We start from the raw sequence: 72,089 nt of genomic DNA on the forward strand, positions 1-72,089 counted from the left end.
CCAGGAGAGCATCCAACGCAGGAGGATGCTTTTTCCGTGTTGACCGAGACAGAGAACTCGCCAAAAATGACCAGTTTGTCAAGCTCTGATACCAGGAGAGCATCCAACGCAGGAGGATGCTTTTTCCGTGTTGATTGAGACAGAGAACTCACCAAAAATGACCAGTTTGTCAGGCTTTGATACCAGGAGAGCATCCAACGCAGGAGGATGCTTTTTTCGTGTTGATCGAGACAGAGAACTCGCCAAAAATGACCAGTTTGTCAAGCTCTGATACCAGGAGAGCATCCAACGCAGGAGGATGCTTTTTCCGTGTTGGTCGAGACAGAGAACTCCCCAAAAATGACCAGTTTGTCAAGCTCTGATACCAGGAGAGCATCCAACGCAGGAGGATGCTTTTTCCGTGTTGACCGAGACAGAGAACTCGCCAAAAATGATCAGTTTGTCAAGCTCTGATACCAGGAGAGCATCCAACGCAGGAGGATGCTTTTTCCGTGTTGATCGAGACAGAGAACTCACCAAAAATAACCAGTTTGTCAAGCTCTTATACAAGGTGAGCATCCAACGCAGGAGGATGCTTTTTCCGTGGTGATCGAGACAGAGAACTCACCAAAAATGACCAGTTTGTCAAGCTCTGATACCAGGAGAGCATCCAACGCAGGAGGATGCTTTCTCCGTGTTGACCGAGACAGAGAACTCGCCAAAAATGACCAGTTTGTCAAGCTCTGATACCAGGAGAGCATCCAACGCAGGAGGATGCTTTTTCCGTGTTGACCGAGACAGAGAACTCGCCAAAAATGATCAGTTTGTCAAGCTCTGATACCAGGAGAGCATCCAACGCAGGAGGATGCTTTTTCCGTGTCAATCGAGACAGAGAACTCACCAAAAATGATCAGATTGTCAAGCTCTGATACCAGGAGAGCATCCAACGCAGGAGGATGCTTTTTCCGCGTTGATTGAGACAGAGAACTCACCAAAAATGACCAGTTTGTCAAGCTCTGATACCAGGAGAGCATCCAACGCAGGAGGATGCTTTTTCTGCGTTGATCGAGACAGAGAACTCACCAAAAATGACCAGATTGTCAAGCTCTGATACCAGGAGAGCATCCAACGTAGGAGGATGCTATATCCGTGTTGACCGAGACAGAAAACTCGCCAAAAATGATCAGTTCGTCAAGCTCTGATACCAGGAGAGCATCCAACGCAGGAGGATGCTTTTTTCCGTGTCAATCGAGAAAGAGAACTCACCAAAAATGACCAGATTGTCAAGCTCTGATACCAGGAGAGCATCCAACGCAGGAGGATGCTTTTTCCGCGTTGACCGAGACAGAGAACTCACCAAAAATGACCAGTTTGTCAAGCGCTGATACCAGGAGAGCATCCAACGCAGGAGGATGCTTTTTCCGTGTTGATCGGGACAGAGAACTCACCAAAAATGACCAGTTTGTCAAGTTTTGATACCAGGAGAGCATCCAACGCAGGAGGATGCTTTTTCCGTGTTGATCGAGACAGAGAACTCACCAAAAATAACCAGTTTGTCAAGCTTTTATACAAGGTGAACATCCAACGCAGGAGGATGCTTTTTCCGCGTTGATCGAGACAAAGAACTCACCAAAAATGACCAGTTTGTCAAGCTCTGATACCAGGAGAGCATCCAACGCAGGGGGATGCTTTTTCCGTGTTGATCGAGACAGAGAACTCGCCAAAACTGACAAATTTGTTAAGCTTTGATACCAGCAGAGCATCCAACGCAGGAGGATGCTTTTTCCGTGTTGATCGAGACAGAGAACTCACCAAAAATGACCAGTTTGTCAAGCTCTGATACCAGGAGAGCATCCAACGCAGGAGGATGCTTTTTCCGCGTTGATCGAGACAAAGAACTCACCAAAAATGACCAGTTTGTCAAGCTCTGATACCAGGAGAGCATCCAACGCAGGAGGATGTTTTTTCCGTGTTGATCGAGACAGAGAACTCACCAAAAATGACCAGTTTGTCAAGCTCTGATACCAGGAGAGCAGCCAGCGCAGGAGGATGCTTTTTCCGTGTTGATCGAGACAGAGAACTCACCAAAAATGACTAGTTTGTCAAGCTCTGATACCAGGAGAGCATCCAACGCAGGAGGATGCTTTTTCCGTGTCAATCGAGACAGAGAACTCACCAAAAATGACCAGTTTGTCAAGCGCTGATACCAGGAGAGCATCCAACGCAGGAGGATGCTTTTTCGTGTTGATCGAGACAGAGAACTCTCCAAAAATGACCAGTTTGTCAAGCTCTGATACCAGGAGAGCATCCAACGCAGGAGGATGCTTTTTCTGCGTTGATCGAGACAGAGAACTCACCAAAAATGACCAGATTGTCAAGCTCTGATACCAGCAGCGCATCAAACGCAGGAGGATGTTTTTTCCGTGTTGATCGAGACAAAGAACTCACCAAAAATGACCAGTTTGTCAAGCTCTGATACCAGGAGAGCAGCCAGCGCAGGAGGATGCTTTTTCCGTGTTGATCGAGACAGAGAACTCACCAAAAATGACTAGTTTGTCAAGCTCTGATACCAGGAGAGCATCCAACGCAGGAGGATGCTTTTTCGTGTTGATCGAGACAGAGAACTCTCCAAAAATGACCAGTTTTTCAAGCTCTGATACCAGGAGAGCATCCAACGTAGGAGGATGCTTTTTCTGCGTTGATCGAGACAGAGAAATCACCAAAAATGACCAGATTGTCAAGCTCTGATACCAGGAGAGCATCCAACGCAGGAGGATGCTTTTTCTGTGTTGACCGAGACAGAGAACTCGCCAAAAATGATCAGTTTGTCAAGCTCTGATACCAGGAGAGCATCCAACGCAGGAGGATGCTTTTTCCGTGTTGACCGAGACAGAGAACTCGCCAAAAATGATCAGTTTGTCAAGCTCTGATACCAGGAGAGCATCCAACGCACGAGGATGCTTTTTCTGCGTTGACCGAGACAGAGAACTCACCAAAAATGACCAGTTTGTCAAGCTCTGATACCAGGAGAGCATCCAACGCAGGAGGATGCTTTTTCCGTGTTGATCGAGACAGAGAACTCACCAAAAATGACCAGTTTGTCAAGCTCTGATACCAGGAGAGCATCCAACGCAGGAGGATGCTTTTTTCGTGTTGATCGAAACAGAGAACTCGCCAAAAATGACCAGTTTGTCAAGCTCTGATACCAGGAGAGCATCCAACGCAGGAGGATGCTTTTTCCGTGTTGATCGAGACAGAGAACTCACCAAAAATTAACAATATGTCAAGCTCTGATACCAGGAGAGCATCCAACGCAGGAGGATGCTTTTTCCGTGTCAATCGAGACCGAAAACTCACCAAAACTGACCAGTTTGTCAAGCTCTGATACCAGGAGAGCATCCAACGCAGAAGGAAGCTTTTCCGGTGTAGATCGAGACAGAGAACTCGCCAAAAATGACCAGTTTGTCAAGCTCTGATACCAGGAGAACATCCAACGTAGAAGGATGCTTTTTCCGTGTTGATCGAGACAGAGAACTCACCAAAAATGACCAGTTTGTCAAGCTCTGATACCAGGAGAGCATCCAACGCAGGAGGATGCTATTTCCGTGTTGATCGAGACAAAGAACTAACCAAAAATGACCAGTTTGTCAAGCTCTGATACCAGGAGAACATCCAACGTAGAAGGATGCTTTTTCCGTGTTGATCGAGACAGAGAACTCACCAAAAATGACCAGTTTGTCAAGCTCTGATACCAGGAGAGCATCCAACGCAGGAGGATGCTATTTCCGTGTTGATCGAGACAAAGAACTAACCAAAAATGACCAGTTTGTCAAGCTCTGATACCAGGAGAACATCCAACGTAGAAGGATGCTTTTTCCGTGTTGATCGAGACAGAGAACTCACCAAAAATGACCAGTTTGTCAAGCTCTGATACCAGGAGAGCATCCAACGCAGGAGGATGCTTTTTCCGTGTTGATCGAGACAGAGAACTCACCAAAAATGACCAGATTGTCAAGCTCTGATACCAGGAGAGCATCCAACGCAGGAGGATGCTTTTTCCGCGTTGATCGAGACAGAGAACTCACCAAAAATGACCAGTTTGTCAAGCTCTGATACCAGGAGAGCATCCAACGCAGGGGGATGCTTTTTCCGTGTTGATCGAGACAGAGAACTCGCCAAAACTGACCAATTTGTCAAGCTTTGAAACTAGCAGAGCATCCAACGCAGGAGGATGCGTTTTCCGCGTTGACCGAGACAGAGAACTCACCAAAAATGACCAGTTTGTCAAGCTCTGATACCAGGAGAGCATCCAACGCAGGAGGATGCTTTTTCCGTGTCAATCGAGACAGAGAACTCACCAAAAATGACCAGTTTGTCAAGCTCTGATACCAGGAGAGCATCCAACGCAGGGGGATGTTTTTTCCGTGTCGATCGAGACAGAGAACTCACCAAAAATGACCAGTTTGTCAAGCTCTGATACCAGGAGAGCATCCAACGCAGGAGGATGCTTTTTCCGTGTTGATCGAGACAGAGAACTCGCCAAAAATGACCAGTTTGTCAAGCTCTGATACCAGGAGAGCATCCAACGCAGGAGGATGCTTTTTCCGTGTCGATCGAGACAAAAAACTCACCAAAAATGACCAGTTTGTCAAGCTCGGATACCAGGAGAGCCTCCAACGCAGGAGGATGCTTTTTCGTGTTGATCGAGACAGAGAACTCACCAAAAATGACCAGTTTGTCAAGCTCTGATACCAGGAGAACATCTAACGCAGCAGGATTCTTTTTTCCATGTTGACCTAGACAGAGAACTCACCAAAAATGACCAGTTTGTCAAGCTCTTATACCAGGAGAGCATCCAACGCAGGAGGATACTTTTTTCCGTGTTGATCGAGACAGAGAACTCACCAAAAATGACCAGTTTGTCAAGCTCTGATACCAGGAGAGCATCCAACGTAGGAGGATTATTTTTTTGTGTTGATCGAGACAGAGAACTCACCAAAAATGGCCAGTTTGTCAAGCTCTGATACCAGGAGAGCATCCAACGCAGGAGGATGCTTTTCCGTGTCGATCGAGACAGAGAACTCACCAAAAATGACCAGTTTGTCAAGCTCTGATACCAGGAGAGCATCCAACGCAGGAGGATGCTATTTCCGTGTTGATCGAGACAAAGAACTAACCAAAAATGACCAGTTTGTCAAGCTCTGGTACCAGGAGAGCATCCAACGCAGGAGGATGCTTTTTCCGTGTTGACCGAGACAGAGAACTCGCCAAAAATGACCAGTTTGTCAAGCTATGATACCAGGAGAGCATCCAACGCAGGAGGATGCTTTTTCCGTGTTGATCGAGACAGAGAACTCACCAAAAATGACCAGTTTGTCAAGCTCTGATACCAGGAGAGCATCCAACGCAGGAGGATGCTTTTTTCGTGTTAATCGAGACAGAGAACTCGCCAAAAATGACCAGTTTGTCAAGCTCTGATACCAGGAGAGCATCCAACGCAGGAGGATGCTTTTTCCGTGTTGATTGAGACAGCGAACTCACCAAAAATGACCAGTTTGTCAGGCTTTGATACCAGGAGAGCATCCAACGCAGGAGGATGCTTTTTTCGTGTTGATCGAGACAGAGAACTCGCCAAAAATGACCAGTTTGTCAAGCTCTGATACCAGGAGAGCATCCAACGCAGGAGGATGCTTTTTCCGTGTTGATCGAGACAGAGAACTCCCCAAAAATGACCAGTTTGTCAAGCTCTGATACCAGGAGAGCATCCAACGCAGGAGGATGCTTTTTCCGTGTTGACCGAGACAGAGAACTCGCCAAAAATGATCAGTTTGTCAAGCTCTGATACCAGGAGAGCATCCAACGCAGGAGGATGCTTTTTCCGTGTTGATCGAGACAGAGAACTCACCAAAAATAACCAGTTTGTCAAGCTCTTATACAAGGTGAGCATCCAACGCAGGAGGATGCTTTTTCCGTGGTGATCGAGACAGAGAACTCACCAAAAATGACCAGTTTGTCAAGCTCTGATACCAGGAGAGCATCCAACGCAGGAGGATGCTTTTTCCGTGTTGACCGAGACAGAGAACTCGCCAAAAATGACCAGTTTGTCAAGCTCTGATACCAGGAGAGCATCCAACGCAGGAGGATGCTTTTTCCGTGTTGACCGAGACAGAGAACTCGCCAAAAATGATCAATTTGTCAAGCTCTGATACCAGGAGAGCATCCAACGCAGGAGGATGCTTTTTCCGTGTCAATCGAGACAGAGAACTCACCAAAAATGATCAGATTGTCAAGCTCTGATACCAGGAGAGCATCCAACGCAGGAGGATGCTTTTTCCGCGTTGATTGAGACAGAGAACTCACCAAAAATGACCAGTTTGTCAAGCTCTGATACCAGGAGAGCATCCAACGCAGGAGGATGCTTTTTCTGCGTTGATCGAGACAGAGAACTCGCCAAAAATGACCAGATTGTCAAGCTCTGATACCAGGAGAGCATCCAGCGTAGGTGGATGCTATATACGTGTTGACCGAGACAGAGAACTCGCCAAAAATGATCAGTTTGTCAAGCTCTGATACCAGCAGAGCATCCAACGCAGGAGGATGCTTTTTTCCGTGTCAATCGAGACAGAGAACTCACCAAAAATGACCAGATTGTCAAGCTCTGATACCAGCAGAGCATCCAACGCAGGAGGATGCTTTTTCCGTGTTGACCGAGACAGAGAACTCACCAAAAATGACCAGTTTGTCAAGCGCTGATACCAGGAGAGCATCCAACGCAGGAGGATGCTTTTTCCGTGTTGATCGGGACAGAGAACTCACCAAAAATGACCAGTTTGTCAAGTTTTGATACCAGGAGAGCATCCAACGCAGGAGGATGCTTTTTTCGTGTTGATCGAGACAGAGAACTCACCAAAAATAACCAGTTTGTCAAGCTTTTATACAAGGTGAACATCCAACGCAGGAGGATGCTTTTTCCGCGTTGATCGAGACAAAGAACTCACCAAAAATGACCAGTTTGTCAAGCTCTGATACCAGGAGAGCATCCAACGCAGGAGGATGCTATATCCGTGTTGACCGAGACAGAGAACTCACCAAAAATGACCAGTTTGTCAAGCTCTGATACCAGGAGAGCATCCAACGCAGGGGGATGCTTTTTCCGTGTTGATCGAGACAGAGAACTCGCCAAAAATGACCAGTTTGTCAAGCTCTGATACCAGGAGAGCATCCAACGCAGGAGGATGCTTTTTCCGCGTTGATCGAGACAGAGAACTCACCAAAAATGACCAGTTTGTCAAGCTCTGATACCAGGAGAGCATCCAACGCAGGGGGATGCTTTTTCCGCGTTGATCGAGACAGAGAACTCACCAAAAATGACCAATTTGTCAAGCTTTGATACCAGCAGAGCATCCAACGCAGGAGGATGCTTTTTCCGCGTTGACCGAGACAGAGAACTCACCAAAAATGACCAGTTTGTCAAGCTCTGATACCAAGAGAGCATCCAACGCAGGAGGATACTTTTTCCGTGTTGATCGAGACAGAAAACTCACCAAAAATGATCAGTTTGTCAAGCTCTGATACCAGGAGAGCATCCAACGCAGGGGGATGCTTTTTCCGTGTTGATCGAGACAGAGAACTCACCAAAAATGACTAGTTTGTCAAGCTCTGATTCCAGGAGAGCATCCAACGCAGGAGGATGCTTTTTCCGTGTTGATCGAGACAGAGAACTCACCAAAAATGACCAGTTTGTCAAGCTCTGATACCAGGAGAGCATCCAACGCAGGAGGATGCTTTTTCCGTGTTGATCGAGACAGAGAACTCGCCAAAAATGACCAGTTTGTCAAGCTCTGATACCAGGAAAGCATCCAACGCAGGAGGATGCTTTTTCCGTGTTGATCGAGACAGAGAACTCACCAAAAATGACCAGTTTGTCAAGCTCTGATACCAGGAGAGCATCCAACGCAGGAGGATGCTTTTTCCTCGTTGATCGAGACAGAGAACTCACCAAAAATGACCAGTTTGTCAAGCTCTGAAACCAGGAGAGCATCAAACGCAGGAGGATACTTTTTTCCGTGTTGATCGAGACAAAGAACTCACCAAAAATGACCAGTTTGTCAAGCTCTGATACCAGGAGAGCAGCCAGCGCAGGAGGATGCTTTTTCCGTGTTGATCGAGACAGAGAACTCACCAAAAATGACCAGATTGTCAAGCTCTGATACCAGCAGAGCATCCAACGCAGGAGGATGCTTTTTCCGTGTCAATCGAGACAGAGAACTCGCCAAAAATGACCAGTTTGTCAAGCGCTGATACCAGGAGAGCATCCAACGCAGGAGGATGCTTTTTCGTGTTGATCGAGACAAAGAACTCACCAAAAATGACCAGTTTGTCAAGCTCTGATACCAGGAGAGCATCCAACGCAGGAGGATGCGTTTTCCGCGTTGATCGAGACAGAGAACTCACCAAAAATGACCAGTTTGTCAAGCTCTGATACCAGGAGAGCATCCAACGCAGGGGGATGCTTTTTCCGCGTTGATCGAGACAGAGAACTCACCAAAAATGACCAATTTGTCAAGCTTTGATACCAGCAGAGCATCCAACGCAGGAGGATGCTTTATCCGCGTTGACCGAGACAGAGAACTCACCAAAAATGACCAGTTTGTCAAGCTCTGATACCAAGAGAGCATCCAACGCAGGAGGATACTTTTTCCGTGTTGATCGAGACAGAAAACTCACCAAAAATGATCAGTTTGTCAAGCTCTGATACCAGGAGAGCATCCAACGCAGGGGGATGCTTTTTCCGTGTTGATCGAGACAGAGAACTCACCAAAAATGACCAGTTTGTCAAGCTCTGATACCAGGAGAGCATCCAACGCACGAGGATGCTTTTTCCGTGTTGATCGAGACAGAGAACTCACCAAAAATGACCAGTTTGTCAAGCTCTGATACCAGGAGAACATCCAACGCAGGAGGATGCTTTTTCCGTGTTGATCGAGACAGAGAACTCGCCAAAACTGACCAATTTGTCAAGCTCTGATACCAGGAAAGCATCCAACGCAGGAGGATGCTTTTTCCGTGTTGATCGAGACAGAGAACTCACCAAAAATGACCAGTTTGTCAAGCTCTGATACCAGGAGAGCATCCAACGCAGGAGGATGCTTTTTCCTCGTTGATCGAGACAGAGAACTCACCAAAAATGACCAGTTTGTCAAGCTCTGATACCAGGAGAGCATCAAACGCAGGAGGATACTTTTTTCCGTGTTGATCGAGACAAAGAACTCACCAAAAATGACCAGTTTGTCAAGCTCTGATACCAGGAGAGCAGCCAGCGCAGGAGGATGCTTTTTCCGTGTTGATCCAGACAGAGAACTCACCAAAAATGACCAGATTGTCAAGCTCTGATACCAGGAGAGCATCCAACGCAGGAGGATGCTTTTTCCGTGTCAATCGAGACAGAGAACTCACCAAAAATGACCAGTTTGTCAAGCGCTGATACCAGGAGAGCATCCAACGCAGGAGGATGCTTTTTCGTGTTGATCGAGGCAGAGAACTCTCCAAAAATGACCAGTTTTTCAAGCTCTGATACCAGGAGAGCATCCAACGCAGGAGGATGCTTTTTCCGTGTCGATCGAGACAGAGAACTCACCAAAAATGACCAGTTTGTCAAGCTCTGGTACCAGGAGAGCATCCAACGCAGGAGGATGCTTTTTCCGTGTTGACCGAAACAGAGAACTCGCCAAAAATGACCAGTTTGTCAAGCTCTGATACCAGGAGAGCATCCAACGCAGGAGGATGCTTTTTCCGTGTCAATCAAGACAGAGAACTCGCCAAAAATGACCAGATTGTCAAGCTCTGATACCAGGAGAGCATCCAACGCACGAGGATGCTTTTTCCGCGTTGACCGAGACAGAGAACTCACCAAAAATAACCAGTTTGTCAAGCGCTGATACCAGGAGAGCATCCAACGCAGGAGGATGCTTTTTTCGTGTTGATCGAGACAGAGAACTCACCAAAAATGACCAGTTTGTCAGGCTTTGATACCAGGAGAGCATCCAACGCAGGAGGATGCTTTTTTCGTGTTGATCGAAACAGAGAACTCGCCAAAAATGACCAGTTTGTCAAGCTCTGATACCAGGAGAGCATCCAACGCAGGAGGATGCTTTTTCCGTGTTGATCGAGACAGAGAACTCCCCAAAAATGACCAGTTTGTCAAGCTCTGATACCAGGAGAGCATCCAACGCACGAGGATGCTTTTTCCGCGTTGACCGAGACAGAGAACTCACCAAAAATAACCAGTTTGTCAAGCGCTGATACCAGGAGAGCATCCAACGCAGGAGGATGCTTTTTCCGTGTTGATCGAGACAGAGAACTCACCAAAAATGACCAGTTTGTCAGGCTTTGATACCAGGAGAGCATCCAACGCAGGAGGATGCTTTTTTCGTGTTGATCGAAACAGAGAACTCGCCAAAAATGACCAGTTTGTCAAGCTCTGATACCAGGAGAGCATCCAACGCAGGAGGATGCTTTTTCCTCGTTGATCGAGACAGAGAACTCACCAAAAATGACCAGTTTGTCAAGCTCTGATACCAGGAGAGCATCAAACGCAGGAGGATACTTTTTTCCGTGTTGATCGAGACAAAGAACTCACCAAAAATGACCAGTTTGTCAAGCTCTGATACCAGGAGAGCAGCCAGCGCAGGAGGATGCTTTTTCCGTGTTGATCGAGACAGAGAACTCACCAAAAATGACCAGATTGTCAAGCTCTGATACCAGGAGAGCATCCAACGCAGGAGGATGCTTTTTCCGTGTCAATCGAGACAGAGAACTCACCAAAAATGACCAGTTTGTCAAGCGCTGATACCAGGAGAGCATCCAACGCAGGAGGATGCTTTTTCGTGTTGATCGAGACAGAGAACTCTCCAAAAATGACCAGTTTTTCAAGCTCTGATACCAGGAGAGCATCCAACGCACGAGGATGCTTTTTCCGCGTTGACCGAGACAGAGAACTCACCAAAAATAACCAGTTTGTCAAGCGCTGATACCAGGAGAGCATCCAACGCAGGAGGATGCTTTTTCCGTGTCGATCGAGACAGAGAACTCGCCAAAAATGACCAGTTTGTCAGGCTTTGATACCAGGAGAGCATCCAACGCAGGAGGATGCTTTTTTCGTGTTGATCGAAACAGAGAACTCGCCAAAAATGACCAGTTTGTCAAGCTCTGATACCAGGAGAGCATCCAACGCAGGAGGATGCTTTTTCCGTGTTGATCGAGACAGAGAACTCCCCAAAAATGACCAGTTTGTCAAGCTCTGATACCAGGAGAGCATCCAACGCAGGAGGATGCTTTTTCCGTGTTGATCGAGACAGAGAACTCACCAAAAATGACCAGTTTGTCAGGCTTTGATAGCAGGAGAGCATCCAACGCAGGAGGATGCTTTTTTCGTGTTGATCGAAACAGAGAACTCGCCAAAAATGACCAGTTTGTCAAGCTCTGATACCAGGAGAGCATCCAACGCAGGAGGATGCTTTTTCCGCGTTGATCGAGACAGAGAACTCACCAAAAATGACCAGTTTGTCAAGCTCTGATACCAGGAGAGCATCCAACGCAGGGGGATGCTTTTTCCGCGTTGATCGAGACAGAGAACTCACCAAAAATGACCAATTTGTCAAGCTTTGATACCAGCAGAGCATCCAACGCAGGAGGATGCTTTTTCCGCGTTGACCGAGACAGAGAACTCACCAAAAATGACCAGTTTGTCAAGCTCTGATACCAAGAGAGCATCCAACGCAGGAGGATACTTTTTCCGTGTTGATCGAGACAGAAAACTCACCAAAAATGATCAGTTTGTCAAGCTCTGATACCAGGAGAGCATCCAACGCAGGGGGATGCTTTTTCCGTGTTGATCGAGACAGAGAACTCACCAAAAATGACTAGTTTGTCGAGCTCTGATACCAGGAGAGCATCCAACGCAGGAGGATGCTTTTTCCGTGTTGATCGAGACAGAGAACTCACCAAAAATGACCAGTTTGTCAAGCTCTGATACCAGGAGAGCATCCAACGCAGGAGGATGCTTTTTCCGTGTTGATCGAGACAGAGAACTCGCCAAAAATGACCAGTTTGTCAAGCTCTGATACCAGGAAAGCATCCAACGCAGGAGGATGCTTTTTCCGTGTTGATCGAGACAGAGAACTCACCAAAAATGACCAGTTTGTCAAGCTCTGATACCAGGAGAGCATCCAACGCAGGAGGATGCTTTTTCCGTGTTGATCGAGACAGAGAACTCACCAAAAATGACCAGTTTGTCAAGCTCTGATACCAGGAGAGCATCCAACGCAGGGGGATGTTTTTTCCGTGTCGATCGAGACAAAGAACTCACCAAAAATGACCAGTTTGTCAAGCTCTGATACCAGGAGAGCATCCAACGCAGGAGGATGCTTTTTCCGTGTTGATCGAGACAGAGAACTCGCCAAAAATGACCAGTTAGTCAAGCTCTGATACCAGGAGAGCAGCCAGCGCAGGAGGATGCTTTTTCCGTGTTGATCGAGACAGAGAACTCGCCAAAAATGACCAGTTAGTCAAGCTCTGATACCAGGAGAGCATCCAACGCAGGAGGATGCTTTTTCCGTGTCAATCGAGACAGAGAACTCACCAAAAATGACCAGTTTGTCAAACGCTGATACCAGGAGAGCATCCAACGCAGGAGGATGCTTTTTCGTGTTGATCGAGACAAAGAACTCACCAAAAATGACCAGTTTGTCAAGCTCTGATACCAGGAGAGCATCCAACGCAGGAGGATGCTTTTTCCGCGTTGATCGAGACAGAGAACTCACCAAAAATGACCAGTTTGTCAGGCTCTGATACCAGGAGAGCATCCAACGCAGGGGGATGCTTTTTCCGCGTTGATCGAGACAGAGAACTCACCAAAAATGACCAATTTGTCAAGCTTTGATACCAGCAGAGCATCCAACGCAGGAGGATGCTTTTTCCGCGTTGACCGAGACAGAGAACTCACCAAAAATGACCAGTTTGTCAAGCTCTGATACCAAGAGAGCATCCAACGCAGGAGGATACTTTTTCCGTGTTGATCGAGACAGAAAACTCACCAAAAATGATCAGTTTGTCAAGCTCTGATACCAGGAGAGCATCCAACGCAGGGGGATGCTTTTTCCGTGTTGATCGAGACAGAGAACTCACCAAAAATGACTAGTTTGTCAAGCTCTGATACCAGGAGAGCATCCAACGCAGGAGGATGCTTTTTCCGTGTTGATCGAGACAGAGAACTCACCAAAAATGACCAGTTTGTCAAGCTCTGATACCAGGAGAGCATCCAACGCAGGAGGATGCTTTTTCCGTGTTGATCGAGACAGAGAACTCGCCAAAAATGACCAGTTTGTCAAGCTCTGATACCAGGAAAGCATCCAACGCAGGAGGATGCTTTTTCCGTGTTGATCGAGACAGAGAACTCACCAAAAATGACCAGTTTGTCAAGCTCTGATACCAGGAGAGCATCCAACGCAGGAGGATGCTTTTTCCTCGTTGATCGAGACAGAGAACTCACCAAAAATGACCAGTTTGTCAAGCTCTGATACCAGGAGAGCATCAAACGCAGGAGGATACTTTTTTCCGTGTTGATCGAGACAAAGAACTCACCAAAACTGACCAGTTTGTCAAGCTCTGATACCAGGAGAGCAGCCAGCGCAGGAGGATGCTTTTTCCGTGTTGATCGAGACAGAGAACTCACCAAAAATGACCAGATTGTCAAGCTTTGATACCAGGAGAGCATCCAACGCAGGAAGATGCTTTTTCCGTGCCAATCGAGACAGAGAACTCACCAAAAATGACCAGTTTGTCAAGCGCTGATACCAGGAGAGCATCCAACGCAGGAGGATGCTTTTTCGTGTTGATCGAGACAGAGAACTCACCAAAAATAACCAGTTTGTCAAGCGCTGATACCAGGAGAGCATCCAACGCAGGAGGATGCTTTTTCCGTGTCGATCGAGACAGAGAACTCGCCAAAAATGACCAGATTGTCAAGCTCTGATACCAGGAGAGCATCCAACGCACGAGGATGCTTTTTCCGCGTTGACCGAAACAGAGAACTCACCAAAAATAACCAGTTTGTCAAGCGCTGATACCAGGAGAGCATCGAACGCAGGAGGATGCTTTTTCCGTGTTGATCGAGACAGAGAACTCACCAAAAATGACCAGTTTGTCAAGCTCTGATACCAGGAGAACATCCAACGCAGGAGGATGCTTTTTCCGTGTTGATCGAGACAGAGAACTCGCCAAAAATGACCAGTTTGTCAAGCTCTGATACCAGGAAAGTATCCAACGCAGGAGGATGCTTTTTCCGTGTTGATCGAGACAGAGAACTCACCAAAAATGATCAGTTTGTCAAGCTCTGATACCAAGAGAGCATCCAACGCAGGAGGATACTTTTTCCGTGTTGATCGAGCCAGAAAACTCACCAAAAATGATCAGTTTGTCAAGCTCTGATACCAGGAGAGCATCCAACGCAGGGGGATGCTTTTTCCGTGTTGATAGAGACAGAGAACTCACCAAAAATGACTAGTTTGTCAAGCTCTGATACCAGGAGAGCATCCAACGCAGGAGGATGCTTTTTCCGTGTTGATCGAGACAGAAAACTCACCAAAAATAACCAGTTTGTCAAGCGCTGATACCAGGAGAGCATCGAACGCAGGAGGATGCTTTTTCCGTGTTGATCGAGACAGAGAACTCACCAAAAATGACCAGATTGTCAAGCTCTGATACCAGCAGAGCATCCAACGCAGGAGGATGCTTTTTCCGTGTTGATCGAGACAGAGAACTCACCAAAAATGACCAGATTGTCAAGCTTTGATAACAGGAGAGCATCCAACGCAGGAGGATGCTTTTTCCGTGCCAATCGAGACAGAGAACTCTCCAAAAATGACCAGTTTTTCAAGCTCTGATACCAGGAGAGCATCGAACGCAGGAGGATGCTTTTTCCGTGTTGATCGAGACAGAGAACTCACCAAAAATGACCAGTTTGTCAAGCTCTGATACCAGGAGAACATCCAACGCAGGAGGATGCTTTTTCCGCGTTGATCGAGACAGAGAACTCACCAAAAATGACCAATTTGTCAAGCTTTGATACCAGCAGAGCATCAAACGCAGGAGGATGCTTTTTCCGCGTTGACCGAGACAGAGAACTCACCAAAAATGACCAGTTTGTCAAGCTCTGATACCAAGAGAGCATCCAACGCAGGAGGATACTTTTTCCGTGTTGATCGAGACAGAAAACTCACCAAAAATGATCAGTTTGTCAAGCTCTGATACCAGGAGAGCATCCAACGCAGGGGGATGCTTTTTCCGTGTTGATCGAGACAGAGAACTCACCAAAAATGACTAGTTTGTCAAGCTCTGATACCAGGAGAGCATCCAACGCAGGAGGATGCTTTTTCCGTGTTGATCGAGACAGAGAACTCACCAAAAATGACCAGTTTGTCAAGCTCTGATACCAGGAGAACATCCAACGCAGGAGGATGCTTTTTCCGTGTTGATCGAGACAGAGAACTCACCAAAAATGACCAGTTTGTCAAGCTCTGATACCAGGAAAGCATCCAACGCAGGAGGATGCTTTTTCCGTGTTGATCGAGACAGAGAACTCACCAAAAATGACCAGTTTGTCAAGCTCTGATACCAGGAGAGCATCAAACGCAGGAGGATACTTTTTTCCGTGTTGATCGAGACAAAGAACTCACCAAAAATGACCAGTTTGTCAAGCTCTGATACCAGGAGAGCAGCCAGCGCAGGAGGATGCTTTTTCCGTGTTGATCGAGACAGAGAACTCACCAAAAATGACCAGTTTGTCAAGCGCTGATACCAGGAGAGCATCCAACGCAGGAGGATGCTTTTTCGTGTCAATCAAGACAGAGAACTCGCCAAAAATGACCAGATTGTCAAGCTCTGATACCAGGAGAGCATCCAACGCACGAGGATGCTTTTTCCGCGTTGACCGAGACAGAGAACTCACCAAAAATAACCAGTTTGTCAAGCGCTGATACCAGGAGAGCATCCAACGCAGGAGGATGCTTTTTCCGTGTTGATCGAGACAGAGAACTCACCAAAAATGACCAGTTTGTCAGGCTTTGATACCAGGAGAGCATCCAACGCAGGAGGATGCTTTTTTCGTGTTGATCGAAACAGAGAACTCGCCAAAAATGACCAGTTTGTCAAGCTCTGATACCAGGAGAGCATCCAACGCAGGAGGATGCTTTTTCCGTGTTGATCGAGACAGAGAACTACCCAAAAATGACCAGTTTGTCAAGCTCTGATACCAGGAGAGCATCCAACGCACGAGGATGCTTTTTCCGCGTTGACCGAGACAGAGAACTCACCAAAAATAACCAGTTTGTCAAGCGCTGATACCAGGAGAGCATCCAACGCAGGAGGATGCTTTTTCCGTGTTGATCGAGACAGAGAACTCACCAAAAATGACCAGTTTGTCAGGCTTTGATACCAGGAGAGCATCCAACGCAGGAGGATGCTTTTTTCGTGTTGATCGAAACAGAGAACTCGCCAAAAATGACCAGTTTGTCAAGCTCTGATACCAGGAGAGCATCCAACGCAGGAGGATGCTTTTTCCTCGTTGATCGAGACAGAGAACTCACCAAAAATGACCAGTTTGTCAAGCTCTGATACCAGGAGAGCATCAAACGCAGGAGGATACTTTTTTCCGTGTTGATCGAGACAAAGAACTCACCAAAAATGACCAGTTTGTCAAGCTCTGATACCAGGAGAGCAGCCAGCGCAGGAGGATGCTTTTTCCGTGTTGATCGAGACAGAGAACTCACCAAAAATGACCAGATTGTCAAGCTCTGATACCAGGAGAGCATCCAACGCAGGAGGATGCTTTTTCCGTGTCAATCGAGACAGAGAACTCACCAAAAATGACCAGTTTGTCAAGCGCTGATACCAGGAGAGCATCCAACGCAGGAGGATGCTTTTTCGTGTTGATCGAGACAGAGAACTCTCCAAAACTGACCAGTTTTTCAAGCTCTGATACCAGGAGAGCATCCAACGCACGAGGATGCTTTTTCCGCGTTGACCGAGACAGAGAACTCACCAAAAATAACCAGTTTGTCAAGCGCTGATACCAGGAGAGCATCCAACGCAGGAGGATGCTTTTTCCGTGTCGATCGAGACAGAGAACTCACCAAAAATGACCAGTTTGTCAGGCTTTGATACCAGGAGAGCATCCAACGCAGGAGGATGCTTTTTTCGTGTTGATCGAAACAGAGAACTCGCCAAAAATGACCAGTTTGTCAAGCTCTGATACCAGGAGAGCATCCAACGCAGGAGGATGCTTTTTCCGTGTTGATCGAGACAGAGAACTCCCCAAAAATGACCAGTTTGTCAAGCTCTGATACCAGGAGAGCATCCAACGCAGGAGGATGCTTTTTCCGTGTTGATCGAGACAGAGAACTCGCCAAAAATGACCAGTTTGTCAGGCTTTGATACCAGGAGAGCATCCAACGCAGGAGGATGCTTTTTTCGTGTTGATCGAAACAGAGAACTCGCCAAAAATGACCAGTTTGTCAAGCTCTGATACCAGGAGAGCATCCAACGCAGGAGGATGCTTTTTCCGCGTTGATCGAGACAGAGAACTCACCAAAAATGACCAGTTTGTCAAGCTCTGATACCAGGAGAGCATCCAACGCAGGGGGATGCTTTTTCCGCGTTGATCGAGACAGAGAACTCACCAAAAATGACCAATTTGTCAAGCTTTGATACCAGCAAAGCATCCAACGCAGGAGGATGCTTTTTCCGCGTTGACCGAGACAGAGAACTCACCAAAAATGACCAGTTTGTCAAGCTCTGATACCAAGAGAGCATCCAACGCAGGAGGATACTTTTTCCGTGTTGATCGAGACAGAAAACTCACCAAAAATGATCAGTTTGTCAAGCTCTGATACCAGGAGAGCATCCAACGCAGGGGGATGCTTTTTCCGTGTTGATCGAGACAGAGAACTCACCAAAAATGACTAGTTTGTCAAGCTCTGATACCAGGAGAGCATCCAACGCAGGAGGATGCTTTTTCCGTGTTGATCGAGACAGAGAACTCACCAAAAATGACCAGTTTGTCAAGCTCTGATACCAGGAGAGCATCCAACGCAGGAGGATGCTTTTTCCGTGTTGATCGAGACAGAGAACTCGCCAAAAATGACCAGTTTGTCAAGCTCTGATACCAGGAAAGCATCCAACGCAGGAGGATGCTTTTTCCGTGTTGATCGAGACAGAGAACTCACCAAAAATGACCAGTTTGTCAAGCTCTGATACCAGGAGAGCATCCAACGCAGGAGGATGCTTTTTCCGTGTTGATCGAGACAGAGAACTCACCAAAAATGACCAGTTTGTCAAGCTCTGATACCAGGAGAGCATCCAACGCAGGAGGATGCTTTTTCCGCGTTGATCGAGACAGAGAACTCACCAAAAATGACCAGTTTGTCAAGCTCTGATACCAGGAGAGCATCCAACGCAGGGGGATGCTTTTTCCGCGTTGATCGAGACAGAGAACTCACCAAAAATGACCAATTTGTCAAGCTTTGATACCAGCAGAGCCTCCAACGCAGGAGGATGCTTTTTCCGCGTTGACCGAGACAGAGAACTCACCAAAAATGACCAGTTTGTCAAGCTCTGATACCAAGAGAGCATCCAACGCAGGAGGATACTTTTTCCGTGTTGATCGAGACAGAAAACTCACCAAAAATGATCAGTTTGTCAAGCTCTGATACCAGGAGAGCATCCAACGCAGGGGGATGCTTTTTCCGTGTTGATCGAGACAGAGAACTCACCAAAAATGACTAGTTTGTCAAGCTCTGATACCAGGAGAGCATCCAACGCAGGAGGATGCTTTTTCCGTGTTGATCGAGACAGAGAACTCACCAAAAATGACCAGTTTGTCAAGCTCTGATACCAGGAGAGCATCCAACGCAGGAGGATGCTTTTTCCGTGTTGATCGAGACAGAGAACTCACCAAAAATGACCAGTTTGTCAAGCTCTGATACCAAGAGAGCATCCAACGCAGGAGGATACTTTTTCCGTGTTGATCGAGACAGAGAACTCACCAAAAATGACCAATTTGTCAAGCTTTGATACCAGCAAAGCATCCAACGCAGGAGGATGCTTTTTCCGCGTTGACCGAGACAGAGAACTCACCAAAAATGACCAGTTTGTCAAGCTCTGATACCAGGAGAGCATCCAACGCAGGAGGATGCTTTTTCCGTGTTGATCGAGACAGAGAACTCACCAAAAATGACCAGTTTGTCAAGCTCTGATACCAGGAGAGCATCCAACGCAGGGGGATGTTTTTTCCGTGTCGATCGAGACAAAGAACTCACCAAAAATGACCAGTTAGTCAAGCTCTGATACCAGGAGAGCATCCAACGCAGGAGGATGCTTTTTCCGTGTCAATCGAGACAGAGAACTCACCAAAAATGACCAGTTTGTCAAGCGCTGATACCAGGAGAGCCTCCAACGCAGGAGGATGCTTTTTCGTGTTGATCGAGACAAAGAACTCACCAAAAATGACCAGTTTGTCAAGCTCTGATACCAGGAGAGCATCCAACGCAGGAGGATGCTTTTTCCGCGTTGATCGAGACAGAGAACTCACCAAAAATGACCAGTTTGTCAAGCTCTGATACCAGGAGAGCATCCAACGCAGGGGGATGCTTTTTCCGCGTTGATCGAGACAGAGAACTCACCAAAAATGACCAATTTGTCAAGCTTTGATACCAGCAGAGCCTCCAACGCAGGAGGATGCTTGTTGTAAATGCGTTTGTTTTGATAACGCTTACGCCCTACAACAGCCGTCTGCTGTTGTAGAGCTTCGAGAGCAGAAACAACGGTGGGACAGTGCCCACCATTATTATAGCGGCGGTTGCGATGGCGCCCTGGGAAAAAAGGGATAAATAGAGCCGAAGGACGCGCCCTCGGTCTCTTTTAACCGCGACTGTTTGCTGAAATAAAACACTAATTTTGTGATTCTTCTGTAAACTAAGATATCGTACAGAATTAATTTTGGACTTTCGCGGCATTCTCAACACTTCACAAAATTAGTATCGTTTCACTCACTCGTTCGCGATATTTAATCGTATTTAAATCTTCACTGCGAAGTAGTACGCGTAATACGAACGGACGATACCGCGCGAAAGTAGGCACGTAAATCTTGCCATCGGGAGTTGTGTTTTTTTTTCGCGAGTGAAAGCATAGTTTTGTTGCAGAATGGAAAGAGCGTCGTTGGACGAAAGCTGCGAAGAGGTTGCGGCGGAGCTTCAAGAGCAGCTAGCAAGCACATCGGCTGTTTCCCCTGGAAGGCGCCTAAGCGCCGTGGAAAAGCCATCGAAGGACGAGGACGCGGCACCAGCGAGGCAACATCGGAGCTTGGAGGCAAGGCGGAAGCGCCTTGAAATAGAGCGAAAGGAGTTTGAGCTTGAAACGGCTCGAAAGGAGTTTGAGTTCGCGAAAGCTCGAAGGGAGCTTGCTTTCCAAATGCAGGAAATCGAGCTCGAGGAAGAAATCTCCGACCGAAGCAGCCAGGTGAGTGCTTACGTGGGGAAAATGGAAGCCTGGGTACGGGATACGGACTGTATCGGAGTGACGCCGTCGGGTCGTCACCATGGCGACGATCATCGAAATGGTGGTCCGGGTCATCTACCCTTGACCCCAAGTGCAACCGCGGGTGCCTGGGCGGCACGTATGGCTCCCATATCGTTTCGATACGACGGCGAGCTGGCGGACGATGCGCAAGGTCGTCAACCCTTGACCCCAGCAACAACCCGTTGCCCCCCAGAGTACGATCGCACTTGGGCAGCGGATCAAGCGGCGGCTCAGGAACGCGAGTATGCGGAGTGGAGACGTGCGGTGGAGGATTCCATCAAGACGCACCGCGAGACCAAGCTTGGACGGCCATACAAGCTTGGGAAAATGGCAGCAGCAACGCCAATTCAAAATAAGCCGAATGTAACGGAGGAAAAGGGCCCTGCAGTTCGCGTATCACTCCTGACACCGAGCCAAGAGGCTGCACGCAAGGCGATCCCAAAAGAGCTCCCGATATTTTCCGGGACGGTTGAACAATGGCCACTTTTCATCGCGACGTACGAACGATCGACAACGCTCTGTGGGTTTAGTGACGATGAAAACCTAATTCGGCTTCAGCGGGCACTACGAGGACCAGCGTTAGATTCGGTGGATCACCTGTTATTGCTACCGAACGGTCTAGCGAACGTGATAAATATTTTACGCACGGAATATGGCCGTCCCGACCTTATAGTGGACAGTCTAATCGAGAAAGTGAGGAGGTTACCCCCTGTTAGGGCCGAACGCTTAGAGTCGCTAGCGGTGTTTGGAAAAATGGTGCGGAAGATGTGTGCCACAATAGAGGCTTCCGGGTTACGCGATTACGATTGCAACGTTACGTTGCTACGGGAGCTAGTAGCAAAGCTTCCCGCCGAACGAGGTCTAGAGTGGGCCAGGTACAAAGTTAAGCTGTCGCGGGAAACCATAGGTGAATTTGATAAATGGTTTTCCGAAATCGCTACGGCCGCGGGCGCCGCGGCAAAGACTCTCGAACGAACGATACGACCCGAAACGACACGATCACTACCGGTAAGAAAAGCACCCGCACACGTAAACGTCCATAGTGCAGCGCGAAGAACGTCTTGTGTCCTGTGCCACGATTCCTGCCGTACGCTAGCCGATTGCGCACGTTTTCTTGAATTGACGGTGCGGGAGAGACGCACACACATTCAGAGGCGTAAATTATGCTCTTCGTGCCTAGGAACGCATAGGGGCATATGTTTCGTCAGGACGCGCTGTGGTACTAACGGGTGCCAGGAAATGCACCACCAACTGTTACACAGCACAGAACAACCAGGATCGCACAGGAACACACTAATCACTCACTCACTTAACTCACATCTCGGCAACAACACTAACGCTCTTTTCCGATATGTTCCCGTTGTAGTGTATGGTGAGAAGGCGAATATAAACACCTATGCGTTTATAGATGAGGGTTCCTCAGCTACATTCGTGGATCGCGGGCTGATCGAAGAACTGGGTATAGAGGGTACTTTGAACCCCTTGTGCTTGAAGTGGACGGACGACACTGTGCGGAACGAGGCCGATTCGTTAGAGGTTGGGCTGCGGATCTCGGGGAGGCATCAAGGAGCGGTGGTATACGACCTACGACAGGTACACACCTTGCGAGATCTCTCGTTGCCAGCACAGACTCTGTCGATCGAGAAGATGGTGAAGCTGCATTCGTACCTAAAAGGAATCCCAATCTCTTCATACACGAATGTGGTACCGCGCATCCTGATAGGCGTGAACAATATTTACCTGGGGAAACCGCTACGCTGTGTTGAAGGTGGTTTCAACGAACCAATCGCCGCAAAGACAAGGCTCGGGTGGACGATGTTCGGTCCGTGCAGCGCATCCGGTCCCGTAAGTAGCACCGCATATAACAATTTTCATTTGTGTACCTGTAACGAGGAAAATAGTCAGAAGCTGGACATGGCATTAAAAGCGTACTTCTCTCTGGATTCCATTGGAGTCACCGCTTCCCGCAAACTGATACCGAAGGAAGAAGAACGCGCGGTTGAGATGCTGAATACCGGAACTAAATTGATAGGTGACCGGTATCAAACGTCCCTATTGTGGAAGTATGACGACGTGCGCCTAGCATGCAATCGCGAAATGGCTCTCAAACGTTATGTGTGTCTGAAAAGGAAATGTGAAAAAGAACCGAAATTAGCGAAGGCGGTAAACGATAAGATGCGTGAATACGTTGACAAGGGATACATTCGGCGTATGTCGGCGGAGGAAATCGCGGAGCGAACGGAGAGGGATTGGTATCTCCCGATCTTTCCGGTTCTCAATCCGAACAAGCCCGGCAAGCTACGTATGGTGTTCGATGCAGCTGCGCAGGTACACGGAGTTAGCCTTAACACGTTTTTGCTCGCAGGTCCAGATCAACTGGTGGGGTTGGTTCAAGTGCTATACAAGTTCCGGGAGTATCGAGTCGCTGTAACGGGAGACATCCGCGAAATGTTCTTCCAGGTGCGCATGAATCCCGCCGACCAACGGAGTCAGATGGTTCTGTGGGACGATGGTAGAAGGTCAAGCGGAGAGCCCAGCGTCTATGCCGTCTCCGTAATGACGTTCGGGCGGCTTGCTCACCCGCTAGTGCTCATTTCGTAAAAAACCTCAACGCGGAGAGGTTCGTGGATCGTTTCCCACGAGCAGTGCAGTGTATAAAATACGAGCATTACGTGGACGACATGCTGGCCAGCGTCGAGACCGTTGACGAGGCAGTCACTTTGGCGGAGAACGTAAGGTTCGTGCATTCGAAGGGCGGTTTTGAGATAAGAAATTGGTTGTCGAACGAGAAGGCCGTCTCACACAGGTTACGGAGCGGAGCTAACAACGATACGTCGATGGACATGTGTTCAAATCAAGGTACCGAAAAGGTACTTGGTATGTGGTGGAATACAGCTGACGACACCTTCACCTTTCGAATAAATCCGCGTATCGATGTGAAGCTACTAAAAGGTGGCAGATTACCCGCAAGGCGTGAAGTATTGAGCACACTAATGATGATTTACGATCCTTTAGGACTTATTGGCCATTTCCTAATGTTCCTCAAAGTTCTCTTACAGGATCTATGGAGATCCGGTATTCACTGGGACAAACCAATTGAAGGTGAAGCTGCAAGGAAGTGGTTGAGATGGATCGGGCTACTACCAGAACTGGAGAAGGTAACCATCAGGAGGTGTTACCGAACCACAACGTCATCGAAGGCACCGAACGTACAACTGCACGTTTTCACCGACGCTAGCGAAAGTGGAATGGCTGCTGTGGCTTACCTGCGTTTCGAGGAAGACGGGATAGTAGAGTGTGCTTTAATTGGGTCCAAAACACGAGTCGCACCGCTGAAACTTTTATCCATACCAAGGTTGGAGCTTCAAGCGGCGGTGATAGGAGCACGATTCGCGGAGCACATCATCAAGACGCATCGGTTGAAGGTTACCAGGAGGGTGTTCTGGACGGACTCGCGGAACGTTGTGAGCTGGATACGATCGGACCATAGGCGATACAGCACGTTTGTCGCCTTTCGGGTGAGTGAGCTGGTCGAGACGACAGAGGTTAACGAGTGGCGGTGGCTTTCCACTAAGGTCAACGTAGCGGATGACGGGACGAAGTGGCAGGGAGTTCCGGACTTAACCTCATCCAGCAGATGGTTCCGAGGGCCAGGGTTCCTGTGGGAATCTGAAGAAAAGTGGCCAATCAATAGAAATGATCCGGGTGAGACAGCAGAAGAGATACGCAAGAGCGTGTTACACCATACCGTGGTTGATGCTGTAGTCGACTTCACTCGTTTCTCACGCTGGAAGAAACTATTGAAAGCGGTCGGTTATGTTCTTCGGTATATCGGGAACACTCGGCGACGGATTAGGCAAGTGAAGAAGGTGACAGGGCCACTGACACAGGATGAACTGCTAGCTGCGGAACGGACACTCTACACGTTGGTGCAGTCGGAAGGGTTTGCTGCCGATATTAAATGCCTGCGCAGCGATGCGCGGAAGAAACATCCTTGGAAACAGGCGATTAACCGGAACAGTGTGCTCTACAAGCTTTTGCCTGAAATTGATGAAAACGGTGTACTACGTATGAGGGGACGACTGACAAATTGTGCGTTGTTAGGGGCTTCGTTTGCAAAGCCAGTTATCTTACCAAGAAGACACCCCGTCACAGATCTGATCATCAGAGACTTCCACGAGCGCTTTTGTCATCAGAGCCACAGAACAGTGGTGGCTCAACTCCGGATGCGGTACTATATACCGAAACTGCTAGTGGAGTTTAACCGGGTACGACGAGACTGTCAGCAGTGTAAAATATGGAACGCCGTGCCAAATCCACCCCTGATGGGGGACATTCCTCGGCAGAGGGTAGCAGTGTATCAACGGGCCTTCACGTATACCGGTCTAGATTATTTTGGACCGATACTCGTGGTCGTGGGACGTCACTCGGAGAAGCGCTGGGGAGCGCTGTTCACCTGTCTTACTACAAGGGCGGTTCACCTCGAAGTAGCTCATGCACTAACAACTGCTTCCTGTATTTTAGCTATCCGCCGGTTCATCGCAAGAAGAGGCTCGCCGAGGGAGATAATAAGCGATCGGGGTACCAACTTCGTCGGGGCGGCGAGAGAGCTCAAAGACGCCTTGAAGGAAGTAGATGAAAGCACGCTTAAGTCGAGGTTCAATAGTCCTGAGTTGAAGTGGAGCTTCAACCCGCCGGCAGCACCTCATTTCGGTGGTAGTTGGGAGCGTCTAGTCCAGTCGGTAAAGAAGATACTGTGTAGCTTCGATTTACCACGATTGCCCACGGATGAACTGTTACTGTCCACGCTAACAGAAGTTGAGATGATGGTCAACTCCAGACCACTTACATACTTACCGATCGACGATGAGCTGGACTGTCCGATAACGCCGAACCACTTATTGCTCGGTAGTGCCGATGGGAGTAAAGCAGCCGCTTTTTTCGATGATTCACCGACTTCAATACGGTCGTTATGGGGTGCCCTGCAAACCAACGCGGATATATTCTGGAAGCGGTGGATTGCAGACTATCTACCAACACTCACCCGCAGGACGAAATGGTTCCACCCGGTGCCGCCGATCCAGGTGGGAGACGTAGTGGTAATCGCGGACGGGAATTTACCGAGGAATACCTGGCCAATGGGACGCGTTCTAGAAGTGACCCGTGCTAAAGACGGTCAGGTTAGAAGGGCAACGGTGCAAACGACATGCGGGATACTAGAAAGACCGGCAGCTAAGATAGCGGTTCTGGATGTCGGGAAACGCGAAACGAACGAATGAGGCGCGCGCGAGATAGGGAAACCGCGTGGTTTCGTGACAGATTAGGATGCATAAGATAAACAAACAAACGTTAGAAGAGTGTAACGCCCAGGGGCGCTACACTGGTGGGGAGATTGTTGTAAATGCGTTTGTTTTGATAACGCTTACGCCCTACAACAGCCGTCTGCTGTTGTAGAGCTTCGAGAGCAGAAACAACGGTGGGACAGTGCCCACCATTATTATAGCGGCGGTTGCGATGGCGCCCTGGGAAAAAAGGGATAAATAGAGCCGAAGGACGCGCCCTCGGTCTCTTTTAACCGCGACTGTTTGCTGAAATAAAACACTAATTTTGTGATTCTTCTGTAAACTAAGATATCGTACAGAATTAATTTTGGACTTTCGCGGCATTCTCAACAATGCTTTTTCCGCGTTGACCGAGACAGAGAACTCACCAAAAATGACCAGTTTGTCAAGCTCTGATACCAAGAGAGCATCCAACGCAGGAGGATACTTTTTCCGTGTTGATCGAGACAGAAAACTCACCAAAAATGATCAGTTTGTCAAGCTCTGATACCAGGAGAGCATCCAACGCAGGGGGATGCTTTTTCCGTGTTGATCGAGACAGAGAACTCACCAAAAATGACTAGTTTGTCAAGCTCTGATACCAGGAGAGCATCCAACGCAGGAGGATGCTTTTTCCGTGTTGATCGAGACAGAGAACTCACCAAAAATGACCAGTTTGTCAAGCTCTGATACCAGGAGAGCATCCAATGCAGGAGGATGCTTTTTCCGTGTTGATCGAGACAGAGAACTCGCCAAAAATGACCAGTTTGTCAAGCTCTGATACCAAGAGAGCATCCAACGCAGGAGGATGCTTTTTCCGTGTTGATCGAGACAGAGAACTCACCAAAAATGACCAGTTTGTCAAGCTCTGATACCAGGAGAGCATCCAACGCAGGAGGATGCTTTTTCCTCGTTGACCGAGACAGAGAACTCACCAAAAATGACCAGTTTGTCAAGCTCTGATACCAAGAGAGCATCCAACGCAGGAGGATACTTTTTCCGTGTTGATCGAGACAGAAAACTCACCAAAAATGATCAGTTTGTCAAGCTCTGATACCAGGAGAGCATCCAACGCAGGGGGATGCTTTTTCCGTGTTGATCGAGACAGAGAACTCACCAAAAATGACTAGTTTGTCAAGCTCTGATACCAGGAGAGCATCCAACGCAGGAGGATGCTTTTTCCGTGTTGATCGAGACAGAGAACTCACCAAAAATGACCAGTTTGTCAAGCTCTGATACCAGGAGAGCATCCAATGCAGGAGGATGCTTTTTCCGTGTTGATCGAGACAGAGAACTCGCCAAAAATGACCAGTTTGTCAAGCTCTGATACCAGGAAAGCATCCAACGCAGGAGGATGCTTTTTCCGTGTTGATCGAGACAGAGAACTCACCAAAAATGACCAGTTTGTCAAGCTCTGATACCAGGAGAGCATCCAACGCAGGAGGATGCTTTTTCCTCGTTGATCGAGACAGAGAACTCACCAAAAATGACCAGTTTGTCAAGCTCTGATACCAGGAGAGCATCAAACGCAGGAGGATACTTTTTTCCGTGTTGATCGAGACAAAGAACTCACCAAAAATGACCAGTTTGTCAAGCTCTGATACCAGGAGAGCAGCCAGCGCAGGAGGATGCTTTTTCCGTGTTGATCGAGACAGAGAACTCACCAAAAATGACCAGATTGTCAAGCTTTGATACCAGGAGAGCATCCAACACAGGAGGATGCTTTTTCCGTGCCAATCGAGACAGAGAACTCACCAAAAATGACCAGTTTGTCAAGCGCTGATACCAGGAGAGCATCCAACGCAGGAGGATGCTTTTTCCTCGTTGATCGAGACAGAGAACTCACCAAAAATGACCAGTTTGTCAAGCTCTGATACCAGGAGAGCATCCAACGCAGGGGGATGTTTTTTCCGTGTCGATCGAGACAAAGAACTCACCAAAAATGACCAGTTAGTCAAGCTCTGATACCAGGAGAGCATCCAACGCAGGAGGATGCTTTTTCCGTGTCAATCGAGACAGAGAACTCACCAAAAATGACCAGTTTGTCAAGCGCTGATACCAGGAGAGCCTCCAACGCAGGAGGATGCTTTTTCGTGTTGATCGAGACAAAGAACTCACCAAAAATGACCAGTTTGTCAAGCTCTGATACCAGGAGAGCATCCAACGCAGGAGGATGCTTTTTCCGCGTTGATCGAGACAGAGAACTCACCAAAAATGACCAGTTTGTCAAGCTCTGATACCAGGAGAGCATCCAACGCAGGGGGATGCTTTTTCCGCGTTGATCGAGACAGAGAACTCACCAAAAATGACCAATTTGTCAAGCTTTGATACCAGCAGAGCCTCCAACGCAGGAGGATGCTTGTTGTAAATGCGTTTGTTTTGATAACGCTTACGCCCTACAACAGCCGTCTGCTGTTGTAGAGCTTCGAGAGCAGAAACAACGGTGGGACAGTGCCCACCATTATTATAGCGGCGGTTGCGATGGCGCCCTGGGAAAAAAGGGATAAATAGAGCCGAAGGACGCGCCCTCGGTCTCTTTTAACCGCGACTGTTTGCTGAAATAAAACACTAATTTTGTGATTCTTCTGTAAACTAAGATATCGTACAGAATTAATTTTGGACTTTCGCGGCATTCTCAACACTTCACAAAATTAGTATCGTTTCACTCACTCGTTCGCGATATTTAATCGTATTTAAATCTTCACTGCGAAGTAGTACGCGTAATACGAACGGACGATACCGCGCGAAAGTAGGCACGTAAATCTTGCCATCGGGAGTTGTGTTTTTTTTTCGCGAGTGAAAGCATAGTTTTGTTGCAGAATGGAAAGAGCGTCGTTGGACGAAAGCTGCGAAGAGGTTGCGGCGGAGCTTCAAGAGCAGCTAGCAAGCACATCGGCTGTTTCCCCTGGAAGGCGCCTAAGCGCCGTGGAAAAGCCATCGAAGGACGAGGACGCGGCACCAGCGAGGCAACATCGGAGCTTGGAGGCAAGGCGGAAGCGCCTTGAAATAGAGCGAAAGGAGTTTGAGCTTGAAACGGCTCGAAAGGAGTTTGAGTTCGCGAAAGCTCGAAGGGAGCTTGCTTTCCAAATGCAGGAAATCGAGCTCGAGGAAGAAATCTCCGACCGAAGCAGCCAGGTGAGTGCTTACGTGGGGAAAATGGAAGCCTGGGTACGGGATACGGACTGTATCGGAGTGACGCCGTCGGGTCGTCACCATGGCGACGATCATCGAAATGGTGGTCCGGGTCATCTACCCTTGACCCCAAGTGCAACCGCGGGTGCCTGGGCGGCACGTATGGCTCCCATATCGTTTCGATACGACGGCGAGCTGGCGGACGATGCGCAAGGTCGTCAACCCTTGACCCCAGCAACAACCCGTTGCCCCCCAGAGTACGATCGCACTTGGGCAGCGGATCAAGCGGCGGCTCAGGAACGCGAGTATGCGGAGTGGAGACGTGCGGTGGAGGATTCCATCAAGACGCACCGCGAGACCAAGCTTGGACGGCCATACAAGCTTGGGAAAATGGCAGCAGCAACGCCAATTCAAAATAAGCCGAATGTAACGGAGGAAAAGGGCCCTGCAGTTCGCGTATCACTCCTGACACCGAGCCAAGAGGCTGCACGCAAGGCGATCCCAAAAGAGCTCCCGATATTTTCCGGGACGGTTGAACAATGGCCACTTTTCATCGCGACGTACGAACGATCGACAACGCTCTGTGGGTTTAGTGACGATGAAAACCTAATTCGGCTTCAGCGGGCACTACGAGGACCAGCGTTAGATTCGGTGGATCACCTGTTATTGCTACCGAACGGTCTAGCGAACGTGATAAATATTTTACGCACGGAATATGGCCGTCCCGACCTTATAGTGGACAGTCTAATCGAGAAAGTGAGGAGGTTACCCCCTGTTAGGGCCGAACGCTTAGAGTCGCTAGCGGTGTTTGGAAAAATGGTGCGGAAGATGTGTGCCACAATAGAGGCTTCCGGGTTACGCGATTACGATTGCAACGTTACGTTGCTACGGGAGCTAGTAGCAAAGCTTCCCGCCGAACGAGGTCTAGAGTGGGCCAGGTACAAAGTTAAGCTGTCGCGGGAAACCATAGGTGAATTTGATAAATGGTTTTCCGAAATCGCTACGGCCGCGGGCGCCGCGGCAAAGACTCTCGAACGAACGATACGACCCGAAACGACACGATCACTACCGGTAAGAAAAGCACCCGCACACGTAAACGTCCATAGTGCAGCGCGAAGAACGTCTTGTGTCCTGTGCCACGATTCCTGCCGTACGCTAGCCGATTGCGCACGTTTTCTTGAATTGACGGTGCGGGAGAGACGCACACACATTCAGAGGCGTAAATTATGCTCTTCGTGCCTAGGAACGCATAGGGGCATATGTTTCGTCAGGACGCGCTGTGGTACTAACGGGTGCCAGGAAATGCACCACCAACTGTTACACAGCACAGAACAACCAGGATCGCACAGGAACACACTAATCACTCACTCACTTAACTCACATCTCGGCAACAACACTAACGCTCTTTTCCGATATGTTCCCGTTGTAGTGTATGGTGAGAAGGCGAATATAAACACCTATGCGTTTATAGATGAGGGTTCCTCAGCTACATTCGTGGATCGCGGGCTGATCGAAGAACTGGGTATAGAGGGTACTTTGAACCCCTTGTGCTTGAAGTGGACGGACGACACTGTGCGGAACGAGGCCGATTCGTTAGAGGTTGGGCTGCGGATCTCGGGGAGGCATCAAGGAGCGGTGGTATACGACCTACGACAGGTACACACCTTGCGAGATCTCTCGTTGCCAGCACAGACTCTGTCGATCGAGAAGATGGTGAAGCTGCATTCGTACCTAAAAGGAATCCCAATCTCTTCATACACGAATGTGGTACCGCGCATCCTGATAGGCGTGAACAATATTTACCTGGGGAAACCGCTACGCTGTGTTGAAGGTGGTTTCAACGAACCAATCGCCGCAAAGACAAGGCTCGGGTGGACGATGTTCGGTCCGTGCAGCGCATCCGGTCCCGTAAGTAGCACCGCATATAACAATTTTCATTTGTGTACCTGTAACGAGGAAAATAGTCAGAAGCTGGACATGGCATTAAAAGCGTACTTCTCTCTGGATTCCATTGGAGTCACCGCTTCCCGCAAACTGATACCGAAGGAAGAAGAACGCGCGGTTGAGATGCTGAATACCGGAACTAAATTGATAGGTGACCGGTATCAAACGTCCCTATTGTGGAAGTATGACGACGTGCGCCTACCATGCAATCGCGAAATGGCTCTCAAACGTTATGTGTGTCTGAAAAGGAAATGTGAAAAAGAACCGAAATTAGCGAAGGCGGTAAACGATAAGATGCGTGAATACGTTGACAAGGGATACATTCGGCGTATGTCGGCGGAGGAAATCGCGGAGCGAACGGAGAGGGATTGGTATCTCCCGATCTTTCCGGTTCTCAATCCGAACAAGCCCGGCAAGCTACGTATGGTGTTCGATGCAGCTGCGCAGGTACACGGAGTTAGCCTTAACACGTTTTTGCTCGCAGGTCCAGATCAACTGGTGGGGTTGGTTCAAGTGCTATACAAGTTCCGGGAGTATCGAGTCGCTGTAACGGGAGACATCCGCGAAATGTTCTTCCAGGTGCGCATGAATCCCGCCGACCAACGGAGTCAGATGGTTCTGTGGGACGATGGTAGAAGGTCAAGCGGAGAGCCCAGCGTCTATGCCGTCTCCGTAATGACGTTCGGGGCGGCTTGCTCACCCGCTAGTGCTCATTTCGTAAAAAACCTCAACGCGGAGAGGTTCGTGGATCGTTTCCCACGAGCAGTGCAGTGTATAAAATACGAGCATTACGTGGACGACATGCTGGCCAGCGTCGAGACCGTTGACGAGGCAGTCACTTTGGCGGAGAACGTAAGGTTCGTGCATTCGAAGGGCGGTTTTGAGATAAGAAATTGGTTGTCGAACGAGAAGGCCGTCTCACACAGGTTACGGAGCGGAGCTAACAACGATACGTCGATGGACATGTGTTCAAATCAAGGTACCGAAAAGGTACTTGGTATGTGGTGGAATACAGCTGACGACACCTTCACCTTTCGAATAAATCCGCGTATCGATGTGAAGCTACTAAAAGGTGGCAGATTACCCGCAAGGCGTGAAGTATTGAGCACACTAATGATGATTTACGATCCTTTAGGACTTATTGGCCATTTCCTAATGTTCCTCAAAGTTCTCTTACAGGATCTATGGAGATCCGGTATTCACTGGGACAAACCAATTGAAGGTGAAGCTGCAAGGAAGTGGTTGAGATGGATCGGGCTACTACCAGAACTGGAGAAGGTAACCATCAGGAGGTGTTACCGAACCACAACGTCATCGAAGGCACCGAACGTACAACTGCACGTTTTCACCGACGCTAGCGAAAGTGGAATGGCTGCTGTGGCTTACCTGCGTTTCGAGGAAGACGGGATAGTAGAGTGTGCTTTAATTGGGTCCAAAACACGAGTCGCACCGCTGAAACTTTTATCCATACCAAGGTTGGAGCTTCAAGCGGCGGTGATAGGAGCACGATTCGCGGAGCACATCATCAAGACGCATCGGTTGAAGGTTACCAGGAGGGTGTTCTGGACGGACTCGCGGAACGTTGTGAGCTGGATACGATCGGACCATAGGCGATACAGCACGTTTGTCGCCTTTCGGGTGAGTGAGCTGGTCGAGACGACAGAGGTTAACGAGTGGCGGTGGCTTTCCACTAAGGTCAACGTAGCGGATGACGGGACGAAGTGGCAGGGAGTTCCGGACTTAACCTCATCCAGCAGATGGTTCCGAGGGCCAGGGTTCCTGTGGGAATCTGAAGAAAAGTGGCCAATCAATAGAAATGATCCGGGTGAGACAGCAGAAGAGATACGCAAGAGCGTGTTACACCATACCGTGGTTGATGCTGTAGTCGACTTCACTCGTTTCTCACGCTGGAAGAAACTATTGAGAGCGGTCGGTTATGTTCTTCGGTATATCGGGAACACTCGGCGACGGATTAGGCAAGTGAAGAAGGTGACAGGGCCACTGACACAGGATGAACTGCTAGCTGCGGAACGGACACTCTACACGTTGGTGCAGTCGGAAGGGTTTGCTGCCGATATTAAATGCCTGCGCAGCGATGCGCGGAAGAAACATCCTTGGAAACAGGCGATTAACCGGAACAGTGTGCTCTACAAGCTTTTGCCTGAAATTGATGAAAACGGTGTACTACGTATGAGGGGACGACTGACAAATTGTGCGTTGTTAGGGGCTTCGTTTGCAAAGCCAGTTATCTTACCAAGAAGACACCCCGTCACAGATCTGATCATCAGAGACTTCCACGAGCGCTTTTGTCATCAGAGCCACAGAACAGTGGTGGCTCAACTCCGGATGCGGTACTATATACCGAAACTGCTAGTGGAGTTTAACCGGGTACGACGAGACTGTCAGCAGTGTAAAATATGGAACGCCGTGCCAAATCCACCCCTGATGGGGGACATTCCTCGGCAGAGGGTAGCAGTGTATCAACGGGCCTTCACGTATACCGGTCTAGATTATTTTGGACCGATACTCGTGGTCGTGGGACGTCACTCGGAGAAGCGCTGGGGAGCGCTGTTCACCTGTCTTACTACAAGGGCGGTTCACCTCGAAGTAGCTCATGCACTAACAACTGCTTCCTGTATTTTAGCTATCCGCCGGTTCATCGCAAGAAGAGGCTCGCCGAGGGAGATAATAAGCGATCGGGGTACCAACTTCGTCGGGGCGGCGAGAGAGCTCAAAGACGCCTTGAAGGAAGTAGATGAAAGCACGCTTAAGTCGAGGTTCAATAGTCCTGAGTTGAAGTGGAGCTTCAACCCGCCGGCAGCACCTCATTTCGGTGGTAGTTGGGAGCGTCTAGTCCAGTCGGTAAAGAAGATACTGTGTAGCTTCGATTTACCACGATTGCCCACGGATGAACTGTTACTGTCCACGCTAACAGAAGTTGAGATGATGGTCAACTCCAGACCACTTACATACTTACCGATCGACGATGAGCTGGACTGTCCGATAACGCCGAACCACTTATTGCTCGGTAGTGCCGATGGGAGTAAAGCAGCCGCTTTTTTCGATGATTCACCGACTTCAATACGGTCGTTATGGGGTGCCCTGCAAACCAACGCGGATATATTCTGGAAGCGGTGGATTGCAGACTATCTACCAACACTCACCCGCAGGACGAAATGGTTCCACCCGGTGCCGCCGATCCAGGTGGGAGACGTAGTGGTAATCGCGGACGGGAATTTACCGAGGAATACCTGGCCAATGGGACGCGTTCTAGAAGTGACCCGTGCTAAAGACGGTCAGGTTAGAAGGGCAACGGTGCAAACGACATGCGGGATACTAGAAAGACCGGCAGCTAAGATAGCGGTTCTGGATGTCGGGAAACGCGAAACGAACGAATGAGGCGCGCGCGAGATAGGGAAACCGCGTGGTTTCGTGACAGATTAGGATGCATAAGATAAACAAACAAACGTTAGAAGAGTGTAACGCCCAGGGGCGCTACACTGGTGGGGAGATTGTTGTAAATGCGTTTGTTTTGATAACGCTTACGCCCTACAACAGCCGTCTGCTGTTGTAGAGCTTCGAGAGCAGAAACAACGGTGGGACAGTGCCCACCATTATTATAGCGGCGGTTGCGATGGCGCCCTGGGAAAAAAGGGATAAATAGAGCCGAAGGACGCGCCCTCGGTCTCTTTTAACCGCGACTGTTTGCTGAAATAAAACACTAATTTTGTGATTCTTCTGTAAACTAAGATATCGTACAGAATTAATTTTGGACTTTCGCGGCATTCTCAACAATGCTTTTTCCGCGTTGACCGAGACAGAGAACTCACCAAAAATGACCAGTTTGTCAAGCTCTGATACCAGGAGAGCATCCAACGCAGGAGGATGCTTTTTCCGTGTTGATCGAGACAGAGAACTCACCAAAAATGACCAGTTTGTCAAGCTCTGATACCAGGAGAGCATCCAATGCAGGAGGATGCTTTTTCCGTGTTGATCGAGACAGAGAACTCGCCAAAAATGACCAGTTTGTCAAGCTCTGATACCAGGAAAGCATCCAACGCAGGAGGATGCTTTTTCCGTGTTGATCGAGACAGAGAACTCACCAAAAATGACCAGTTTGTCAAGCTCTGATACCAGGAGAGCATCCAACGCAGGAGGATGCTTTTTCCTCGTTGATCGAGACAGAGAACTCACCAAAAATGACCAGTTTGTCAAGCTCTGATACCAGGAGAGCATCAAACGCAGGAGGATACTTTTTTCCGTGTTGATCGAGACAAAGAACTCACCAAAAATGACCAGTTTGTCAAGCTCTGATACCAGGAGAGCAGCCAGCGCAGGAGGATGCTTTTTCCGTGTTGATCGAGACAGAGAACTCACCAAAAATGACCAGATTGTCAAGCTTTGATACCAGGAGAGCATCCAACGCAGGAGGATGCTTTTTCCGTGCCAATCGAGACAGAGAACTCACCAAAAATGACCAGTTTGTCAAGCGCTGATACCAGGAGAGCATCCAACGCAGGAGGATGCTTTTTCGTGTTGATCGAGACAGAGAACTCTCCAAAAATGACCAGTTTTTCAAGCTCTGATACCAGGAGAGCATCCAACGCAGGAGGATGCTTTTTCCGTGTCGATCGAGACAGAGAACTCACCAAAAATGACCAGTTTGTCAAGCTCTGGTACCAGGAGAGCATCCAACGCAGGAGGATGCTTTTTCCGTGTTGACCGAGACAGAGAACTCGCCAAAAATGACCAGTTTGTCAAGCTCTGATACCAGGAGAGCATCCAACGCAGGAGGATGCTTTTTCCGTGTCAATCAAGACAGAGAACTCGCCAAAAATGACCAGATTGTCAAGCTCTGATACCAGGAGAGCATCCAACGCACGAGGATGCTTTTTCCGCGTTGACCGAGACAGAGAACTCACCAAAAATAACCAGTTTGTCAAGCGCTGATACCAGGAGAGCATCGAACGCAGGAGGATGCTTTTTCTGTGTTGATCGAGACAGAGAACTCACCAAAAATGACCAGTTTGTCAGGCTTTGATACCAGGAGAGCATCCAACGCAGGAGGATGCTTTTTTCGTGTTGATCGAAACAGAGAACTCGCCAAAAATGACCAGTTTGTCAAGCTCTGATACCAGGAGAGCATCCAACGCAGGAGGATGCTTTTTCCGTGTTGATCGAGACAGAGAACTCGCCAAAAATGACCAGTTTGTCAAGCTCTGATACCAGGAAAGCATCCAACGCAGGAGGATGCTTTTTCCGTGTTGACCGAGACAGAGAACTCACCAAAAATGACCAGTTTGTCAAGCTCTGATACCAGGAGAGCATCCAACGCAGGAGGATGCTTTTTCCTCGTTGATCGAGACAGAGAACTCACCAAAAATGACCAGTTTGTCAAGCTCTGATACCAGGAGAGCATCAAACGCAGGAGGATACTTTTTTCCGTGTTGATCGAGACAAAGAACTCACCAAAAATGACCAGTTTGTCAAGCTCTGATACCAGGAGAGCAGCCAGCGCAGGAGGATGCTTTTTCCGTGTTGATCGAGACAGAGAACTCACCAAAAATGACCAGATTGTCAAGCTTTGATACCAGGAGAGCATCCAACACAGGAGGATGCTTTTTCCGTGCCAATCGAGACAGAGAACTCACCAAAAATGACCAGTTTGTCAAGCGCTGATACCAGGAGAGCATCCAACGCAGGAGGATGCTTTTTCCTCGTTGATCGAGACAGAGAACTCACCAAAAATGACCAGTTTGTCAAGCTCTGATACCAGGAGAGCATCCAACGCAGGGGGATGTTTTTTCCGTGTCGATCGAGACAAAGAACTCACCAAAAATGACCAGTTAGTCAAGCTCTGATACCAGGAGAGCATCCAACGCAGGAGGATGCTTTTTCCGTGTCAATCGAGACAGAGAACTCACCAAAAATGACCAGTTTGTCAAGCGCTGATACCAGGAGAGCCTCCAACGCAGGAGGATGCTTTTTCGTGTTGATCGAGACAAAGAACTCACCAAAAATGACCAGTTTGTCAAGCTCTGATACCAGGAGAGCATCCAACGCAGGAGGATGCTTTTTCCGCGTTGATCGAGACAGAGAACTCACCAAAAATGACCAGTTTGTCAAGCTCTGATACCAGGAGAGCATCCAACGCAGGGGGATGCTTTTTCCGCGTTGATCGAGACAGAGAACTCACCAAAAATGACCAATTTGTCAAGCTTTGATACCAGCAGAGCCTCCAACGCAGGAGGATGCTTGTTGTAAATGCGTTTGTTTTGATAACGCTTACGCCCTACAACAGCCGTCTGCTGTTGTAGAGCTTCGAGAGCAGAAACAACGGTGGGACAGTGCCCACCATTATTATAGCGGCGGTTGCGATGGCGCCCTGGGAAAAAAGGGATAAATAGAGCCGAAGGACGCGCCCTCGGTCTCTTTTAACCGCGACTGTTTGCTGAAATAAAACACTAATTTTGTGATTCTTCTGTAAACTAAGATATCGTACAGAATTAATTTTGGACTTTCGCGGCATTCTCAACACTTCACAAAATTAGTATCGTTTCACTCACTCGTTCGCGATATTTAATCGTATTTAAATCTTCACTGCGAAGTAGTACGCGTAATACGAACGGACGATACCGCGCGAAAGTAGGCACGTAAATCTTGCCATCGGGAGTTGTGTTTTTTTTTCGCGAGTGAAAGCATAGTTTTGTTGCAGAATGGAAAGAGCGTCGTTGGACGAAAGCTGCGAAGAGGTTGCGGCGGAGCTTCAAGAGCAGCTAGCAAGCACATCGGCTGTTTCCCCTGGAAGGCGCCTAAGCGCCGTGGAAAAGCCATCGAAGGACGAGGACGCGGCACCAGCGAGGCAACATCGGAGCTTGGAGGCAAGGCGGAAGCGCCTTGAAATAGAGCGAAAGGAGTTTGAGCTTGAAACGGCTCGAAAGGAGTTTGAGTTCGCGAAAGCTCGAAGGGAGCTTGCTTTCCAAATGCAGGAAATCGAGCTCGAGGAAGAAATCTCCGACCGAAGCAGCCAGGTGAGTGCTTACGTGGGGAAAATGGAAGCCTGGGTACGGGATACGGACTGTATCGGAGTGACGCCGTCGGGTCGTCACCATGGCGACGATCATCGAAATGGTGGTCCGGGTCATCTACCCTTGACCCCAAGTGCAACCGCGGGTGCCTGGGCGGCACGTATGGCTCCCATATCGTTTCGATACGACGGCGAGCTGGCGGACGATGCGCAAGGTCGTCAACCCTTGACCCCAGCAACAACCCGTTGCCCCCCAGAGTACGATCGCACTTGGGCAGCGGATCAAGCGGCGGCTCAGGAACGCGAGTATGCGGAGTGGAGACGTGCGGTGGAGGATTCCATCAAGACGCACCGCGAGACCAAGCTTGGACGGCCATACAAGCTTGGGAAAATGGCAGCAGCAACGCCAATTCAAAATAAGCCGAATGTAACGGAGGAAAAGGGCCCTGCAGTTCGCGTATCACTCCTGACACCGAGCCAAGAGGCTGCACGCAAGGCGATCCCAAAAGAGCTCCCGATATTTTCCGGGACGGTTGAACAATGGCCACTTTTCATCGCGACGTACGAACGATCGACAACGCTCTGTGGGTTTAGTGACGATGAAAACCTAATTCGGCTTCAGCGGGCACTACGAGGACCAGCGTTAGATTCGGTGGATCACCTGTTATTGCTACCGAACGGTCTAGCGAACGTGATAAATATTTTACGCACGGAATATGGCCGTCCCGACCTTATAGTGGACAGTCTAATCGAGAAAGTGAGGAGGTTACCCCCTGTTAGGGCCGAACGCTTAGAGTCGCTAGCGGTGTTTGGAAAAATGGTGCGGAAGATGTGTGCCACAATAGAGGCTTCCGGGTTACGCGATTACGATTGCAACGTTACGTTGCTACGGGAGCTAGTAGCAAAGCTTCCCGCCGAACGAGGTCTAGAGTGGGCCAGGTACAAAGTTAAGCTGTCGCGGGAAACCATAGGTGAATTTGATAAATGGTTTTCCGAAATCGCTACGGCCGCGGGCGCCGCGGCAAAGACTCTCGAACGAACGATACGACCCGAAACGACACGATCACTACCGGTAAGAAAAGCACCCGCACACGTAAACGTCCATAGTGCAGCGCGAAGAACGTCTTGTGTCCTGTGCCACGATTCCTGCCGTACGCTAGCCGATTGCGCACGTTTTCTTGAATTGACGGTGCGGGAGAGACGCACACACATTCAGAGGCGTAAATTATGCTCTTCGTGCCTAGGAACGCATAGGGGCATATGTTTCGTCAGGACGCGCTGTGGTACTAACGGGTGCCAGGAAATGCACCACCAACTGTTACACAGCACAGAACAACCAGGATCGCACAGGAACACACTAATCACTCACTCACTTAACTCACATCTCGGCAACAACACTAACGCTCTTTTCCGATATGTTCCCGTTGTAGTGTATGGTGAGAAGGCGAATATAAACACCTATGCGTTTATAGATGAGGGTTCCTCAGCTACATTCGTGGATCGCGGGCTGATCGAAGAACTGGGTATAGAGGGTACTTTGAACCCCTTGTGCTTGAAGTGGACGGACGACACTGTGCGGAACGAGGCCGATTCGTTAGAGGTTGGGCTGCGGATCTCGGGGAGGCATCAAGGAGCGGTGGTATACGACCTACGACAGGTACACACCTTGCGAGATCTCTCGTTGCCAGCACAGACTCTGTCGATCGAGAAGATGGTGAAGCTGCATTCGTACCTAAAAGGAATCCCAATCTCTTCATACACGAATGTGGTACCGCGCATCCTGATAGGCGTGAACAATATTTACCTGGGGAAACCGCTACGCTGTGTTGAAGGTGGTTTCAACGAACCAATCGCCGCAAAGACAAGGCTCGGGTGGACGATGTTCGGTCCGTGCAGCGCATCCGGTCCCGTAAGTAGCACCGCATATAACAATTTTCATTTGTGTACCTGTAACGAGGAAAATAGTCAGAAGCTGGACATGGCATTAAAAGCGTACTTCTCTCTGGATTCCATTGGAGTCACCGCTTCCCGCAAACTGATACCGAAGGAAGAAGAACGCGCGGTTGAGATGCTGAATACCGGAACTAAATTGATAGGTGACCGGTATCAAACGTCCCTATTGTGGAAGTATGACGACGTGCGCCTACCATGCAATCGCGAAATGGCTCTCAAACGTTATGTGTGTCTGAAAAGGAAATGTGAAAAAGAACCGAAATTAGCGAAGGCGGTAAACGATAAGATGCGTGAATACGTTGACAAGGGATACATTCGGCGTATGTCGGCGGAGGAAATCGCGGAGCGAACGGAGAGGGATTGGTATCTCCCGATCTTTCCGGTTCTCAATCCGAACAAGCCCGGCAAGCTACGTATGGTGTTCGATGCAGCTGCGCAGGTACACGGAGTTAGCCTTAACACGTTTTTGCTCGCAGGTCCAGATCAACTGGTGGGGTTGGTTCAAGTGCTATACAAGTTCCGGGAGTATCGAGTCGCTGTAACGGGAGACATCCGCGAAATGTTCTTCCAGGTGCGCATGAATCCCGCCGACCAACGGAGTCAGATGGTTCTGTGGGACGATGGTAGAAGGTCAAGCGGAGAGCCCAGCGTCTATGCCGTCTCCGTAATGACGTTCGGGGCGGCTTGCTCACCCGCTAGTGCTCATTTCGTAAAAAACCTCAACGCGGAGAGGTTCGTGGATCGTTTCCCACGAGCAGTGCAGTGTATAAAATACGAGCATTACGTGGACGACATGCTGGCCAGCGTCGAGACCGTTGACGAGGCAGTCACTTTGGCGGAGAACGTAAGGTTCGTGCATTCGAAGGGCGGTTTTGAGATAAGAAATTGGTTGTCGAACGAGAAGGCCGTCTCACACAGGTTACGGAGCGGAGCTAACAACGATACGTCGATGGACATGTGTTCAAATCAAGGTACCGAAAAGGTACTTGGTATGTGGTGGAATACAGCTGACGACACCTTCACCTTTCGAATAAATCCGCGTATCGATGTGAAGCTACTAAAAGGTGGCAGATTACCCGCAAGGCGTGAAGTATTGAGCACACTAATGATGATTTACGATCCTTTAGGACTTATTGGCCATTTCCTAATGTTCCTCAAAGTTCTCTTACAGGATCTATGGAGATCCGGTATTCACTGGGACAAACCAATTGAAGGTGAAGCTGCAAGGAAGTGGTTGAGATGGATCGGGCTACTACCAGAACTGGAGAAGGTAACCATCAGGAGGTGTTACCGAACCACAACGTCATCGAAGGCACCGAACGTACAACTGCACGTTTTCACCGACGCTAGCGAAAGTGGAATGGCTGCTGTGGCTTACCTGCGTTTCGAGGAAGACGGGATAGTAGAGTGTGCTTTAATTGGGTCCAAAACACGAGTCGCACCGCTGAAACTTTTATCCATACCAAGGTTGGAGCTTCAAGCGGCGGTGATAGGAGCACGATTCGCGGAGCACATCATCAAGACGCATCGGTTGAAGGTTACCAGGAGGGTGTTCTGGACGGACTCGCGGAACGTTGTGAGCTGGATACGATCGGACCATAGGCGATACAGCACGTTTGTCGCCTTTCGGGTGAGTGAGCTGGTCGAGACGACAGAGGTTAACGAGTGGCGGTGGCTTTCCACTAAGGTCAACGTAGCGGATGACGGGACGAAGTGGCAGGGAGTTCCGGACTTAACCTCATCCAGCAGATGGTTCCGAGGGCCAGGGTTCCTGTGGGAATCTGAAGAAAAGTGGCCAATCAATAGAAATGATCCGGGTGAGACAGCAGAAGAGATACGCAAGAGCGTGTTACACCATACCGTGTTTGATGCTGTAGTCGACTTCACTCGTTTCTCACGCTGGAAGAAACTATTGAGAGCGGTCGGTTATGTTCTTCGGTATATCGGGAACACTCGGCGACGGATTAGGCAAGTGAAGAAGGTGACAGGGCCACTGACACAGGATGAACTGCTAGCTGCGGAACGGACACTCTACACGTTGGTGCAGTCGGAAGGGTTTGCTGCCGATATTAAATGCCTGCGCAGCGATGCGCGGAAGAAACATCCTTGGAAACAGGCGATTAACCGGAACAGTGTGCTCTACAAGCTTTTGCCTGAAATTGATGAAAACGGTGTACTACGTATGAGGGGACGACTGACAAATTGTGCGTTGTTAGGGGCTTCGTTTGCAAAGCCAGTTATCTTACCAAGAAGACACCCCGTCACAGATCTGATCATCAGAGACTTCCACGAGCGCTTTTGTCATCAGAGCCACAGAACAGTGGTGGCTCAACTCCGGATGCGGTACTATATACCGAAACTGCTAGTGGAGTTTAACCGGGTACGACGAGACTGTCAGCAGTGTAAAATATGGAACGCCGTGCCAAATCCACCCCTGATGGGGGACATTCCTCGGCAGAGGGTAGCAGTGTATCAACGGGCCTTCACGTATACCGGTCTAGATTATTTTGGACCGATACTCGTGGTCGTGGGACGTCACTCGGAGAAGCGCTGGGGAGCGCTGTTCACCTGTCTTACTACAAGGGCGGTTCACCTCGAAGTAGCTCATGCACTAACAACTGCTTCCTGTATTTTAGCTATCCGCCGGTTCATCGCAAGAAGAGGCTCGCCGAGGGAGATAATAAGCGATCGGGGTACCAACTTCGTCGGGGCGGCGAGAGAGCTCAAAGACGCCTTGAAGGAAGTAGATGAAAGCACGCTTAAGTCGAGGTTCAATAGTCCTGAGTTGAAGTGGAGCTTCAACCCGCCGGCAGCACCTCATTTCGGTGGTAGTTGGGAGCGTCTAGTCCAGTCGGTAAAGAAGATACTGTGTAGCTTCGATTTACCACGATTGCCCACGGATGAACTGTTACTGTCCACGCTAACAGAAGTTGAGATGATGGTCAACTCCAGACCACTTACATACTTACCGATCGACGATGAGCTGGACTGTCCGATAACGCCGAACCACTTATTGCTCGGTAGTGCCGATGGGAGTAAAGCAGCCGCTTTTTTCGATGATTCACCGACTTCAATACGGTCGTTATGGGGTGCCCTGCAAACCAACGCGGATATATTCTGGAAGCGGTGGATTGCAGACTATCTACCAACACTCACCCGCAGGACGAAATGGTTCCACCCGGTGCCGCCGATCCAGGTGGGAGACGTAGTGGTAATCGCGGACGGGAATTTACCGAGGAATACCTGGCCAATGGGACGCGTTCTAGAAGTGACCCGTGCTAAAGACGGTCAGGTTAGAAGGGCAACGGTGCAAACGACATGCGGGATACTAGAAAGACCGGCAGCTAAGATAGCGGTTCTGGATGTCGGGAAACGCGAAACGAACGAATGAGGCGCGCGCGAGATAGGGAAACCGCGTGGTTTCGTGACAGATTAGGATGCATAAGATAAACAAACAAACGTTAGAAGAGTGTAACGCCCAGGGGCGCTACACTGGTGGGGAGATTGTTGTAAATGCGTTTGTTTTGATAACGCTTACGCCCTACAACAGCCGTCTGCTGTTGTAGAGCTTCGAGAGCAGAAACAACGGTGGGACAGTGCCCACCATTATTATAGCGGCGGTTGCGATGGCGCCCTGGGAAAAAAGGGATAAATAGAGCCGAAGGACGCGCCCTCGGTCTCTTTTAACCGCGACTGTTTGCTGAAATAAAACACTAATTTTGTGATTCTTCTGTAAACTAAGATATCGTACAGAATTAATTTTGGACTTTCGCGGCATTCTCAACAATGCTTTTTCCGCGTTGACCGAGACAGAGAACTCACCAAAAATGACCAGTTTGTCAAGCTCTGATACCAGGAGAGCATCCAACGCAGGAGGATGCTTTTTCCGTGTTGATCGAGACAGAGAACTCACCAAAAATGACCAGTTTGTCAAGCTCTGATACCAGGAGAGCATCCAATGCAGGAGGATGCTTTTTCCGTGTTGATCGAGACAGAGAACTCGCCAAAAATGACCAGTTTGTCAAGCTCTGATACCAGGAAAGCATCCAACGCAGGAGGATGCTTTTTCCGTGTTGATCGAGACAGAGAACTCACCAAAAATGACCAGTTTGTCAAGCTCTGATACCAGGAGAGCATCCAACGCAGGAGGATGCTTTTTCCTCGTTGATCGAGACAGAGAACTCACCAAAAATGACCAGTTTGTCAAGCTCTGATACCAGGAGAGCATCAAACGCAGGAGGATACTTTTTTCCGTGTTGATCGAGACAAAGAACTCACCAAAAATGACCAGTTTGTCAAGCTCTGATACCAGGAGAGCAGCCAGCGCAGGAGGATGCTTTTTCCGTGTTGATCGAGACAGAGAACTCACCAAAAATGACCAGATTGTCAAGCTTTGATACCAGGAGAGCATCCAACGCAGGAGGATGCTTTTTCCGTGCCAATCGAGACAGAGAACTCACCAAAAATGACCAGTTTGTCAAGCGCTGATACCAGGAGAGCATCCAACGCAGGAGGATGCTTTTTCGTGTTGATCGAGACAGAGAACTCTCCAAAAATGACCAGTTTTTCAAGCTCTGATACCAGGAGAGCATCCAACGCAGGAGGATGCTTTTTCCGTGTCGATCGAGACAGAGAACTCACCAAAAATGACCAGTTTGTCAAGCTCTGGTACCAGGAGAGCATCCAACGCAGGAGGATGCTTTTTCCGTGTTGACCGAGACAGAGAACTCGCCAAAAATGACCAGTTTGTCAAGCTCTGATACCAGGAGAGCATCCAACGCAGGAGGATGCTTTTTCCGTGTCAATCAAGACAGAGAACTCGCCAAAAATGACCAGATTGTCAAGCTCTGATACCAGGAGAGCATCCAACGCACGAGGATGCTTTTTCCGCGTTGACCGAGACAGAGAACTCACCAAAAATAACCAGTTTGTCAAGCGCTGATACCAGGAGAGCATCGAACGCAGGAGGATGCTTTTTCTGTGTTGATCGAGACAGAGAACTCACCAAAAATGACCAGTTTGTCAGGCTTTGATACCAGGAGAGCATCCAACGCAGGAGGATGCTTTTTTCGTGTTGATCGAAACAGAGAACTCGCCAAAAATGACCAGTTTGTCAAGCTCTGATACCAGGAGAGCATCCAACGCAGGAGGATGCTTTTTCCGTGTTGATCGAGACAGAGAACTCGCCAAAAATGACCAGTTTGTCAAGCTCTGATACCAGGAAAGCATCCAACGCAGGAGGATGCTTTTTCCGTGTTGACCGAGACAGAGAACTCACCAAAAATGACCAGTTTGTCAAGCTCTGATACCAGGAGAGCATCCAACGCAGGAGGATGCTTTTTCCTCGTTGATCGAGACAGAGAACTCACCAAAAATGACCAGTTTGTCAAGCTCTGATACCAGGAGAGCATCAAACGCAGGAGGATACTTTTTTCCGTGTTGATCGAGACAAAGAACTCACCAAAAATGACCAGTTTGTCAAGCTCTGATACCAGGAGAGCAGCCAGCGCAGGAGGATGCTTTTTCCGTGTTGATCGAGACAGAGAACTCACCAAAAATGACCAGATTGTCAAGCTTTGATACCAGGAGAGCATCCAACACAGGAGGATGCTTTTTCCGTGCCAATCGAGACAGAGAACTCACCAAAAATGACCAGTTTGTCAAGCGCTGATACCAGGAGAGCATCCAACGCAGGAGGATGCTTTTTCCTCGTTGATCGAGACAGAGAACTCACCAAAAATGACCAGTTTGTCAAGCTCTGATACCAGGAGAGCATCCAACGCAGGGGGATGTTTTTTCCGTGTCGATCGAGACAAAGAACTCACCAAAAATGACCAGTTAGTCAAGCTCTGATACCAGGAGAGCATCCAACGCAGGAGGATGCTTTTTCCGTGTCAATCGAGACAGAGAACTCACCAAAAATGACCAGTTTGTCAAGCGCTGATACCAGGAGAGCCTCCAACGCAGGAGGATGCTTTTTCGTGTTGATCGAGACAAAGAACTCACCAAAAATGACCAGTTTGTCAAGCTCTGATACCAGGAGAGCATCCAACGCAGGAGGATGCTTTTTCCGCGTTGATCGAGACAGAGAACTCACCAAAAATGACCAGTTTGTCAAGCTCTGATACCAGGAGAGCATCCAACGCAGGGGGATGCTTTTTCCGCGTTGATCGAGACAGAGAACTCACCAAAAATGACCAATTTGTCAAGCTTTGATACCAGCAGAGCCTCCAACGCAGGAGGATGCTTGTTGTAAATGCGTTTGTTTTGATAACGCTTACGCCCTACAACAGCCGTCTGCTGTTGTAGAGCTTCGAGAGCAGAAACAACGGTGGGACAGTGCCCACCATTATTATAGCGGCGGTTGCGATGGCGCCCTGGGAAAAAAGGGATAAATAGAGCCGAAGGACGCGCCCTCGGTCTCTTTTAACCGCGACTGTTTGCTGAAATAAAACACTAATTTTGTGATTCTTCTGTAAACTAAGATATCGTACAGAATTAATTTTGGACTTTCGCGGCATTCTCAACACTTCACAAAATTAGTATCGTTTCACTCACTCGTTCGCGATATTTAATCGTATTTAAATCTTCACTGCGAAGTAGTACGCGTAATACGAACGGACGATACCGCGCGAAAGTAGGCACGTAAATCTTGCCATCGGGAGTTGTGTTTTTTTTTCGCGAGTGAAAGCATAGTTTTGTTGCAGAATGGAAAGAGCGTCGTTGGACGAAAGCTGCGAAGAGGTTGCGGCGGAGCTTCAAGAGCAGCTAGCAAGCACATCGGCTGTTTCCCCTGGAAGGCGCCTAAGCGCCGTGGAAAAGCCATCGAAGGACGAGGACGCGGCACCAGCGAGGCAACATCGGAGCTTGGAGGCAAGGCGGAAGCGCCTTGAAATAGAGCGAAAGGAGTTTGAGCTTGAAACGGCTCGAAAGGAGTTTGAGTTCGCGAAAGCTCGAAGGGAGCTTGCTTTCCAAATGCAGGAAATCGAGCTCGAGGAAGAAATCTCCGACCGAAGCAGCCAGGTGAGTGCTTACGTGGGGAAAATGGAAGCCTGGGTACGGGATACGGACTGTATCGGAGTGACGCCGTCGGGTCGTCACCATGGCGACGATCATCGAAATGGTGGTCCGGGTCATCTACCCTTGACCCCAAGTGCAACCGCGGGTGCCTGGGCGGCACGTATGGCTCCCATATCGTTTCGATACGACGGCGAGCTGGCGGACGATGCGCAAGGTCGTCAACCCTTGACCCCAGCAACAACCCGTTGCCCCCCAGAGTACGATCGCACTTGGGCAGCGGATCAAGCGGCGGCTCAGGAACGCGAGTATGCGGAGTGGAGACGTGCGGTGGAGGATTCCATCAAGACGCACCGCGAGACCAAGCTTGGACGGCCATACAAGCTTGGGAAAATGGCAGCAGCAACGCCAATTCAAAATAAGCCGAATGTAACGGAGGAAAAGGGCCCTGCAGTTCGCGTATCACTCCTGACACCGAGCCAAGAGGCTGCACGCAAGGCGATCCCAAAAGAGCTCCCGATATTTTCCGGGACGGTTGAACAATGGCCACTTTTCATCGCGACGTACGAACGATCGACAACGCTCTGTGGGTTTAGTGACGATGAAAACCTAATTCGGCTTCAGCGGGCACTACGAGGACCAGCGTTAGATTCGGTGGATCACCTGTTATTGCTACCGAACGGTCTAGCGAACGTGATAAATATTTTACGCACGGAATATGGCCGTCCCGACCTTATAGTGGACAGTCTAATCGAGAAAGTGAGGAGGTTACCCCCTGTTAGGGCCGAACGCTTAGAGTCGCTAGCGGTGTTTGGAAAAATGGTGCGGAAGATGTGTGCCACAATAGAGGCTTCCGGGTTACGCGATTACGATTGCAACGTTACGTTGCTACGGGAGCTAGTAGCAAAGCTTCCCGCCGAACGAGGTCTAGAGTGGGCCAGGTACAAAGTTAAGCTGTCGCGGGAAACCATAGGTGAATTTGATAAATGGTTTTCCGAAATCGCTACGGCCGCGGGCGCCGCGGCAAAGACTCTCGAACGAACGATACGACCCGAAACGACACGATCACTACCGGTAAGAAAAGCACCCGCACACGTAAACGTCCATAGTGCAGCGCGAAGAACGTCTTGTGTCCTGTGCCACGATTCCTGCCGTACGCTAGCCGATTGCGCACGTTTTCTTGAATTGACGGTGCGGGAGAGACGCACACACATTCAGAGGCGTAAATTATGCTCTTCGTGCCTAGGAACGCATAGGGGCATATGTTTCGTCAGGACGCGCTGTGGTACTAACGGGTGCCAGGAAATGCACCACCAACTGTTACACAGCACAGAACAACCAGGATCGCACAGGAACACACTAATCACTCACTCACTTAACTCACATCTCGGCAACAACACTAACGCTCTTTTCCGATATGTTCCCGTTGTAGTGTATGGTGAGAAGGCGAATATAAACACCTATGCGTTTATAGATGAGGGTTCCTCAGCTACATTCGTGGATCGCGGGCTGATCGAAGAACTGGGTATAGAGGGTACTTTGAACCCCTTGTGCTTGAAGTGGACGGACGACACTGTGCGGAACGAGGCCGATTCGTTAGAGGTTGGGCTGCGGATCTCGGGGAGGCATCAAGGAGCGGTGGTATACGACCTACGACAGGTACACACCTTGCGAGATCTCTCGTTGCCAGCACAGACTCTGTCGATCGAGAAGATGGTGAAGCTGCATTCGTACCTAAAAGGAATCCCAATCTCTTCATACACGAATGTGGTACCGCGCATCCTGATAGGCGTGAACAATATTTACCTGGGGAAACCGCTACGCTGTGTTGAAGGTGGTTTCAACGAACCAATCGCCGCAAAGACAAGGCTCGGGTGGACGATGTTCGGTCCGTGCAGCGCATCCGGTCCCGTAAGTAGCACCGCATATAACAATTTTCATTTGTGTACCTGTAACGAGGAAAATAGTCAGAAGCTGGACATGGCATTAAAAGCGTACTTCTCTCTGGATTCCATTGGAGTCACCGCTTCCCGCAAACTGATACCGAAGGAAGAAGAACGCGCGGTTGAGATGCTGAATACCGGAACTAAATTGATAGGTGACCGGTATCAAACGTCCCTATTGTGGAAGTATGACGACGTGCGCCTACCATGCAATCGCGAAATGGCTCTCAAACGTTATGTGTGTCTGAAAAGGAAATGTGAAAAAGAACCGAAATTAGCGAAGGCGGTAAACGATAAGATGCGTGAATACGTTGACAAGGGATACATTCGGCGTATGTCGGCGGAGGAAATCGCGGAGCGAACGGAGAGGGATTGGTATCTCCCGATCTTTCCGGTTCTCAATCCGAACAAGCCCGGCAAGCTACGTATGGTGTTCGATGCAGCTGCGCAGGTACACGGAGTTAGCCTTAACACGTTTTTGCTCGCAGGTCCAGATCAACTGGTGGGGTTGGTTCAAGTGCTATACAAGTTCCGGGAGTATCGAGTCGCTGTAACGGGAGACATCCGCGAAATGTTCTTCCAGGTGCGCATGAATCCCGCCGACCAACGGAGTCAGATGGTTCTGTGGGACGATGGTAGAAGGTCAAGCGGAGAGCCCAGCGTCTATGCCGTCTCCGTAATGACGTTCGGGGCGGCTTGCTCACCCGCTAGTGCTCATTTCGTAAAAAACCTCAACGCGGAGAGGTTCGTGGATCGTTTCCCACGAGCAGTGCAGTGTATAAAATACGAGCATTACGTGGACGACATGCTGGCCAGCGTCGAGACCGTTGACGAGGCAGTCACTTTGGCGGAGAACGTAAGGTTCGTGCATTCGAAGGGCGGTTTTGAGATAAGAAATTGGTTGTCGAACGAGAAGGCCGTCTCACACAGGTTACGGAGCGGAGCTAACAACGATACGTCGATGGACATGTGTTCAAATCAAGGTACCGAAAAGGTACTTGGTATGTGGTGGAATACAGCTGACGACACCTTCACCTTTCGAATAAATCCGCGTATCGATGTGAAGCTACTAAAAGGTGGCAGATTACCCGCAAGGCGTGAAGTATTGAGCACACTAATGATGATTTACGATCCTTTAGGACTTATTGGCCATTTCCTAATGTTCCTCAAAGTTCTCTTACAGGATCTATGGAGATCCGGTATTCACTGGGACAAACCAATTGAAGGTGAAGCTGCAAGGAAGTGGTTGAGATGGATCGGGCTACTACCAGAACTGGAGAAGGTAACCATCAGGAGGTGTTACCGAACCACAACGTCATCGAAGGCACCGAACGTACAACTGCACGTTTTCACCGACGCTAGCGAAAGTGGAATGGCTGCTGTGGCTTACCTGCGTTTCGAGGAAGACGGGATAGTAGAGTGTGCTTTAATTGGGTCCAAAACACGAGTCGCACCGCTGAAACTTTTATCCATACCAAGGTTGGAGCTTCAAGCGGCGGTGATAGGAGCACGATTCGCGGAGCACATCATCAAGACGCATCGGTTGAAGGTTACCAGGAGGGTGTTCTGGACGGACTCGCGGAACGTTGTGAGCTGGATACGATCGGACCATAGGCGATACAGCACGTTTGTCGCCTTTCGGGTGAGTGAGCTGGTCGAGACGACAGAGGTTAACGAGTGGCGGTGGCTTTCCACTAAGGTCAACGTAGCGGATGACGGGACGAAGTGGCAGGGAGTTCCGGACTTAACCTCATCCAGCAGATGGTTCCGAGGGCCAGGGTTCCTGTGGGAATCTGAAGAAAAGTGGCCAATCAATAGAAATGATCCGGGTGAGACAGCAGAAGAGATACGCAAGAGCGTGTTACACCATACCGTGGTTGATGCTGTAGTCGACTTCACTCGTTTCTCACGCTGGAAGAAACTATTGAGAGCGGTCGGTTATGTTCTTCGGTATATCGGGAACACTCGGCGACGGATTAGGCAAGTGAAGAAGGTGACAGGGCCACTGACACAGGATGAACTGCTAGCTGCGGAACGGACACTCTACACGTTGGTGCAGTCGGAAGGGTTTGCTGCCGATATTAAATGCCTGCGCAGCGATGCGCGGAAGAAACATCCTTGGAAACAGGCGATTAACCGGAACAGTGTGCTCTACAAGCTTTTGCCTGAAATTGATGAAAACGGTGTACTACGTATGAGGGGACGACTGACAAATTGTGCGTTGTTAGGGGCTTCGTTTGCAAAGCCAGTTATCTTACCAAGAAGACACCCCGTCACAGATCTGATCATCAGAGACTTCCACGAGCGCTTTTGTCATCAGAGCCACAGAACAGTGGTGGCTCAACTCCGGATGCGGTACTATATACCGAAACTGCTAGTGGAGTTTAACCGGGTACGACGAGACTGTCAGCAGTGTAAAATATGGAACGCCGTGCCAAATCCACCCCTGATGGGGGACATTCCTCGGCAGAGGGTAGCAGTGTATCAACGGGCCTTCACGTATACCGGTCTAGATTATTTTGGACCGATACTCGTGGTCGTGGGACGTCACTCGGAGAAGCGCTGGGGAGCGCTGTTCACCTGTCTTACTACAAGGGCGGTTCACCTCGAAGTAGCTCATGCACTAACAACTGCTTCCTGTATTTTAGCTATCCGCCGGTTCATCGCAAGAAGAGGCTCGCCGAGGGAGATAATAAGCGATCGGGGTACCAACTTCGTCGGGGCGGCGAGAGAGCTCAAAGACGCCTTGAAGGAAGTAGATGAAAGCACGCTTAAGTCGAGGTTCAATAGTCCTGAGTTGAAGTGGAGCTTCAACCCGCCGGCAGCACCTCATTTCGGTGGTAGTTGGGAGCGTCTAGTCCAGTCGGTAAAGAAGATACTGTGTAGCTTCGATTTACCACGATTGCCCACGGATGAACTGTTACTGTCCACGCTAACAGAAGTTGAGATGATGGTCAACTCCAGACCACTTACATACTTACCGATCGACGATGAGCTGGACTGTCCGATAACGCCGAACCACTTATTGCTCGGTAGTGCCGATGGGAGTAAAGCAGCCGCTTTTTTCGATGATTCACCGACTTCAATACGGTCGTTATGGGGTGCCCTGCAAACCAACGCGGATATATTCTGGAAGCGGTGGATTGCAGACTATCTACCAACACTCACCCGCAGGACGAAATGGTTCCACCCGGTGCCGCCGATCCAGGTGGGAGACGTAGTGGTAATCGCGGACGGGAATTTACCGAGGAATACCTGGCCAATGGGACGCGTTCTAGAAGTGACCCGTGCTAAAGACGGTCAGGTTAGAAGGGCAACGGTGCAAACGACATGCGGGATACTAGAAAGACCGGCAGCTAAGATAGCGGTTCTGGATGTCGGGAAACGCGAAACGAACGAATGAGGCGCGCGCGAGATAGGGAAACCGCGTGGTTTCGTGACAGATTAGGATGCATAAGATAAACAAACAAACGTTAGAAGAGTGTAACGCCCAGGGGCGCTACACTGGTGGGGAGATTGTTGTAAATGCGTTTGTTTTGATAACGCTTACGCCCTACAACAGCCGTCTGCTGTTGTAGAGCTTCGAGAGCAGAAACAACGGTGGGACAGTGCCCACCATTATTATAGCGGCGGTTGCGATGGCGCCCTGGGAAAAAAGGGATAAATAGAGCCGAAGGACGCGCCCTCGGTCTCTTTTAACCGCGACTGTTTGCTGAAATAAAACACTAATTTTGTGATTCTTCTGTAAACTAAGATATCGTACAGAATTAATTTTGGACTTTCGCGGCATTCTCAACAATGCTTTTTCCGCGTTGACCGAGACAGAGAACTCACCAAAAATGACCAGTTTGTCAAGCTCTGATACCAAGAGAGCATCCAACGCAGGAGGATACTTTTTCCGTGTTGATCGAGACAGAAAACTCACCAAAAATGATCAGTTTGTCAAGCTCTGATACCAGGAGAGCATCCAACGCAGGGGGATGCTTTTTCCGTGTTGATCGAGACAGAGAACTCACCAAAAATGACTAGTTTGTCAAGCTCTGATACCAGGAGAGCATCCAACGCAGGAGGATGCTTTTTCCGTGTTGATCGAGACAGAGAACTCACCAAAAATGACCAGTTTGTCAAGCTCTGATACCAGGAGAGCATCCAATGCAGGAGGATGCTTTTTCCGTGTTGATCGAGACAGAGAACTCGCCAAAAATGACCAGTTTGTCAAGCTCTGATACCAGGAAAGCATCCAACGCAGGAGGATGCTTTTTCCGTGTTGATCGAGACAGAGAACTCACCAAAAATGACCAGTTTGTCAAGCTCTGATACCAGGAGAGCATCCAACGCAGGAGGATGCTTTTTCCTCGTTGATCGAGACAGAGAACTCACCAAAAATGACCAGTTTGTCAAGCTCTGATACCAGGAGAGCATCAAACGCAGGAGGATACTTTTTTCCGTGTTGATCGAGACAAAGAACTCACCAAAAATGACCAGTTTGTCAAGCTCTGATACCAGGAGAGCAGCCAGCGCAGGAGGATGCTTTTTCCGTGTTGATCGAGACAGAGAACTCACCAAAAATGACCAGATTGTCAAGCTTTGATACCAGGAGAGCATCCAACACAGGAGGATGCTTTTTCCGTGCCAATCGAGACAGAGAACTCACCAAAAATGACCAGTTTGTCAAGCGCTGATACCAGGAGAGCATCCAACGCAGGAGGATGCTTTTTCGTGTTGATCGAGACAGAGAACTCGCCAAAAATGACCAGTTTGTCAAGCTCTGATACCAGGAAAGCATCCAACGCAGGAGGATGCTTTTTCCGTGTTGATCGAGACAGAGAACTCACCAAAAATGACCAGTTTGTCAAGCTCTGATACCAGGAGAGCATCCAACGCAGGAGGATGCTTTTTCCTCGTTGATCGAGACAGAGAACTCACCAAAAATGACCAGTTTGTCAAGCTCTGATACCAGGAGAGCATCAAACGCAGGAGGATACTTTTTTCCGTGTTGATCGAGACAAAGAACTCACCAAAAATGACCAGTTTGTCAAGCTCTGATACCAGGAGAGCAGCCAGCGCAGGAGGATGCTTTTTCCGTGTTGATCGAGACAGAGAACTCACCAAAAATGACCAGATTGTCAAGCTTTGATACCAGGAGAGCATCCAACGCAGGAGGATGCTTTTTCCGTGCCAATCGAGACAGAGAACTCACCAAAAATGACCAGTTTGTCAAGCGCTGATACCAGGAGAGCATCCAACGCAGGAGGATGCTTTTTCGTGTTGATCGAGACAGAGAACTCTCCAAAAATGACCAGTTTTTCAAGCTCTGATACCAGGAGAGCATCCAACGCAGGAGGATGCTTTTTCCGTGTCGATCGAGACAGAGAACTCACCAAAAATGACCAGTTTGTCAAGCTCTGGTACCAGGAGAGCATCCAACGCAGGAGGATGCTTTTTCCGTGTTGACCGAGACAGAGAACTCGCCAAAAATGACCAGTTTGTCAAGCTCTGATACCAGGAGAGCATCCAACGCAGGAGGATGCTTTTTCCGTGTCAATCAAGACAGAGAACTCGCCAAAAATGACCAGATTGTCAAGCTCTGATACCAGGAGAGCATCCAACGCACGAGGATGCTTTTTCCGCGTTGACCGAGACAGAGAACTCACCAAAAATAACCAGTTTGTCAAGCGCTGATACCAGGAGAGCATCGAACGCAGGAGGATGCTTTTTCTGTGTTGATCGAGACAGAGAACTCACCAAAAATGACCAGTTTGTCAGGCTTTGATACCAGGAGAGCATCCAACGCAGGAGGATGCTTTTTTCGTGTTGATCGAAACAGAGAACTCGCCAAAAATGACCAGTTTGTCAAGCTCTGATACCAGGAGAGCATCCAACGCAGGAGGATGCTTTTTCCGTGTTGATCGAGACAGAGAACTCGCCAAAAATGACCAGTTTGTCAAGCTCTGATACCAGGAAAGCATCCAACGCAGGAGGATGCTTTTTCCGTGTTGACCGAGACAGAGAACTCACCAAAAATGACCAGTTTGTCAAGCTCTGATACCAGGAGAGCATCCAACGCAGGAGGATGCTTTTTCCTCGTTGATCGAGACAGAGAACTCACCAAAAATGACCAGTTTGTCAAGCTCTGATACCAGGAGAGCATCAAACGCAGGAGGATACTTTTTTCCGTGTTGATCGAGACAAAGAACTCACCAAAAATGACCAGTTTGTCAAGCTCTGATACCAGGAGAGCAGCCAGCGCAGGAGGATGCTTTTTCCGTGTTGATCGAGACAGAGAACTCACCAAAAATGACCAGATTGTCAAGCTTTGATACCAGGAGAGCATCCAACACAGGAGGATGCTTTTTCCGTGCCAATCGAGACAGAGAACTCACCAAAAATGACCAGTTTGTCAAGCGCTGATACCAGGAGAGCATCCAACGCAGGAGGATGCTTTTTCCTCGTTGATCGAGACAGAGAACTCACCAAAAATGACCAGTTTGTCAAGCTCTGATACCAGGAGAGCATCCAACGCAGGGGGATGTTTTTTCCGTGTCGATCGAGACAAAGAACTCACCAAAAATGACCAGTTAGTCAAGCTCTGATACCAGGAGAGCATCCAACGCAGGAGGATGCTTTTTCCGTGTCAATCGAGACAGAGAACTCACCAAAAATGACCAGTTTGTCAAGCGCTGATACCAGGAGAGCCTCCAACGCAGGAGGATGCTTTTTCGTGTTGATCGGGACAAAGAACTCACCAAAAATGACCAGTTTGTCAAGCTCTGATACCAGGAGAGCATCCAACGCAGGAGGATGCTTTTTCCGCGTTGATCGAGACAGAGAACTCACCAAAAATGACCAGTTTGTCAAGCTCTGATACCAGGAGAGCATCCAACGCAGGGGGATGCTTTTTCCGCGTTGATCGAGACAGAGAACTCACCAAAAATGACCAATTTGTCAAGCTTTGATACCAGCAGAGCCTCCAACGCAGGAGGATGCTTGTTGTAAATGCGTTTGTTTTGATAACGCTTACGCCCTACAACAGCCGTCTGCTGTTGTAGAGCTTCGAGAGCAGAAACAACGGTGGGACAGTGCCCACCATTATTATAGCGGCGGTTGCGATGGCGCCCTGGGAAAAAAGGGATAAATAGAGCCGAAGGACGCGCCCTCGGTCTCTTTTAACCGCGACTGTTTGCTGAAATAAAACACTAATTTTGTGATTCTTCTGTAAACTAAGATATCGTACAGAATTAATTTTGGACTTTCGCGGCATTCTCAACACTTCACAAAATTAGTATCGTTTCACTCACTCGTTCGCGATATTTAATCGTATTTAAATCTTCACTGCGAAGTAGTACGCGTAATACGAACGGACGATACCGCGCGAAAGTAGGCACGTAAATCTTGCCATCGGGAGTTGTGTTTTTTTTTCGCGAGTGAAAGCATAGTTTTGTTGCAGAATGGAAAGAGCGTCGTTGGACGAAAGCTGCGAAGAGGTTGCGGCGGAGCTTCAAGAGCAGCTAGCAAGCACATCGGCTGTTTCCCCTGGAAGGCGCCTAAGCGCCGTGGAAAAGCCATCGAAGGACGAGGACGCGGCACCAGCGAGGCAACATCGGAGCTTGGAGGCAAGGCGGAAGCGCCTTGAAATAGAGCGAAAGGAGTTTGAGCTTGAAACGGCTCGAAAGGAGTTTGAGTTCGCGAAAGCTCGAAGGGAGCTTGCTTTCCAAATGCAGGAAATCGAGCTCGAGGAAGAAATCTCCGACCGAAGCAGCCAGGTGAGTGCTTACGTGGGGAAAATGGAAGCCTGGGTACGGGATACGGACTGTATCGGAGTGACGCCGTCGGGTCGTCACCATGGCGACGATCATCGAAATGGTGGTCCGGGTCATCTACCCTTGACCCCAAGTGCAACCGCGGGTGCCTGGGCGGCACGTATGGCTCCCATATCGTTTCGATACGACGGCGAGCTGGCGGACGATGCGCAAGGTCGTCAACCCTTGACCCCAGCAACAACCCGTTGCCCCCCAGAGTACGATCGCACTTGGGCAGCGGATCAAGCGGCGGCTCAGGAACGCGAGTATGCGGAGTGGAGACGTGCGGTGGAGGATTCCATCAAGACGCACCGCGAGACCAAGCTTGGACGGCCATACAAGCTTGGGAAAATGGCAGCAGCAACGCCAATTCAAAATAAGCCGAATGTAACGGAGGAAAAGGGCCCTGCAGTTCGCGTATCACTCCTGACACCGAGCCAAGAGGCTGCACGCAAGGCGATCCCAAAAGAGCTCCCGATATTTTCCGGGACGGTTGAACAATGGCCACTTTTCATCGCGACGTACGAACGATCGACAACGCTCTGTGGGTTTAGTGACGATGAAAACCTAATTCGGCTTCAGCGGGCACTACGAGGACCAGCGTTAGATTCGGTGGATCACCTGTTATTGCTACCGAACGGTCTAGCGAACGTGATAAATATTTTACGCACGGAATATGGCCGTCCCGACCTTATAGTGGACAGTCTAATCGAGAAAGTGAGGAGGTTACCCCCTGTTAGGGCCGAACGCTTAGAGTCGCTAGCGGTGTTTGGAAAAATGGTGCGGAAGATGTGTGCCACAATAGAGGCTTCCGGGTTACGCGATTACGATTGCAACGTTACGTTGCTACGGGAGCTAGTAGCAAAGCTTCCCGCCGAACGAGGTCTAGAGTGGGCCAGGTACAAAGTTAAGCTGTCGCGGGAAACCATAGGTGAATTTGATAAATGGTTTTCCGAAATCGCTACGGCCGCGGGCGCCGCGGCAAAGACTCTCGAACGAACGATACGACCCGAAACGACACGATCACTACCGGTAAGAAAAGCACCCGCACACGTAAACGTCCATAGTGCAGCGCGAAGAACGTCTTGTGTCCTGTGCCACGATTCCTGCCGTACGCTAGCCGATTGCGCACGTTTTCTTGAATTGACGGTGCGGGAGAGACGCACACACATTCAGAGGCGTAAATTATGCTCTTCGTGCCTAGGAACGCATAGGGGCATATGTTTCGTCAGGACGCGCTGTGGTACTAACGGGTGCCAGGAAATGCACCACCAACTGTTACACAGCACAGAACAACCAGGATCGCACAGGAACACACTAATCACTCACTCACTTAACTCACATCTCGGCAACAACACTAACGCTCTTTTCCGATATGTTCCCGTTGTAGTGTATGGTGAGAAGGCGAATATAAACACCTATGCGTTTATAGATGAGGGTTCCTCAGCTACATTCGTGGATCGCGGGCTGATCGAAGAACTGGGTATAGAGGGTACTTTGAACCCCTTGTGCTTGAAGTGGACGGACGACACTGTGCGGAACGAGGCCGATTCGTTAGAGGTTGGGCTGCGGATCTCGGGGAGGCATCAAGGAGCGGTGGTATACGACCTACGACAGGTACACACCTTGCGAGATCTCTCGTTGCCAGCACAGACTCTGTCGATCGAGAAGATGGTGAAGCTGCATTCGTACCTAAAAGGAATCCCAATCTCTTCATACACGAATGTGGTACCGCGCATCCTGATAGGCGTGAACAATATTTACCTGGGGAAACCGCTACGCTGTGTTGAAGGTGGTTTCAACGAACCAATCGCCGCAAAGACAAGGCTCGGGTGGACGATGTTCGGTCCGTGCAGCGCATCCGGTCCCGTAAGTAGCACCGCATATAACAATTTTCATTTGTGTACCTGTAACGAGGAAAATAGTCAGAAGCTGGACATGGCATTAAAAGCGTACTTCTCTCTGGATTCCATTGGAGTCACCGCTTCCCGCAAACTGATACCGAAGGAAGAAGAACGCGCGGTTGAGATGCTGAATACCGGAACTAAATTGATAGGTGACCGGTATCAAACGTCCCTATTGTGGAAGTATGACGACGTGCGCCTACCATGCAATCGCGAAATGGCTCTCAAACGTTATGTGTGTCTGAAAAGGAAATGTGAAAAAGAACCGAAATTAGCGAAGGCGGTAAACGATAAGATGCGTGAATACGTTGACAAGGGATACATTCGGCGTATGTCGGCGGAGGAAATCGCGGAGCGAACGGAGAGGGATTGGTATCTCCCGATCTTTCCGGTTCTCAATCCGAACAAGCCCGGCAAGCTACGTATGGTGTTCGATGCAGCTGCGCAGGTACACGGAGTTAGCCTTAACACGTTTTTGCTCGCAGGTCCAGATCAACTGGTGGGGTTGGTTCAAGTGCTATACAAGTTCCGGGAGTATCGAGTCGCTGTAACGGGAGACATCCGCGAAATGTTCTTCCAGGTGCGCATGAATCCCGCCGACCAACGGAGTCAGATGGTTCTGTGGGACGATGGTAGAAGGTCAAGCGGAGAGCCCAGCGTCTATGCCGTCTCCGTAATGACGTTCGGGGCGGCTTGCTCACCCGCTAGTGCTCATTTCGTAAAAAACCTCAACGCGGAGAGGTTCGTGGATCGTTTCCCACGAGCAGTGCAGTGTATAAAATACGAGCATTACGTGGACGACATGCTGGCCAGCGTCGAGACCGTTGACGAGGCAGTCACTTTGGCGGAGAACGTAAGGTTCGTGCATTCGAAGGGCGGTTTTGAGATAAGAAATTGGTTGTCGAACGAGAAGGCCGTCTCACACAGGTTACGGAGCGGAGCTAACAACGATACGTCGATGGACATGTGTTCAAATCAAGGTACCGAAAAGGTACTTGGTATGTGGTGGAATACAGCTGACGACACCTTCACCTTTCGAATAAATCCGCGTATCGATGTGAAGCTACTAAAAGGTGGCAGATTACCCGCAAGGCGTGAAGTATTGAGCACACTAATGATGATTTACGATCCTTTAGGACTTATTGGCCATTTCCTAATGTTCCTCAAAGTTCTCTTACAGGATCTATGGAGATCCGGTATTCACTGGGACAAACCAATTGAAGGTGAAGCTGCAAGGAAGTGGTTGAGATGGATCGGGCTACTACCAGAACTGGAGAAGGTAACCATCAGGAGGTGTTACCGAACCACAACGTCATCGAAGGCACCGAACGTACAACTGCACGTTTTCACCGACGCTAGCGAAAGTGGAATGGCTGCTGTGGCTTACCTGCGTTTCGAGGAAGACGGGATAGTAGAGTGTGCTTTAATTGGGTCCAAAACACGAGTCGCACCGCTGAAACTTTTATCCATACCAAGGTTGGAGCTTCAAGCGGCGGTGATAGGAGCACGATTCGCGGAGCACATCATCAAGACGCATCGGTTGAAGGTTACCAGGAGGGTGTTCTGGACGGACTCGCGGAACGTTGTGAGCTGGATACGATCGGACCATAGGCGATACAGCACGTTTGTCGCCTTTCGGGTGAGTGAGCTGGTCGAGACGACAGAGGTTAACGAGTGGCGGTGGCTTTCCACTAAGGTCAACGTAGCGGATGACGGGACGAAGTGGCAGGGAGTTCCGGACTTAACCTCATCCAGCAGATGGTTCCGAGGGCCAGGGTTCCTGTGGGAATCTGAAGAAAAGTGGCCAATCAATAGAAATGATCCGGGTGAGACAGCAGAAGAGATACGCAAGAGCGTGTTACACCATACCGTGGTTGATGCTGTAGTCGACTTCACTCGTTTCTCACGCTGGAAGAAACTATTGAGAGCGGTCGGTTATGTTCTTCGGTATATCGGGAACACTCGGCGACGGATTAGGCAAGTGAAGAAGGTGACAGGGCCACTGACACAGGATGAACTGCTAGCTGCGGAACGGACACTCTACACGTTGGTGCAGTCGGAAGGGTTTGCTGCCGATATTAAATGCCTGCGCAGCGATGCGCGGAAGAAACATCCTTGGAAACAGGCGATTAACCGGAACAGTGTGCTCTACAAGCTTTTGCCTGAAATTGATGAAAACGGTGTACTACGTATGAGGGGACGACTGACAAATTGTGCGTTGTTAGGGGCTTCGTTTGCAAAGCCAGTTATCTTACCAAGAAGACACCCCGTCACAGATCTGATCATCAGAGACTTCCACGAGCGCTTTTGTCATCAGAGCCACAGAACAGTGGTGGCTCAACTCCGGATGCGGTACTATATACCGAAACTGCTAGTGGAGTTTAACCGGGTACGACGAGACTGTCAGCAGTGTAAAATATGGAACGCCGTGCCAAATCCACCCCTGATGGGGGACATTCCTCGGCAGAGGGTAGCAGTGTATCAACGGGCCTTCACGTATACCGGTCTAGATTATTTTGGACCGATACTCGTGGTCGTGGGACGTCACTCGGAGAAGCGCTGGGGAGCGCTGTTCACCTGTCTTACTACAAGGGCGGTTCACCTCGAAGTAGCTCATGCACTAACAACTGCTTCCTGTATTTTAGCTATCCGCCGGTTCATCGCAAGAAGAGGCTCGCCGAGGGAGATAATAAGCGATCGGGGTACCAACTTCGTCGGGGCGGCGAGAGAGCTCAAAGACGCCTTGAAGGAAGTAGATGAAAGCACGCTTAAGTCGAGGTTCAATAGTCCTGAGTTGAAGTGGAGCTTCAACCCGCCGGCAGCACCTCATTTCGGTGGTAGTTGGGAGCGTCTAGTCCAGTCGGTAAAGAAGATACTGTGTAGCTTCGATTTACCACGATTGCCCACGGATGAACTGTTACTGTCCACGCTAACAGAAGTTGAGATGATGGTCAACTCCAGACCACTTACATACTTACCGATCGACGATGAGCTGGACTGTCCGATAACGCCGAACCACTTATTGCTCGGTAGTGCCGATGGGAGTAAAGCAGCCGCTTTTTTCGATGATTCACCGACTTCAATACGGTCGTTATGGGGTGCCCTGCAAACCAACGCGGATATATTCTGGAAGCGGTGGATTGCAGACTATCTACCAACACTCACCCGCAGGACGAAATGGTTCCACCCGGTGCCGCCGATCCAGGTGGGAGACGTAGTGGTAATCGCGGACGGGAATTTACCGAGGAATACCTGGCCAATGGGACGCGTTCTAGAAGTGACCCGTGCTAAAGACGGTCAGGTTAGAAGGGCAACGGTGCAAACGACATGCGGGATACTAGAAAGACCGGCAGCTAAGATAGCGGTTCTGGATGTCGGGAAACGCGAAACGAACGAATGAGGCGCGCGCGAGATAGGGAAACCGCGTGGTTTCGTGACAGATTAGGATGCATAAGATAAACAAACAAACGTTAGAAGAGTGTAACGCCCAGGGGCGCTACACTGGTGGGGAGATTGTTGTAAATGCGTTTGTTTTGATAACGCTTACGCCCTACAACAGCCGTCTGCTGTTGTAGAGCTTCGAGAGCAGAAACAACGGTGGGACAGTGCCCACCATTATTATAGCGGCGGTTGCGATGGCGCCCTGGGAAAAAAGGGATAAATAGAGCCGAAGGACGCGCCCTCGGTCTCTTTTAACCGCGACTGTTTGCTGAAATAAAACACTAATTTTGTGATTCTTCTGTAAACTAAGATATCGTACAGAATTAATTTTGGACTTTCGCGGCATTCTCAACAATGCTTTTTCCGCGTTGACCGAGACAGAGAACTCACCAAAAATGACCAGTTTGTCAAGCTCTGATACCAAGAGAGCATAAAACGCAGGAGGATACTTTTTCCGTGTTGATCGAGACAGAAAACTCACCAAAAATGATCAGTTTGTCAAGCTCTGATACCAGGAGAGCATCCAACGCAGGGGGATGCTTTTTCCGTGTTGATCGAGACAGAGAACTCACCAAAAATGACTAGTTTGTCAAGCTCTGATACCAGGAGAGCATCCAACGCAGGAGGATGCTTTTTCCGTGTTGATCGAGACAGAGAACTCACCAAAAATGACCAGTTTGTCAAGCTCTGATACCAGGAGAGCATCCAATGCAGGAGGATGCTTTTTCCGTGTTGATCGAGACAGAGAACTCGCCAAAAATGACCAGTTTGTCAAGCTCTGATACCAGGAAAGCATCCAACGCAGGAGGATGCTTTTTCCGTGTTGATCGAGACAGAGAACTCACCAAAAATGACCAGTTTGTCAAGCTCTGATACCAGGAGAGCATCCAACGCAGGAGGATGCTTTTTCCTCGTTGATCGAGACAGAGAACTCACCAAAAATGACCAGTTTGTCAAGCTCTGATACCAGGAGAGCATCAAACGCAGGAGGATACTTTTTTCCGTGTTGATCGAGACAAAGAACTCACCAAAAATGACCAGTTTGTCAAGCTCTGATACCAGGAGAGCAGCCAGCGCAGGAGGATGCTTTTTCCGTGTTGATCGAGACAGAGAACTCACCAAAAATGACCAGATTGTCAAGCTTTGATACCAGGAGAGCATCCAACGCAGGAGGATGCTTTTTCCGTGCCAATCGAGACAGAGAACTCACCAAAAATGACCAGTTTGTCAAGCGCTGATACCAGGAGAGCATCCAACGCAGGAGGATGCTTTTTCGTGTTGATCGAGACAGAGAACTCTCCAAAAATGACCAGTTTTTCAAGCTCTGATACCAGGAGAGCATCCAACGCAGGAGGATGCTTTTTCCGTGTCGATCGAGACAGAGAACTCACCAAAAATGACCAGTTTGTCAAGCTCTGGTACCAGGAGAGCATCCAACGCAGGAGGATGCTTTTTCCGTGTTGACCGAGACAGAGAACTCGCCAAAAATGACCAGTTTGTCAAGCTCTGATACCAGGAGAGCATCCAACGCAGGAGGATGCTTTTTCCGTGTCAATCAAGACAGAGAACTCGCCAAAAATGACCAGATTGTCAAGCTCTGATACCAGGAGAGCATCCAACGCACGAGGATGCTTTTTCCGCGTTGACCGAGACAGAGAACTCACCAAAAATAACCAGTTTGTCAAGCGCTGATACCAGGAGAGCATCGAACGCAGGAGGATGCTTTTTCTGTGTTGATCGAGACAGAGAACTCACCAAAAATGACCAGTTTGTCAGGCTTTGATACCAGGAGAGCATCCAACGCAGGAGGATGCTTTTTTCGTGTTGATCGAAACAGAGAACTCGCCAAAAATGACCAGTTTGTCAAGCTCTGATACCAGGAGAGCATCCAACGCAGGAGGATGCTTTTTCCGTGTTGATCGAGACAGAGAACTCCCCAAAAATGACCAGTTTGTCAAGCTCTGATACCAGGAGAGCATCCAACGCAGGAGGATGCTTTTTCCGTGTCAATCGAGACCGAAAACTCACCAAAACTGACCAGTTTGTCAAGCTCTGATACCAGGAGAGCATCCAACGTAGGAGGATGCTATATCCGTGTTGACCGAGACAGAGAACTCGCCAAAAATGACCAGTTTGTCAAGCTCTGATACCAGGAGAACAGCCAGCGCAGGAGGATGCTTTTTCCGTGTTGATCGAGACAGAGAACTCACCAAAAAAGACCAGTTTGTCAAGCTCTGATACCAGGAGAGCATCCAACGCAGGAGGATGCTTTTTCCGTGTTGATCGAGACAAAGAACTCACCAAAAATGACCAGTTTGTCAAGCTCTGATACCAGGAGAGCAGCCAGCGCTGGAGGATGCTTTTTCCGTGTTGATCGAGACAGAGAACTCACCAAAAATGACCAGATTGTCAAGCTTTGATACTAGCAGAGCAACCAACGCAGGAGGATGCGTTTTCCGCGTTGACCGAGACAGAGAACTCACCAAAAATAACCAGTTTGTCAAGCTCTGATACCAGGAGGGCATCCAACGCAGGAGGATGCTTTTTCCGTGTTGATCGAGACAGAGAACTCACCAAAAATGACCAGTTTGTCAAGCTCTGATACCAGGAGAGCATCCAACGCAGGGGGATGTTTTTTCCGTGTCGATCGAGACAAAGAACTCACCAAAAATGACCAGTTTGTCAAGCTCTGATACCAGGAGAGCATCCAACGCAGGAGGATGCTTTTTCCGTGTTGATCGAGACAGAGAACTCGCCAAAAATGACCAGTTAGTCAAGCTCTGATACCAGGAGAGCATCGAACGCAGGAGGATGCTTTTTCCGTGTCGATCGAGACAAAGAACTCACCAAAAATGACCAGTTTGTCAAGCTCTGATACCAGGAGAGCCTCCAACGCAGCAGGATGATTTTTCCGTGTTGATCGAGACAGAGAACTCGCCAAAACTGACCAATTTGTCAAGCTTTGATGCTAGCAGAGCATCCAACGCAGGAGGATGCGTTTTCCGCGTTGACCGAGACAGAGAACTCACCAAAAATGACCAGTTTGTCAAGCGCTGATACCAGGAGAGCATCCAACGCAGGAGGATGCTTTTTCCGTGTTGATCGAGACAGAGAACTCTCCAAAAATGACCAGTTTGTCAAGCTCTGATACCAGGAGAGCATCCAACGCAGGAGGATGCTTTTTCCGTGTTGATCGAGACAGAGAACTCGCCAAAAATGACCAGTTAGTCAAGCTCTGATACCAGGAGAGCATCGAACGCAGGAGGATGCTTTTTCCGTGTCGATCGAGACAAAGAACTCACCAAAAATGACCAGTTTGTCAAGCTCTGATACCAGGAGAGCCTCCAACGCAGGAGGATGCTTTTTCCGTGTCAATCGAGACAAAGAACTCACCAAAAATGACCAATTTGTCAAGCTCTGATACCAGGAGAGCATCCAACGCAGGAGGATGCTTTTTCCGTGTCGATCGAGACAGAGAACTCACCAAAAATGACCAGTTTGTCAAGCTTTGATACCAGGAGAGCAGCCAGCGCAGGAGGATGCTTTTCCGTATTGATCGAGACAGAGAACTCACCAAAAATGACCAATTTGTCAAGCGCTGATATCAGGAGAGCATCCAACGCAGGAGGATGCTTTTTCCGTGTTGATCGAGACAAAGAACTCACCAAAAATGACCAGTTTGTCAAGCTTTGATACCAGGAGAGCATCCAACGCAGGAGGATGCTTTTTTCCGTGTTGATCGAGACAGAGAACTCACCAAAAATGACCAGTTTGTCAAGCTCTGATACCAGGAAAGCATCCAACGCAGGAGGATGCTTTTGTTTGTGTTGATCGAGTCGGAGAACTCACCAAAAATGACCAGTTTGTCAAGCTCTGATACCAGGAGAGCATCCAACGTAGGAGGATTATTTTTTTGTGTTGATCGAGACAGAGAACTCACCAAAAATGACCAGTTTGTCAAGCTCTGATACCAGGAGAGCATCCAACGCAGGAGGATGCTTTTTCCGTGTTGATCGAGACAGAGAACTCACCAAAAATGACCAGTTTGTCAAGCTCTGATACCAGGAGAGCATCCAACGCAGGGGGATGCTATTTCCGTGTTGATCGAGACAGAGAACTCGCCAAAAATGACCAGTTAGTCAAGCTCTGATACCAGGAGAGCATCGAACGCAGGAGGATGCTTTTTCCGTGTCGATCGAGACAGAGAACTCACCAAAAATGACCAGTTTGTCAAGCTCTGATACCAGGAGAGCCTCCAACGCAGGAGGATGCTTTTTTCGTGTCGATCGAGACAGAGAACTCACCAAAAATGACCATTTTGTCAAGCTCTGATACCAGGAGAGCCTCCTACGAAGGAGGATGCTTTTGTTTGTGTTGATCGAGACAGAGAACTCGCCAAAAATGACCAGTTTGTCAAGCTCTGATACCAGGAGAGCATCCAACGCAGAAGGAAGCTTTTCCGGTGTAGATCGAGACAGAGAACTCGCCAAAAATGACCAGTTTGTCAAGCTCTGATACCAGGAGAGCATCCAACGCAGGAGGATGCTTTTTCCTCGTTGATCGAGACAGAGAACTCACCAAAAATGACCAGTTTGTCAAGCTTTGATACCAGCAGAGCATCCAACGCAGGAGGATGCTTTTTCCGCGTTGATCGAGACAAAGAACTCACCAAAAATGACCAGTTTGTCAAGCTCTGATACCAGGAGAGCATCCAACGCAGGAGGATGCTTTTTCCGTGTCAATCGAGACAGAGAACTCACCAAAAATGACTAGTTTGTCAAGCTCTGATACCAGGAGAGCATCCAACGCAGGAGGATGCTTTTTCCGTGTCGATCGAGACAGAGAACTCGCCAAAAATGACCAGATTGTCAAGCTCTGATACCAGGAGAACATCCAACGCAGGAGGATGCTTTTTCCGTGTTGATCGAGACAGAGAACTCCCCAAAAATTACCAATTTGTCAAGCTCTGATACCAGGAGAGCCTCCAACGCAGGAGGATGCTTTTTCCGTGTCAATCGAGACAGAGAACTCACCAAAAATGACCAGTTTGTCAAGCTCTGATACCAGGAGAGCATCCAAAGCAGAAGGAAGCTTTTCCGGTGTAGATCGAGACAGAGAACTCTCCAAAAATGACCAGTTTGTCAAGCTCTGATACCAGGAGAGCATCCAACGCAGGAGGATGCTTTTTCCGTGTCGATCGAGACAGAGAACTCACCAAAAATGACCAGTTTGTCAAGCTCTGGTACCAGGAGAGCATCCAACGCAGGAGGATGCTTTTTCCGTGTTGACCGAGACAGAGAACTCGCCAAAAATGACCAGTTTGTCAAGCTCTGATACCAGGAGAGCATCCAACGCAGGAGGATGCTTTTTCCGTGTCAATCAAGACAGAGAACTCGCCAAAAATGACCAGATTGTCAAGCTCTGATACCAGGAGAGCATCCAACGCACGAGGATGCTTTTTCCGCGTTGACCGAGACAGAGAACTCACCAAAAATAACCAGTTTGTCAAGCGCTGATACCAGGAGAGCATCCAACGCAGGAGGATGCTTTTTCCGTGTTGATCGAGACAGAGAACTCACCAAAAATGACCAGTTTGTCAGGCTTTGATACCAGGAGAGCATCCAACGCAGGAGGATGCTTTTTTCGTGTTGATCGAAACAGAGAACTCGCCAAAAATGACCAGTTTGTCAAGCTCTGATACCAGGAGAGCATCCAACGCAGGAGGATGCTTTTTCCTCGTTGATCGAGACAGAGAACTCACCAAAAATGACCAGTTTGTCAAGCTCTGATACCAGGAGAGCATCAAACGCAGGAGGATACTTTTTGCCGTGTTGATCGAGACAAAGAACTCACCAAAAATGACCAGTTTGTCAAGCTCTGATACCAGGAGAGCATCGAACGCAGGAGGATGCTTTTTCCGTGTTGATCGAGACAGAGAACTCACCAAAAATGACCAGATTGTCAAGCTCTGATACCAGGAGAGCATCCAACGCAGGAGGATGCTTTTTCCGTGTCAATCGAGACAGAGAACTCACCAAAAATGACCAGTTTGTCAAGCGCTGATACCAGGAGAGCATCCAACGCAGGAGGATGCTTTTTCGTGTTGATCGAGACAGAGAACTCTCCAAAAATGACCAGTTTTTCAAGCTCTGATACCAGGAGAGCATCCAACGCACGAGGATGCTTTTTCCGCGTTGACCGAGACAGAGAACTCACCAAAAATAACCAGTTTGTCAAGCTCTGATACCAGGAGAGCATCCAACGCAGGAGGATGCTTTTTCCGTGTTGATCGAGACAGAGAACTCCCCAAAAATGACCAGTTTGTCAAGCTCTGATACCAGGAGAGCATCCAACGCAGGAGGATGCTTTTTCCGTGTTGATCGAGACAGAGAACTCACCAAAAATGACCAGTTTGTCAGGCTTTGATACCAGGAGAGCATCCAACGCAGGAGGATGCTTTTTTCGTGTTGATCGAAACAGAGAACTCGCCAAAAATGACCAGTTTGTCAAGCTCTGATACCAGGAGAGCATCCAACGCAGGAGGATGCTTTTTCCGCGTTGATCGAGACAGAGAACTCACCAAAAATGACCAGTTTGTCAAGCTCTGATACCAGGAGAGCATCCAACGCAGGGGGATGCTTTTTCCGCGTTGATCGAGACAGAGAACTCACCAAAAATGACCAATTTGTCAAGCTTTGATACCAGCAGAGCATCCAACGCAGGAGGATGCTTTTTCCGCGTTGACCGAGACAGAGAACTCACCAAAAATGACCAGTTTGTCAAGCTCTGATACCAAGAGAGCATCCAACGCAGGAGGATACTTTTTACGTGTTGATCGAGACAGAAAACTCACCAAAAATGATCAGTTTGTCAAGCTCTGATACCAGGAGAGCATCCAACGCAGGGGGATGCTTTTTCCGTGTTGATCGAGACAGAGAACTCACCAAAAATGACCAGTTTGTCAAGCTCTGATACCAGGAGAGCATCCAACGCAGGGGGATGCTATTTCCGTGTTGATCGAGACAGAAAACTCACCAAAAATGACCAGTTTGTCAAGCTCTGATACCAGGAGAGCATCCAACGCAGGAGGATGCTTTTTTCGTGTTGATCGAGACAGAGAACTCACCAAAAATGACCAGTTTGTCAAGCTCTGATACCAGGAAAGCATCCAACGCAGGAGGATGCTTTTTCCGTGTCAATCGAGACCGAAAACTCACCAAAACTGACCAGTTTGTCAAGCTCTGATACCAGGAGAGCATCCAACGTAGGAGGATGCTATATCCGTGTTGACCGAGACAGAGAACTCGCCAAAAATGACCAGTTTGTCAAGCTCTGATACCAGGAGAACAGCCAGCGCAGGAGGATGCTTTTTCCGTGTTGATCGAGACAGAGAATTCACCAAAAAAGACCAGTTTGTCAAGCTCTGATACCAGAAGAGCATCCAACGCAGGAGGATGCTTTTTTCGTGTTGATCGAGACAAAGAACTCACCAAAAATGACCAGTTTGTCAAGCTCTGATACCAGGAGAGCAGCCAGCGCTGGAGGATGCTTTTTCCGTGTTGATCGAGACAGAGAACTCACCAAAAATGACCAGATTGTCAAGCTTTGATACTAGCAGAGCAACCAACGCAGGAGGATGCGTTTTCCGCGTTGACCGAGACAGAGAACTCACCAAAAATGACCAGTTTGTCAAGCTCTGATACCAGGAGGGCATCCAACGCAGGAGGATGCTTTTTCCGTGTTGATCGAGACAGAGAACTCACCAAAAATGACCAGTTTGTCAAGCTCTGATACCAGGAGAGCATCCAACGCAGGGGGATGTTTTTTCCGTGTCGATCGAGACAAAGAACTCACCAAAAATGACCAGTTTGTCAAGCTCTGATACCAGGAGAGCATCCAACGCAGGAGGATGCTTTTTCCGTGTTGATCGAGACAGAGAACTCGCCAAAAATGACCAGTTAGTCAAGCTCTGATACCAGGAGAGCATCGAACGCAGGAGGATGCTTTTTCCGTGTCGATCGAGACAAAGAACTCAAAAAAAATGACCAGTTTGTCAAGCTCTGATACCAGGAGAGCCTCCAACGCAGCAGGATGATTTTTCCGTGTTGATCGAGACAGAGAACTCGCCAAAACTGACCAATTTGTCAAGCTTTGATGCTAGCAGAGCATCCAACGCAGGAGGATGCGTTTTCCGCGTTGACCGAGACAGAGAACTCACCAAAAATGACCAGTTTGTCAAGCGCTGATACCAGGAGAGCATCCAACGCAGGAGGATGCTTTTTCCGTGTTGATCGAGACAGAGAACTCACCAAAAATGACCAGTTTGTCAAGCTCTGATACCAGGAGAGCATCCAACGCAGGAGGATGCTTTTTCCGTGTTGATCGAGACAGAGAACTCGCCAAAAATGACCAGTTAGTCAAGCTCTGATACCAGGAGAGCATCGAACGCAGGAGGATGCTTTTTCCGTGTCGATCGAGACAAAGAACTCACCAAAAATGACCAGTTTGTCAAGCTCTGATACCAGGAGAGCCTCCAACGCAGGAGGATGCTTTTTCCGTGTCAATCGAGACAAAGAACTCACCAAAAATGACCAATTTGTCAAGCTCTGATACCAGGAGAGCATCCAACGCAGGAGGATGCTTTTTCCGTGTCGATCGAGACAGAGAACTCACCAAAAATGACCAGTTTGTCAAGCTTTGATACCAGGAGAGCAGCCAGCGCAGGAGGATGCTTTTCCGTATTGATCGAGACAGAGAACTCACCAAAAATGACCAATTTGTCAAGCGCTGATATCAGGAGAGCATCCAACGCAGGAGGATGCTTTTTCCGTGTTGATCGAGACAGAGAACTCACCAAAAATGACCAGTTTGTCAAGCTTTGATACCAGGAGAGCATCCAACGCAGGAGGATGCTTTTTTCGTGTTGATCGAGACAGAGAACTCACCAAAAATGACCAGTTTGTCAAGCTCTGATACCAGGAAAGCATCCAACGCAGGAGGATGCTTTTGTTTGTGTTGATCGAGTCGGAGAACTCACCAAAAATGACCAGTTTGTCAAGCTCTGATACCAGGAGAGCATCCAACGTAGGAGGATTATTTTTTTGTGTTGATCGAGACAGAGAACTCACCAAAAATGACCAGTTTGTCAAGCTCTGATACCAGGAGAGCATCCAACGCAGGAGGATGCTTTTTCCGTGTTGATCGAGACAGAGAACTCACCAAAAATGACCAGTTTGTCAAGCTCTGATACCAGGAGAGCGTCCAACGCAGGGGGATGCTATTTCCGTGTTGATCGAGACAGAGAACTCGCCAAAAATGACCAGTTAGTCAAGCTCTGATACCAGGAGAGCATCGAACGCAGGAGGATGCTTTTTCCGTGTCGATCGAGACAGAGAACTCACCAAAAATGACCAGTTTGTCAAGCTCTGGTACCAGGAGAGCCTCCAACGCAAGAGGATGCTTTTTTCGTGTCGATCGAGACAGAGAACTCACCAAAAATGACCATTTTGTCAAGCTCTGATACCAGGAGAGCCTCCTACGAAGGAGGATGCTTTTGTTTGTGTTGATCGAGACAGAGAACTCGCCAAAAATGACCAGTTTGTCAAGCTCTGATACCAGGAGAGCATCCAACGCAGAAGGAAGCTTTTCCGGTGTAGATCGAGACAGAGAACTCGCCAAAAATGACCAGTTTGTCAAGCTCTGATACCAGGAGAGCATCCAACGCAGGAGGATGCTTTTTCCTCGTTGATCGAGACAGAGAACTCACCAAAAATGACCAGTTTGTCAAGCTTTGATACCAGCAGAGCATCCAACGCAGGAGGATGCGTTTTTCGCGTTGATCGAGACAAAGAACTCACCAAAAATGACCAGTTTGTCAAGCTCTGATACCAGGAGAGCATCCAACGCAGGAGGATGCTTTTTCCGTGTCAATCGAGACAGAGAACTCACCAAAAATGACTAGTTTGTCAAGCTCTGATACCAGGAGAGCATCCAACGCA

The 72,089-nt window shown here is 49.1% G+C and overlaps 1 protein-coding gene and 4 long non-coding RNA genes across 5 annotated transcripts; 1 reads left to right on the top strand and 4 right to left on the bottom strand.

The window, feature by feature from the left end:
- Window positions 1-23,291: 23,291 nt before the first annotated feature.
- On the top strand, window positions 23,292-25,889 carry LOC128297506 (uncharacterized). The gene has a single exon (XM_053033163.1). It carries the CDS (start codon window positions 23,292-23,294, stop codon window positions 25,887-25,889), a length of 2,598 nt encoding a protein of 865 aa, XP_052889123.1.
- Window positions 25,890-30,630: 4,741 nt separating this feature from the next.
- LOC128309632 (uncharacterized) lies at window positions 30,631-32,616 on the bottom strand. Its single transcript, XR_008288859.1, has 3 exons — window positions 32,394-32,616; window positions 30,867-31,247; window positions 30,631-30,794 (listed from the first exon to the last, which is right to left on the bottom strand). It is a non-coding gene; the product is annotated as an uncharacterized LOC128309632 (long non-coding RNA).
- Window positions 32,617-39,602: 6,986 nt separating this feature from the next.
- On the bottom strand, window positions 39,603-41,588 carry LOC128309630 (uncharacterized). The gene is made up of 3 exons (XR_008288857.1): window positions 41,366-41,588; window positions 39,839-40,219; window positions 39,603-39,766 (listed from the first exon to the last, which is right to left on the bottom strand). It is a non-coding gene; the product is annotated as an uncharacterized LOC128309630 (long non-coding RNA).
- A 6,986-nt stretch (window positions 41,589-48,574) lies between these two features.
- Window positions 48,575-50,560, bottom strand: LOC128309631 (uncharacterized). Its single transcript, XR_008288858.1, has 3 exons — window positions 50,338-50,560; window positions 48,811-49,191; window positions 48,575-48,738 (listed from the first exon to the last, which is right to left on the bottom strand). It is a non-coding gene; the product is annotated as an uncharacterized LOC128309631 (long non-coding RNA).
- A 7,714-nt stretch (window positions 50,561-58,274) lies between these two features.
- On the bottom strand, window positions 58,275-60,245 carry LOC128309633 (uncharacterized). Its single transcript, XR_008288860.1, has 3 exons — window positions 60,038-60,245; window positions 58,511-58,891; window positions 58,275-58,438 (listed from the first exon to the last, which is right to left on the bottom strand). It is a non-coding gene; the product is annotated as an uncharacterized LOC128309633 (long non-coding RNA).
- Between the last annotated feature and the right edge of the window lie 11,844 nt (window positions 60,246-72,089).

This window comes from Anopheles moucheti, chromosome 2 (genome assembly GCF_943734755.1).
Source record: "Anopheles moucheti chromosome 2, idAnoMoucSN_F20_07, whole genome shotgun sequence".
NCBI lineage: Eukaryota > Metazoa > Arthropoda > Insecta > Diptera > Culicidae > Anopheles > Anopheles moucheti.

Bases quoted from the DNA above. Each gene is read 5' to 3' on its own strand.
- LOC128297506 (XM_053033163.1), top strand. From the start codon at position 23,292: ATGCTGGCCAGCGTCGAGACCGTTGACGAGGCAGTCACTTTGGCGGAG.